The sequence below is a fragment of the Peromyscus eremicus genome, chromosome 4 (genome assembly GCF_949786415.1).
Source record: "Peromyscus eremicus chromosome 4, PerEre_H2_v1, whole genome shotgun sequence".
NCBI lineage: Eukaryota > Metazoa > Chordata > Mammalia > Rodentia > Cricetidae > Peromyscus > Peromyscus eremicus.
Genome location: NC_081419.1, coordinates 118,024,186 through 118,088,848, shown reverse-complemented (window position 1 = coordinate 118,088,848; position 64,663 = coordinate 118,024,186). Strand labels below are relative to the sequence as shown.

General features: G+C 44.7%; 2 protein-coding genes and 2 non-coding genes across 7 annotated transcripts; 2 read left to right on the top strand and 2 right to left on the bottom strand.

Annotated features, from left to right (window-relative positions):
- Positions 1–22,867: 22,867 nt before the first annotated feature.
- Mgme1 (mitochondrial genome maintenance exonuclease 1) lies at positions 22,868–32,471 on the bottom strand. Of its 3 annotated transcripts, none has more exons than XM_059261549.1 (5): positions 32,359–32,471; positions 30,940–31,512; positions 25,707–25,923; positions 24,531–24,663; positions 22,868–24,239 (listed from the first exon to the last, which is right to left on the bottom strand). In XM_059261549.1, the coding sequence occupies exons 2-5, from the start codon at positions 31,445–31,447 to the stop codon at positions 24,078–24,080; spliced, it is 1,020 nt and encodes a 339-aa protein (XP_059117532.1). In that variant the 5' UTR covers positions 31,448–31,512; positions 32,359–32,471; the 3' UTR covers positions 22,868–24,077. The 3 variants fall into 3 exon arrangements, with proteins under 3 accessions (XP_059117532.1, XP_059117531.1, XP_059117533.1); XM_059261548.1 differs by having other exon boundaries at positions 32,318–32,442; XM_059261550.1 differs by lacking the exon at positions 32,359–32,471 and adding an exon at positions 32,017–32,243.
- An 87-nt stretch (positions 32,472–32,558) lies between these two features.
- On the top strand, positions 32,559–53,282 carry Snx5 (sorting nexin 5). 2 transcript variants are annotated; one of them, XM_059261547.1, is made up of 14 exons: positions 32,559–32,685; positions 32,920–33,002; positions 41,361–41,465; positions 41,987–42,097; positions 43,420–43,541; positions 44,341–44,464; positions 45,483–45,578; positions 47,172–47,277; positions 47,371–47,446; positions 48,572–48,611; positions 48,704–48,790; positions 49,869–50,028; positions 51,721–51,806; positions 52,601–53,282. In XM_059261547.1, the coding sequence occupies exons 2-14, from the start codon at positions 32,952–32,954 to the stop codon at positions 52,649–52,651; spliced, it is 1,215 nt and encodes a 404-aa protein (XP_059117530.1). In that variant the 5' UTR covers positions 32,559–32,685; positions 32,920–32,951; the 3' UTR covers positions 52,652–53,282. The 2 variants fall into 2 exon arrangements, with proteins under 2 accessions (XP_059117530.1, XP_059117529.1); XM_059261546.1 differs by lacking the exon at positions 32,559–32,685 and having other exon boundaries at positions 32,837–33,002.
- Positions 36,786–37,024, top strand: LOC131910167 (small nucleolar RNA SNORD17). Its single transcript, XR_009379026.1, has one exon. It is a non-coding gene; the product is annotated as a small nucleolar RNA SNORD17 (small nucleolar RNA).
- A 10,276-nt stretch (positions 53,283–63,558) lies between the features above and the next one.
- Positions 63,559–63,677, bottom strand: LOC131910191 (5S ribosomal RNA). Its single transcript, XR_009379047.1, has one exon. It is a non-coding gene; the product is annotated as a 5S ribosomal RNA (ribosomal RNA).
- Between the last annotated feature and the right edge of the window lie 986 nt (positions 63,678–64,663).

The following is a 64,663-nucleotide window of genomic DNA, read 5'->3' as shown; positions in this document are numbered from 1 at the left end:
GACACACTGTTTACCCTCTACTATCCACATAGTAGAGAATTGACTCCAACAAATTGTCCTCGAACCTCCATATGTACACCATGGCACCTACACACCCTGCCCCTCTACAAGCAACATTTTTAAAGAGCTCAAGTTTCAGGCAGATATAATGCTCAAGTAACAGCACTGTCATCTTTCCATCTTTTCTGTGTTCTTAGAAATATGGCCTGTGCTGGTCTTGAATTTGTAATCCTGCCTAAATCTCCCAAGCAGCTAGGTAGTAATGTACCACCACTGCCCTCTGTCTTTGAGCTTCTTTGCTTCCTTTTGTGGCTCTGTAGGAGGTCAGGTGGAGCTCTGATAGCCATCCACAGCTCCAGACTTCGGTCCTACCGGTACAGTAGCGTAGTGGACACTGTCCCTTTCTACCTGAGATCGTGGTAAATTTGGTTCTGGGACCCATTTTGGACCATCACTGTGCCCTAGGACATGTTGCTCTCTTGGCCTAGACCTGAGGCACGTGCTCCCACTGCCCCTAAATCAGGTGTAGTGAGCGGATTAGCTACAGTCCTAAGGAAGTGGCTCCCCAGCAGAAAACCAGAGTGATGGGACCCAAAGGGAAAACGGATGTTGGGCAGGTGTAATGGCTAAGATCAGACAGCTCGGGCTGGAGAGATGGCTCAGCAGTTAACACACTAGCTGCTCTTGCAGAGGACCAGAGTTTGGTCCCTGGCACTCACAAAGCTAGCCTCCACCAGTACCTACTTACACACACACACACACACACACACACACACACACACACACACACACACAATTTAAAAATAATCAAATTCTTTCTAAAAATCAGACAACTCTGTTACAAAGATGCCCAGTTAATTGTGTGGCATACCAAGGACCCCGATTTCTCTCCTTGCTTCACTCTGTCATGTCCTAGGGTGTTGCTAATACATGGTAGATGACGTCAATATAACCGTGGGTGGCCATCTTGGACTTGGTTTTGCAGGAAACTGATGCAGAGGCCAGTGTTCAGGTTACAGGGATTGGGAGGTAATTCCAGGAAGCACCTGGAGTGTGTGTGCACTGGGCAAGGGTGCTAGGAAGGGAAGACAGTGTTGGTAAAGGACACAGAAGCTGGAAAGTTACTGCTGGGGGCAACTGGAGACCTAGGAGGCAGAAAGCACGCCTGGCTGCCCTCTCATGGGGTAGGTAGAAGAAACCCCATGAACTCCCCATCCATCATTGGTTGAGGTCTTCTGCCATTGAAGGTGTTTGTTTCTGGGCCCTTCCAACTTGTCCATGCTTGCACTGGCCAAGTATACTTGCTGTACCAGGAACCCCTCTCTCCCCCAACAGGACAGCTGCAGTGGTCAGTCAGAAACAGCTTTCAGGCCATAGACCAGAAGCTGATGAACCACAGGAGAGAGATATCTGTGTCTGTACGCGTCTGGAGAAGGTCTTTCATTGTGTGAGGATACTTGCTGTACAAAGCATGTGACTTTTATACTCCTTTGTGGGGGATCCTTGGGAAGGATGCAGCTACATCAACCGAGGGTGGGATGTATAGCTTTCTCAACAAAGCTTCTATGTGACAAAGTGAGAGAATGGATTATGATGGGCGTCTTGTGGTCTTTATATGACAGGCAAAATCATCTCTCGGCTTTTTCTTTTTTGAGCCTGACATGGTAGAACATATTTCTAGTTCCAGCACTTGGAAAGCAGAGACAGGCAGATCTCTGTGAGTTCTAGGCCAGCCTGGTCTATATAATGAGTTCTAGGACAGTCAAGATTACATAGAGAGATCCCATCTCAGAGAGGGGTGGCCACTGGAGAGACGGCTCAGTGGTTACAATCTCTAGCTGCTCTGCCAGAGGACCTGGGTTCAGCACCTACATGGCAGCTCACAACTGTCTGTAACTCCAGTTCCAGGGAATCCAATACCCTCACACAGACACACATGCAGGCAAAACACTGATGTATATGAAATGAAAATAAATCATTAAAAAATTGTTTTTTAAATCATAGTTGAGTTTTTTTTGGAAGTGTGTATGTCTAGGCCAGAGGTGAACCAGAGGCATTGTTCTTCAAGTGTCTTGTTTTTAAAGATACGGTCTTTCATTGGGACTTGGAGCTTTCTAATTATGCTAGGCTGGCCCTTAAGCTCTAGTGATCATCCACCTGTCTCTATTTCCCCAGTGACAGGATTTCAAGTAAATTCCAGCATGCCACATGGGAGCTGGGGATTGAACTCAGGTCCTCAGGCTTGTTCAACAGACAGGTAACTGAGTTATCTCCCTAACTCCGTGTCTTCATTACTTTTCTATTGCCCTGATAAGACACCATGAACAAGGCAACTTACAGAATACAGAGTTTATTGGGCCTTACAGTTTCAGAGAGTGAGTCCATAACAATCATGGTCTGGAGCTTGGCGGCAGGCAGACAGGCAAGTATGAAGCTGGTTCAGTAGCTGTGAACTTACATCCTTATACACAAGTAAGAGGCAGGGGGGGGGGGGAATGACAAAGTATCATGGGTTTTTGAACCCTCAAAACCCATATCCAATGACCCATTTCTGCCAACAAGGCCAGGACCACTAATCCTTGTCAAACTGTTCCATCAACTGGGGACCAAGCATTTCAATATTTGAGCCTGTATAGCCATTCTCATTCAAACCACCCACCCCCTTTCTTTTTTTATTTTTAAATATAAAATCTCGTGTATACGGTGTTTTGTCTGAATGTATGTCTGTGCACTGCTTGCATGCCTGGTACCAGCAGAGACCAGAAGAGGGCATTGAATCCCCTGGAACTGGAGTTGCAGTTATGAGCCGCCATGTGGGTGTTGAGAATGGAATCCAGGTCCTCTGCAAGAGGAACAAGTGCTCTTAATCACCGAGCCATCTCTCCAGCCCCTCAACTTTATTTTCAGTAATTTATTTTGATTTGATGTGTGTGAACGCTATTCCAGGCCTCTGCAAGAGGAACAAGTTCTTTTAACCACTGAGTGCTTTGGAGGCAGGGTCTCATGTAGCCCAGGGTGGCCTTTAATTCCTATTCCTCCAGCCTCGGGCTCCCAATCACTGGGGTTACAAGCATGCATCCACCATGTTCAACTTGGATGTCCACTCTCAACTTTCTGACCCCAACCTCATCCCAACCCTGCTAGCCAGGCCTGGCCTGCTCAGCCAGTTGTCAGGCAATTCAGCCAGTGTGTCCAGGCTTGATTTGGGGACTAGTCCAAGTGGTGACGGCTCTGAAGCCTTGGGTCTGTTGGTGGCGGGGACTGGACTCGTGAGCGTCTGACATGCTTTGAGTCTATTGAGCAGTGCTGGCTTTGGGTTAGTGTGCGGTCAACACAGGGAAGAAATGCTGGCTCATGTTGATTTTAGGCAGCTGTCCTCCTGGGTGTTCATTTTGGAGAAAGGAATCTAACTCCTGGGTCCAGCAGTGTGACTCATTTTATGAATGTCATAGGCTGGCTCCTAGAAGCACAGGATGAAACAGGGCTTCTGGGACAGGTGACTTACTGAAGGATGCTATGGGAGGAACCAATAAGGAAGTGAGGGTAACAAGGCCTGAAGAGGCAGAAACAAAAGATGAAGATCTGGGTTCCTCAGAAATCCAGCTACAGTCCCGTAGAAGGGGTCCTGGAGTGTGAACGGCACCTAGAAGTGCCACCTGGAGCAAGGGGCCAGTTATCCATGTGACCGACACAGAGGGCATGACCTCTGGGCCTTTTCAGTAACAGCAGCTGTGAGCTCTTGTAACCAATGTGGTTCACACAGAGGTGTCCAGGGTGGGACAATGGGACCAGACTGATGGATTCTCAGAGCTTTAAAAAAAAAACATGGCTGAAGTCCACAGGTTCTGACCCTACTCAGAATGCACACATTCTGATAAAGGACCTACTTTTAGAATTAAAGGATATCAGTTATTACAAATTATGTGGCATTCAAAGAAGTTGTTTTTAAAATATTTATAATAATATATGTGGAGAAATGTGGTGCCTCCAAATTGGTCCCTCATCTACCCAGGCTCTCTTCCATAGTTAGCCAATGTTTTCTCCCCTACAAGACAGAGAATTTTATTTTACAAGATAAACGGAACTCTAATAGGATGTAAATACTATTGGCTTTTTGTATAACTTTTCTGTGTTTTTGGGCAAACATTAATGTGTATATTTTTTAAAAAAAAATTTTTATTCGTGTGTGTGTGTGTGTGTGTGTATCACATGTGTGCAGGTGCCTGAAGAGGCCAGAGGAGGGTGTTGGATCCCCTGGAGCTGGAGTGAGCCAGCTGACATGTGTGTTGGGAATCAAACTTGGGTCCTGTGCAAAAGCAGTACACATTCTTAACGGCTGTGCCACCTCTCCAACCGCAGAATTCTTCTTCCAACAGTGCATACCTGGGCCAGCAAGATGGCTCAGCATGAGAAGGCTCTCGCACCAAATCTGGTTAACTGAGCTCAGTCCCTGGTACCCACGTGGTAAGAGAAGAGAACTGACTCCCTCAAGTTGTTCTCTGACGTCCGCAGGCATGGTGTGGCATGTGAACACACACACACACACACACACACACACACACACACACACACACTCCAATGAATGAATGACTATAATAAAATTTAAACCCTGTCTTTGTTGTGTGGATGTACCATACTTTAGGTTATCAGTTTTCCAGTGATAGACACTTATGAGGCTTCCAATGTTTTGCTACTATGTAGAGAATACGACAGTGAGTAACTTTATATATGTGTCATTTCACATAAATGCAATCCTGTCTTCGGGATAAATTCCAGAAATGCAATTGTCAGTGTTCACAGTTTCATACATTAAGGGCAATTTGTAGTTCCCTTTTCTGTGAACTGCTTGAATGTCCGTTTTCCACAGGTTATTAGTCTGTTTTTCTGCCTTCTCCACTTCCATTTCCTGTGCTGTGTGGATGGAACCCAGGACCTTGCCTACAATAGACAAACACTATCACGATGCTACACCCTTAGCCTCTCCACTGAACTTCTAGGAATTGTACAGATCTTGTTTAAAAAAATGTGTATGTGTGTGTGTGTGTGTGTGTGTGTGTGTGTGTGTGTGTGTGTCTGTGTGTATGTGTATGTGTGTGTATGTTTATATAAAGAAGGCTGGCCCTTGGTGGGGTAAGTTGCTGGGTGTTCTAACATTGGTGGATAGGGCTCAATTACCCTACAAGGTGATGGTGCTAGTCTGCAGTTGGTGAGTGTACCCATGTCCTTGCCGCTGTGCCAACATTGTATTGCTGTGGTTTTGGCTCTCTGCCCATCTGATAGGAGAGAAATAGTTTTTCAGTGTCGTTTTATTTGACATTTGTCTCACTGTGTGAGAGAGGAAGGCTGTCTGTCTTGTCTTATCAAGAGTCATTTGTAGCTGTTTCAGGGAGCAGTCTAACGTCCAGTTCCTGCCTAATTTCTTGGTCCTTCTTCTGTTTGATTTCTTACAGTGTTTTGTTTACTCACATGCTTGATTGTACCAGGAAGTTCAGTCCTTCGTGGTTTAAGTTGATTCTTTTCCTCCTAGATTGTCATTTAGCTTTTGACTTTCACTCATGAATTTTCCCCCTTTGCAGGAGTTTTATTTAGTGTGAGTTGAGCCATGTTTTTCTTCTGTGGCTGCTGCTGGGGGTCAAGTCATAGGGAGGAAGGCCTTTCAACTCCAAGGTTACATCGGAATTCTGCCATGCATTTTTCTGGGACTGTAACGGCTTCATTTTATCGCATATAAATCTTTGATCTGTTTGGACTATTTCCTGGGGTATAGTGGGAGGTATGGATCCAACTTTATCATTTTCCAGATGGCTGACAAGAGATATTTTTTAACAGGGAGCTAGTCCAAAACACACCAGAGAACACTTTCTTCGGGAAAAGGTCACATGCCTCAGCAGAAGGTGTGCGAATTATAGTAAGGAGCAGTTTTCTTTAATTAGCATGGATTCATTTGTTCAACAAATATTTCTCAAGTCCCCATGGCATGCTCGGGACTTTTCTAGATGCTAAGGCTAGACAAAACAGACCAGTGTCCTTTCATTTATTGTGCTTTGTTTGCTTGTGTGGAGATACAGTCTTAATTTTTTTTCCTCCTGCTGGTCTGGAAGTCACTATGTAGCTGAGGCTAGCCTTGAACTTGTGCCAATCCTCCTGTCTTAGCCTCCCAATGGCTGGAACTGTAGACATGAACTACCATGCCAGGATAGTCCCTGATTCTCTAAGGTGGAGATAGACAACGGACGAACAAGTAGGTCAGTACATCTCACACTGGATGCTGTAGAGAAACTAATTGAGGTGGTCAGTTCCTATGACCGTGCAATGAGCCAATCCAAAATTTATGGATTCTGTGGGTCTGGGTGTGGACAAGGCACAGCTTTTCTCTGTCCTTCAGATGTCTGGGGCCTCAGCTGGGAGACTCCAAGGCTGGACCCTGGAGTTGTCTGAAGGCTCTCGTCACCCACCTGGTGGGCCATGCTGGTTGCTGGATGGCATCTCCCATTCCTTTCCTTATGCACCACCCCTTGTGGTCCCTGTGATCTGTATCGCATCGGTGACATGGTAAACTTGAGACAGGAAGGTCTTACTCTCAACCCAGGCTGGCCTCGAGTTTATACTCCAGCCTTAGCCTAGTGCTGGGATGACAAGTGTGTGCCACCACACCCAGCTTGATAGGGTAAGTGTTGAAGGAGAAGCTGCTGGAGGCAGAGGCTGGATTACAGGTTACTATAGTTTGCCAGTCCTGTGGCACTGCCATCTCCACTGCCATTTTTTTTTCTTTCTTTCTCTCTCTGTTTTTTTTTTTGTTTGTTTGTTTTGTTTTTGTTTTTTGTTTTTTGTTTTTCTAGACAGGATCTTACTCTGTAGCCCAGGCTGGCCTGGAACTCACAGAGAGCTGCCTGCCTCTGCCTTTGAGTGCTGAGAGTGAAGGCATGTGCCACCAAGCCTGATAAGGCTGCCATGTCACCGTGCAGTCCATGTTCTAGGGGAGGAAGCTTACATCCCTTTTCGAATCGGGGAATGGTTCTTGAAGAGCTTATGGCCATTTTTGTAAAATATGGTTTGTCACCTTAAGGCAAAGAGGGCCTGGCATAAACTGGAGGTTTGGGGGACAGGGACATCTGACCTGAGAGAAAGGAGGGAAGAAGCCTTGTGGCTACCTGGGGAAGAGCTCCGGTCAGAGGGAACAAAGAAGACACAGGCCGGGAAGACAGACAGACAGACAGACAGACACAGAGGGGATGTGCTTGACACATCCATCGAGGATGAGTGAAGCGTGTGTGGAGTGAGAAGAAATGGGGAGCATGCGGACAGATGGGAACGGGAGATGGGGGTGGGGTGGGGAGCAGACTTCAGCTTCCCTTCTGAATGAATCAGGAAACTATTAATCATCTTCACATTACCATAAGGAAATTCCCGAGATACTTAACCTACAAAGGAGAAAAGCTTTGCCGGGCATGGTAGGTCGGTCTTGCAGTCTTAGCACTTGGGAGGCCAAGGGAGTCGAGGCTTGCCTGGGCTACGTAATAGGTTTCAGGGTCGGGAGCAGGTGATGGTGGGGATAGGCAGTGCATAGTCCAAGATCAGGTGGACCCATTTAGCTGGGCCTTGGATGGGGTGCTGGGTGGCAAGTATGAAAACACATGACCGGGCAAATAGCTCACCTCACAGCCAGAAGCTGAAAGAAGACCAGCTGGGTCCTACAAGTCCTCTCCAGGGCACAGCTCCAAGGACCTAAGGACTTTCCCCAGTGCTCCACCTCATAAAGGCCCACAGTACCACCTTGGGGACCAAGTCTTTTTTTTTTTTTTTTTTTCTTCTTCTTCTATGTGAGACTTCAGGGAACACTAATTCAAACTAGAGCCAAAACCATGGAGAGCTCTGAGCAGAGGGCCAACGTGTTCTTGTTTGTGTTTTAGGGGACTTGCTCTGGATGCTGAGAGAACAGATTTGGGGGTGGGAGGCAAGGGTGGAAGTGGAGAGACCAATTAAAGAGCCTTTGCAAAAATAAAGCAGGACACAATGAATGCTTGGACTAGGAGGATGGTGGAGGAGGTGGTGAGAGATGGCCGGATGCTGGCTATGTTTTTAAAAACAGAACTGGCTGCGTTTGCTGATGGGTTGAATATGGGTTAATGGATAGACCATACATCTTTATTTGTCTGGGGGCAGTTCTGGTTTATGTAATTGTGTGGCTACCCTGGTTATGAGAAGAAGGGAGAACTCCAAAAGGACTCCAAAGCTTTGGCCTTCCACTGGAAGCTACCCGAGGACTCGAGGCAGCACAAACGGAGATGGGATGACCCTGAGGGAGGCTGGGTTAACCGAGGTCGTGAATCAGCTCGGGCTCTGATCTTTTCAAGTCGCTAATGTGCCTCATAAGCACAAAGGCACATTGAGCAGGTGGTGGAGTCCAGGGCAGGAGTCTAAGGGGAGAGAGGACTCTGGGTGCTGCATAAACAGCATGATGCCATGAAGCCGGGTGCTCTCACACCAGGGTGAGAAGAGCACACAGCACACTATGCAGAAGCTGAAGGTTAATGTGGACTCAGTTAAGGGCAATGTCTGCTTTTTGTTGCTATAGTAAAATATCTGTCATAGATCATGTATTAGATAGGGTTCTTTTTTGGTTTTTCGAGACAGGGTTTCTCTGTGTAGTTTTGCGCCTTTCCTGAAACTCACTCTGTAGACCAGGCTGGCCTCGAACTCACAGAGATCCACCTGCCTCTGCCTCCCGAGAGCTGGGATTAAAGGTGTGCGCCACCACCGCCGGGCTAGATAGAGTTCTTGATGGGAGCAGAGCCATTGAGTACATATGTACTATAAAGAGGGATCATTCAGGTGACTTCCATGAGAGGGGCTGGGTAGTCCAACAATGGCTGCACACTATAGAACACAGTAGCTGCTCTGTCTGTGAAGCCAGATGCCTTAGTAGTCCCAGTTTGGCACTGAAGGCCTGGAAGATACCTAGGAAGACTCTGGTTTTCAGTTCACACTGGAAGCCAAAGCTGGATTCTGCTGAAGGCAGTAGCAACAAACAGGGATGGATTCACTCATTCAAGGAAAAGCAATCGCTGCTGATACTCAGATCTCTGTGTCTGGGGTGGTCATGGGAAGGTGCCTCCCCCACTGAGGGAGGGTCTTCTTTCAGTTAACCTTTCTGGAAATGTCCTCACAGACCTACCCAGATGCCTGACTCTGTTGATTTCAGACAATCAAGACTAATGATCACAGGCTACTTATGCTAAAGAGGGTTATTTAGCTAGAAGTCTGACTTATTTATTTATGGTTTTTCAAGACAGGGTTTCTCTGTATAACAGCCCTGGCTGTCCTGGAACTCACTCTGTAGACCAGGCTGGCCTTGAACTCACAGAGATCTGCCTGCCTCTGCCTCCAGAGCACTGGGGTTAAAGGAATGTGCCACCATGCCCCGTTAGCTCAAAGTTTGAGAGGCTCAAGATCATGATGTCGGCGTCTACTTTCACCCGGAGGGAGCCCTCTCTCAACTCGGCCACATCAGCAGGAGGAAGTGTGTATATGGGTCATGTCACCAAATAGGAAGTCAGAGGTAGAATCTGGGGCTCCACATCCCCTTCCAAGGGCATGTCTCCATGACCTAAAGACCTCTACTAAGGCCCATGTCTTAGAGGTTCCACTTCCCAAAGCAACAGCCTTGGAGACCATTCTCCAATTGTAATGGACATTTTTTGGACTCGCAGTGACAGTAAGATGGAGCCTCTGCAGGAGAGGAGGGGGAGTGGTAGGATTTGGGAGGGGACTGTCCTAGCCTGCTGCCTATTTTGGTAATAAAGGCCATGACTAAAAGCAGCTTGGGGGCGAAAGGTTTTTTTTTTTTTTTTTGGTTTACGGGTTAGAGTTCATCATCAGTGGAAATCGAGGCAGGCTCTTGAGGCAGGAATCTGTAAGCAGGAACTGAAGCAGGGACCATGAAGGAACATAATTACTGGCTTGTTCAGCCAGCTTTCTTATACAGCTCAAGAGCATCTTCCCAAGGGTGGTACCACCCACAATGGGCCGTGCCCTCCCATACCAATCTTTAGTTAAGAAAAAGTCAATCTGGGCATGGTGGTGCACACCTTTAATCCTGGCACTGGGGAGGAAGAGGCAAGTGGATCTCTGAGTTCGAGGCCAGCCTGGTTTACAGAGTAAGTTCCAGGACAGTCAGGACTACACAGAGAAACCCTGTCTCAAAAAAAGAAAAGAAAAGAAAAAAGAAAAAGAAAGAAAAGAAAAGAAAAAAGAAAAAAAGAAAGGAAAAGAAAAACCCTACAATTAACCTAAAGGCAATCAGATGGAGGCATTTTCTCATTAGAGGTTTTCTTCCCAGATAACTCTAGTTTGTGTCAAGTTCACAAAAAAACCAACCAGGACAGGGATGTCAGATGTTCAACGATGTTGTCTACAACAGAGTAAGTGCCTATTCACAGAGCTACTATCTCTTTGTTTCAAATACTTCTTTCCCCTTAAATATGTGCCTGTCCTCGTCTTAAATGGAGAACCCTGAACACAGTTTGCTCTTTTATATGTGGTGTAATGGAGGCTAGGGAGATGGCTCAGCTGTTAAGAGCACTTGCTGCTCTCAAAGAAGACTAGGGTTCAGTTCCCGCTTCTGGGCATCAGATACACAGATGGTGTACCTACATACATGCAGGCACTCATACACATAAAATGCAAAATTTAAAAATGTATTATTTTATGTGTGATTGCACTTCATGTAATGAATCCAGGTGGTGGTACATACCTCTAGCACGCTAGGGGCTGAGGCAGGAGGATTCTGAGTTTGAGGTTAGCCTGGAATACATAGTGAGTTTAAGGCCAGCCTGGGCTACATATTGAATCCAGTCTAAAAACCAAACAAACAACAAGCAAACGAACAAATGGATGTAATGGTTGTCACAGATATTAACTGTTGTTCGTTTGCAGACGCAGCCTCGGGAGCTGCTGAGGTTCCCAGGCCTGCCGCTTGCCCCACCGTGCAGCTCGGTACTGGTCTGCTTGGAAACAGCGCCTCCTGTTCCCATTTTGGTTCTCTGCTCTCCATTGGCTGGCAGCTGGTGTTTTCCTTCTTGTCCTGGCCCCTCCTCCCTCAACGAGGGCTTTCCAGGCTACGTTGTTAGGTAGCCAGCTTATCAAGTGTGCCTGAATCAGGTGAATGAGGGTTTGTCCTGTGACCTTTAGTCACTGTGTGGACTGCTTCCAAGGCCTTCCTTTTCTTTCTCTTTCTTTCGCCCTGCATAATTGCTTACTGGAAGGTGACTTCTGCACAAGCTGAGCAGAACTCTAAAAGCCACTGTGCTGCTGAGCAAAATGAGACATTCATGATTCGCTGAGGCCCTGGCATGCACCAGACACTGTGATGGACTCAGCTAGGCCTGCAGAGGTGGACTGACCAGTTCAGCAGTCCATCATTCGTTGTGGGCCCACAGCTGAAGCAAAGCCCCTTGACGACTTGGAGTTTACATTTTAGAGGGGAAGGACAGTCATTAAGACAAATCCTTACCATATGAAGTCCATACCACATGCCAGGGTGAACGCTTCAAGCAGAGGAGTGCGGAAAATTCCAAGAGTAGGCTGTGGGTGGCCTCGGGAGGTCTTTATGATGAGAGGTCCATGCGCGGCTCTAACCCAAACTCAACCCAGCAGTGAGGGTGATGATAATGGATTAAGCTCCCTACTCGCTTCCTGCCACACTAAGAGTAGTGTGTAAACCGTCCATGGTTTGTAGGGTGACAACCGCAGATTAAGTCCCACCCCTCACTGCCACACTAACAGTAACTCCGGTATCCCTTTCCATGGCTTGTGGGGCCAAGGTGATCCAGCTCCTGGCTGCCTGCTGACCTCATCTCCAGCTTCTCTAGCCTTTGCTCACTCAGCTCCTACTCCACTCTTTCCTCACACACCCTCGTCTCAGGCCCTCTTCACAGCCTCCTAATGGCTTTCCTCCTCATTCTGACCTCTGTACACACAGTGTGGCTTTCTGGATGGCTGGTACAGTGTGAGCCATGCCTGCCAGCATTCCCTGCCTTGTGTGGTTGTTTCTCCATACAAACTCTAATGTAGCCCTGGAACTCAGTTTAACCCACAGAATACTGAAAAGGCCATGCCAAGCTAAGTCTCCAGATGTCTTGGGAGCTTTGACTTTCGGGAACTCTGAGCTACTAGATAAGAAGTCTAGCCAGATGCGGCTATCCATGCCTACAATCCCGGCACCTGGAAGGCTGACGCAAGAAGATTGTGAGTGTGAAGCCAGCTTGGTCTATGTAGTGAGATCCTGCCTACACACACACACACACACATACTCACTCACATGGAAGTCTGCCTACCCTGCTAGAAAGCCACACGGACTGGCTCCGAAGGAAGGGGAACACCCTGAGACTACAGGGAAGGAGGCCCAGTGACTACAGGGAAGGCAGCGCAGTGGTCTGCAACCCCAGCCGAGCTACTTTCCAGCCATCTCTGCCAAGACCTCAGAGGTGAGTGGATTGCCAGTTAAGACCCAGGTGACGGGAGCCCTCAAGGAACCAAAGAGCCACCTGAGCCCAGTTACTGTGGAAGCCTGAGATGTAACACAGCTGTTAAACTCAGATGGCTTGTCATGCAGCACAACAGGAAGTCAGGTCTTTGACCACCCCAGATCAAAACAGCAGGCTCATCTCCCTATTCTCTTCCTTCCTCCTTTCCTCTAACTGCTTTCCTTTTCTTCCCTTCTTTCTAAAGCAAGGCGTGGTCTCATGTAGCCCAGGCTGCTATGGAGCTGAAGATATCTGATTTTGTCCTGCTGGGCATTGAACCCAGGGCCTTGTGCATGCAAGTCAAGCGCTCTACCGACTGAGCCATACCCCGGCCCTTTGCCTTTCTTCACAGCATTTTCAATGGCCTTACATCTGTAGCTGTACCTGGCAACTGCCGTCTCCCTGCTGGACTGGGAGCTCCCAGATGGTAGGAAGTTTAGTGTGTTTTACTCACTGCCTTATTGCTGGGGCCCTGAATAATATCTAGCTCAAAATGAACTCAGTAAATATTTGTTGAATGAAATGAATGCATAATTATCTAGCCTAAGATCCAAACAGCTGTGTGTTTAGAATGACTCTTTCCCTTGGAGAGATAAACACCAGATTTCCAGCCCTCGGAGTGGGCGCACACTGACCTGGGGACACACCTCCTACAACTCACTTCAAGTTGAGAATTCACAAATTTTTGTTAAAAAATTTGTTAAAAAGTAACAACTTCCTTTGTTCCTCAAGGAAGGCTGACCAGAAAACCAACAGGTAAACAGACAGCAGCTAGTTATTTAGTTTTGGAGAGATAAGGTCGTGCTATATAACCCAGTCTAGTTTTGAACCCACAATCCTCCTGCCTCTGCCTCCTGGGTGCTGGGATTACAAACAAGTCAAAACATCAACCTTAAAGAAACCTAGTTCAGCCAGACGGTAGTGGCACATGCCTTTAATCCCAGCACTCGGGAGGCAGAGGCAGGCCGATCTCTGAATTTGAGGCCGGCCTGGTCTACCAAGTGAGTTCCAGGACAGCCAGGGCTACACAGAGAAACCCTGTCTTGAAAAAGCTTAAAAAAACAAAAATAGAAACCTACTTCTTTCTCTCTGTCAAACAAAGCCCCTGCTCTTGCGGAGGGACAAGAAGCAGTAATTGATGTAAAGGGCTGGTTCCAGGAAAGAGTGCCCAGGTGCCCGGGAGGAGATGGTGGGAAGGCCCTGAGCTAGCAGCTAGGTTCCCAAAGCTCACTCCAAGGCCTCCACACAGCCCCATGAGAGGCCTCCTGTGCTCCCTCTGCCCTATCCAGAAGGGCAGATCTGTGTTGCCCCCACTGTCCACACAATTGCTATTTTGGTTTTCTTCTCTCTTCTGCCAGCCTGACATTTCCTTAGCCAGTTCCAAGCCCAGTGTACCATTTTAGCTGACGTGGGTGAGTGTTTCTCGGGGACAGCAGATGGATGGAATGACAAATAGCAGGATGGCGGGGCCAGCTGAGAAGTGCTTTTTCCTGTGCTAGAACTGTTGGCTGTGCACGTGCTCCTACGGAGTCTAGACACGCTGTGGGAGCATCCGTGTGTGGTAGGGGACAGCCGGGGGGTTGGCTTAGTTCTTTACTGTGAGGCATACTCATCCACACATCAATGCTCTCACCAACCCATTGTATTAATTTGAGGTTCCCCAAAGCTGACCTGATATAGTCATTTGTCTGGTCCCAGGCATTGTCACAAGAGAAGACAAGGCCACAGCAGATGGTTAATGAGCAGATCATTGCTGTGGGCACCTCTGGGTGACTATAGAAAGAACATGGCCCAAAGTTGGTTTGGTCTAGCCTGAGTTACTGGTTCCCAATTTTCATCGGTTAAAAATTTGCCGAGGTGGCTCAGCAATTAAGAGCATTGATTGCTCCTCCAAAGGACCTGGGTTTGACTCCCAGTAACCACATGGTGGCTCATACCTGTCTGTAACTTCAGTTCCAGAGGTTCCAATTCCTCCTAGTTTCCTTGGACACTGCATGAATATGGTACACAGACATAAATACAGGCAAAACACTCATACTTGTAAAACAATAAAATAAAAATTAAAGAGACAAGGGGGGAAATGGGGCTTGAAAGATGGCTCTGTAGTTAAGAGAACTTACTGCTCTTCCAGAGGACCCAGGTTTGATTCCCAGCACCCACAGGAGAGCTCACAGCTGTAACTCCAGTGCCAGAGAATCCAACACCCTCTTCTGGCCCCTTGAAGGCACTAGACACACATGTGGCATGCACACAGGCAGGCAAAACTCCCACACAAGTAAAACACAAAAAATTGGGAAAAAAAAAAAAGCCACTTCAAAGGCTGAGGCAGACAGATCTCTATGAATTTAGGGCCAGCTGTGTCAACCTAGCAAGCTCTAGGCCGGCCAGGGCTGTGTCAAAATAAGTAAACAACAACGTGAAGATCTGGCCAGGTGTGCTAACTCCATGGCACCTTGGCCTTACCTGAACCCAGAAAAAGGCCTAGAGGTGGAAATTCTTGGGTTTGTGGTAAGAGGCTGATATTTGGATTGGTGATTGCTAGTAAAGCATTGCTTTGTGTAGGGGTGTTGTGGGGTATGGCATCTGAATCAGTGAACGAAGGATGTTCCGCCTTTACCCATTGTGTGTCCGCATGTGAGTGGTGAATAGATGTGGGGTGTATGTGTATATAAGGGCATAGACTGTGTGTGTGTTTCGGGGTGGGGGTGGGGTGGGACTGCTGGATGTAGGAAGCACTGTCTAGATGTCTGGATGGTCAGCACAGAACAAAAGGCAGAGGACAGGTAAATTCACTGTCTATCCCGGAGTTGGAAGACCAGTTTCTGTCCTACATCAGCACTCTAGGCTCTCTGGCCTTGGGACTGTAGGACTAATACCTGTGCCCCTGGGTTTCAGACCCTCAGCCTCAGGCCGAGCTTCCCTGGCTCTCAGGACTCTGAACTTGGGCTAAGCCACAGTTCTGCTTCTCTGGTTCTCTAGCTCAAGTTGGCATACTATGAGATTTCTTAACCTCCAAAGTCATGTGAGCAATTTCCCCTACTAAATCCTTTCATATCTGTCTACATGTCCTATTGATTCTGTCACTCTGACAAATCATGACTAATTCCCCATGTAACTCACAGTACTACGACTTCCCGCACCATGTCCTTACTCACTGTCTGATGTCTCTAGTGCTGCACATAACGTATAAATCTTCGTGTTGGCAATGAATTCATTCACAGCCTTTCCCAAGTACTAACCAGCATCAAATACATTATCTCTGGTGACATTCTGGCCTACAGACCTTTCCCTGATGTCTGGGGGCAGGGCTGTTTCCTGTGCTCTTTGTCCCCTTTCTTATCTCTTACGTTTTATCTGCATGTATGTCTGCGCACTATGTGCATGCCTGGTGCCCTCGGAGGCCAGCCAAGGGTATCTGATCCCCAGGCACTGGAGTCATAGATGGTTGTGAGCTCCAAATGGGTGATGGGAATCAAAGCTAGGTCCTCTGGAAGAGAAGCCAGTGCTCTCAAGTGCTGAGCCTCCGCTCCAGCCCTTTTTATCATTCTCTTAAGACACTGTTCTATGTGGCTTTGACTATGTCTATTGTTTACTTGACTTTGAACTCAAAATATACCCAAGTCTTTCAACTTATGACTACCTGTCTCCTGCAACACATTCTGTAGTTAGTCACGGTTCATTTTATGTTTTACATTTATTTACTTACTTATTTAGTACAGGGCGTGCGCGTGTGTCACAGTTCACGTGTGGAGGTCAGAGGACAATTTTGTGGTGTCAGCTCTCTCCTTCTCCTTGTGAATGGTTCTGGAGGTTGAAGTCCAGAAACAAGTCATCTCACTTGTTCATTTTTCAAGTTTTAGATCATACACACACACACACACACACACACACACACACACACACACACACACAGATTGTATAATGTGTGGTTCATATTGCAAACAGTATGTATGTACTAAAGCTATACATTTATCCAGCCCTGTAGGCATTTCCCATGCTCTGGGAGGCCAGACACCTGCGACGGTACAGGGACAGGGGGCAGGGCACAAAAACAGTGTGAAAACACAGACACCTGCGACGGTACAGGGACAGGGGGCAGGGCACAAAAACAGTGTGAAAACAGCAGCGCCACTGGAGTTCAGTGAGGGCTTGAGCCAGTTCCAAGAAGAAAGGGACAAATATTCTCCCCAGTGTTCATCTTCCCATGTTAAACTTCCAGCAATGCTGAGGTCAGAATCTACCTAACCCACCAATGAGAAGGCAGCCACTGAGAGAAGCAAACCGCCATTACAGGGCTGGGATTTGAGCCTTTGTCTCTGCCCTTCCTGTTCTCCACCATCATGTCTCCAGCGGAGCAGGGAAGAAAGACTGGGGTTTGGACCCACTTACACCATACTTACACAGTCCAGATGTGGCTGGAGAAAGGTAAGAAGGGAAGTTATTCTGGGTTAAGGCACCAGTCCAGGGGCTGGAGAGGTGGCTCAGTGGTTAAGAGCCCTGGCTGCTCTCGCAGAGGACCTGGGTTTGATTCCCAGAACCCACATGGCAACTCACAACCACCTCTATGACTCCAGCGTGGGAATCTGATGTCTTCTGGCCTCCAATGATACCAGACATGCACGTAAATACATACAAACACTCATACACAGAAAAAAAAAAAGGCTTTGGTACAAACAAAAGCTTCAAAATGTGCATAAGCCTAGCAGTGAGATGTTCAGACTGGCGGGATTGGATGTTTCTAATTACAAATGGCTCTAAATTGCTGTGGATCCTCTTTCTCTTTTCAATCTTCATTAACATCCCATTAATTTAGTCACAGAATTTAAAGCTATGTTATATGAATTTTGGCAATATCACTTTTGACACCTTACTTTCCATGAACATTTTTGTACAGATCTTTAAAATAATGTATCTATGGGCTAACAAGATGGCTCAGTGGGAAAAGGTGCCTGTAGGAAAAGCTGAAAAAATGAGTTGGATCTCCAGGACCCACATAGTGGAAGGAGAGAGAACTGACTCCTGAAAGTTGTTCTCTGACCTCACCTGTGCCATGGCATGCAGGTGCATGCATACACAGAATACATGAATAACGTAAACCGTACTGTGCCTCTGATCGTTGCCTAGCATTTTAAGCACTCCCAGACCCTTTCAGACTATGACATGAAGTGTTCACAGCAGATAGGCTAGGGCTGACTTGGAAGGATGTGACCCAGGATTCTCTTGGAACACAGCTCAGGCCTCTGTGAGGCTCTCTGGGCCAGCACTGAGTTGTACCCTACTGGCAACCCCCCATTTGCAGGTTAGTGGTGCTCAGTGACAGCCCACCCTGGTGGGAGCTGCAGTCTCCTGCTGGCTTGGTAAATAGCCTCATTCCTAATTTATCCTTGGTCTGAGCTGTGACCCAGATGCATTCATTTGAAAGAGGCCTGACTGGGTTTGCAGACAGGACTTCTCTCGTCTGGGACTTAGAGGAAAGGCTTCCTGCCACCATGGTAGAAAAATGAGAAGTACAGCTGCTTAAAAATATAGAGACTAGATGATGGAAAATTCATTTAGTCCATCTACTCCAATCAGAGAACTGGTCCTTGTGGTAGACACAGAAGTTTGAGGCGGGAAGATCAGTAGTATGAGGCTAGCTTGAAAAACTCTGAGACCAAAACAAAACCGTAAATAAAATCAAACCAGATCTATATTGTCCACCCAATTACCCAGAGATAATGGAAGGTCTACACATTTCTGGCTCCTGCATCATAATTGCAGTGCAACTTGGTACCACTAGATGGCAATCCCGTTCTAAAGTGGGTTTCATGCAAGCAATTAGGACTAGCTAGTACTTTAAATGGATTATTTTCAACCTATCAGGCTGGGGGAAAGTCTTGCAACTTTTCTGTTGATGAGGATATGGGAAAATCAGAAAACTAGACCGTGTTTGTAGGTGTTTAAGTTGATAATGTCATTTTGAAGAGAAATATTTTAATTATTTCTTTTATTTTTTAGAATATATTTACATCATTTCCCCCTTCCCTTTCCCCCCTCCAAACCCTTCCGTATACCCGTCCTTGCTCTCTTTCAAATTCATGAACTTTTTTCATTAATTTTTGTTAATGTACATATAAATATGTTACATATAACATGTCATATTTACATTTTATTTATTTATTTATTTATTTATTTATTTATTTATTTATTTATTTATATATGTTCCTAAATGAGTTCCTGGGTAACTTATCCAAGGTCACAGCCCTAGTAAATGAGAGTCACAACTATGTTCTACTTTGCACTGTATTGCATGTGCTTTGCACATACTGGAAAGTATGTAGAGAAGTGTTCACTGAGGGGCTGTCGGCTCTCAAAAGTTAACTTTATAACTCATTAGCGTGGCAGTAAATCGTGAGGGAATGCCACAGAGTAGTTAAAACTAATGCCAATGCTGGCTGTGGCATGCATCTTTAACCCCAGCCCTTGACAGGCAGAGGCAGGAAAATCTCTGTGAGTTTAAGGCCGGCCTGGTCTATGTAGTGAGTTCCAAAACAGGCAGGGATATGTAGAGACACTTTCTCAAAATAATAATAATAATAATAATAATAATAATAATAATAATAATAATAATAATAAATGCACCATATCCACATGTGGCCAACCTGGATAGGTCTCGAAAACAAATTGCTGAGGGGCAGGGCACAGCACTTGTACAGAACATGAAAGGCCCTAGTTTAATTCCCAGTACTGAGAAAAGATTAAAAAAAAAAAATCTAAGTACTAAAAACATAAAGTAAAACTTCCTTATGGAGACCAGTCCATGTCCTCAGTCTACAAAAGTATACGTTAGAAAGATCCAAGCATACTGATGTTTGTCTCACTGAGGAGGGGAGTGGGGTCAGGGAAACAAACAGAGTGGACTCAAATGTTAGTGTTCTTACTTCATATTTCCCATCTGTCTATAGCTCTTAAGCAAAATGGGAGGACCTCAAAGCCCAACCCAGAACGTCCTTTTATATTTATCGGGCTTGTAGGGGGGGAAGAGGAGGCAGAAGGAGATCAGTTCTGCCCTATACTCAGGGCTGATTGCTTTGGAAAGGTTTCCTTTAGGTACCAGCGCAAAACACATTAAGCGTTTCTTTAAAAATAGATGTTTGGCTATTCCCCTGCTTCACTTTTCTGCATCTGGGGGAGGGCAGGGTAAGTTGTAATCAAATGTTAATTGCTCAGGTGGAAAGCTGCAGTGATTAGAACAAATTACCCCCTTCTAGCGCCTCTTAAAGCTGGTAGGCAAATTGGTTACCTAGAAACACAGTCTCACTAACCAACCTTCTTCCTGTATTTGCCAAGGTCAACACATAAAACCACAGGGTCACATGCTGACAAATTTCCCTATAACTTAAAAATAGGTTCTTAGAGGTTAATGTTCTCAGACCGTCACAGGCTAATGGCTGCAATGAAGGGGTCAGGTCTGAAGGGAGGGTAATTTTGCATTAAATTGAAATTGTTCTTTATTGTCAGTGCCTCCCCCATTCTAAAGCAGCAAATGAGTAGAGTTACATCAGGTTGTTGCTGTAGTACTGGGGCTAACCCTATGCCCTTGTACATGCTCCACTATGGAACTATATCACCAGCCCTGAATTATATTGGAAAAGAGAATATAGTGAGCTATGTCTCAAAAACTAAGAACTACCAAATCATATCTCATATTCCTGTAAGGAAGCAGGGATGGCTCAGTGAGCAAAGACACTTGCTATCAAGCCAGACAACCTAAGATTCCCGGAACTGGGGCTGGAGAGGTTGATGGCTCAGCAGTTAAGAGTACTTACTGTTCCTGTGAAGGACCCAGGTTCAGTTTCTAGAACCCACATGGGTTTACAACCACCTGTAACTTCAGATCCAGGCTTCTGATGTCCTCTTCTAGACTTAGTGCGCGCGCGCACACACACACACACACACACACACACATTTACAAATATTCTTATTAGATTCTTTTCTATGTGTTTGGCCTGCATGTATGCATGTGTACCACATGCGTGTCTGGTGCCTGTGGAGGTCAGAAGAGGGCATTAGATCCCCTGGAACTGGAGTTACAGATGGTTGTGAACCATCATGTGGGTTCCAGGAAACAAAACCTGCATCTCTGGAAGAGTAGCAAGTGCCCTTAACCACTGTGCCATCTCTTCAGCTCTGTGAAATCAACTTTTCAGAAAGAACAAACTTCCCAGGCCCCACGTGGTGGCAAGAGAACCAACGCCAGGAAGCTGTCCTTTACTTGTAAGTGTGCACCACACATACACACGTCCTTTACTTGAAAGTGTGCACCCGCACATACACACGTCCTTTACTTGTAAGTGTGAGCCCGCACATACACGTCCTTTACTTCTAAGTGTGCACCTGCACATACACATCCTTTACTTGTAAGTGTACACCTGCACATACACGTCCTTTACTTCTAAGTGTGCACCTGCACATACACGTCCTTTACTTCTAAGTGTGCACCTGCACATACACGTCCTTTACTTCTAAGTGTGCACCTGCACATACACGTCCTTTACTTCTAAGTGTGCACCTTCACATACACGTCCTTTACTTCTAAGTGTGCACCTGCACATACACGTCCTTTACTTCTAAGTGTGCACCTGCACATACACATGTCCTTTACTAAGTGTGCACCTGCACATACACATGTGCTTTACTTCTAAGTGTGCATCGCACATACACAGCATGACAAATGTTTTCAAAGGGTAAACTGTTTTAAAACCTTCAATAAGTGTGCTATGGTAGTGCACACCTGTACTCCCAGCCCCCAGGAAGCTGAAACAGGGGGATTGCCATGGCTCAACTAGGTACAGCTGTATAGAATATCCAAGGCAAGACTGGGCTGGCTACGCAGTGAGACCAGACCCTGTTTCAAAATAAGAACTTTAATATATAAAACATTTTATACTCAGAAAACTCACTCCACTGGATTTTAATATATATCATTTAGAGGGAAAGGAGGCATCCCAAAATAAGTAATATTGTCTCTGAAGTTTGGCTTTATTGCTCTATGCCTTTAACAGTGATCATTTATTTCTTCTTGAGTCTCACTATTTTCCCATGCTGGCCCTCACCTTTTGGGTTCAAGACGTCTTCCTGTCTCAGCCTTCAAAGCAGCAGGACTTTTATATGTGATACCATGTCCAATTAAGTTTTTTAAAAAATGCCCATGTGTGTGAGTATGTAGATGTGAGCACAGGTGCCCTCAGAGGCCAGAAGAGTGCTTCAGACTCCCTGACTCTGCAGTTAGACTATTGTGAGCGCCGTGCGGACAATGGGAACCAAGCCTGGGTCCTCTGGACGAGCAGCCAGGCACTGCTCTCAGCCTTCGAGCACTTCTCCAACACCTCTCCTCATCTTTTAAAAATGTGCATTTGGGGCTGGAGAGATGAGGGAAGTTAAAGGGCCCCAGTGCCCATGTCTGCCAGGTCACAGCTGCCTGTCACTCCAGGTCCATCCAGAGTATCTGATGTCCCCTTCTGGCCTCTGTAGACCGGGCACACACAGAGACATATACTCATACAGATAAATAATAATTGTAAAAAATCTTTAAAATGTCCTTATCTCTTTCATCAGATTGAGACTTCAACCGATGTTGTATGAGTATCAATACTGTGGACAAGCTGTGAGCCCTTAAGGAAGGAATTCTGCCTTGGAGCTGTGCTTTCACAGTACTTATACCGACATTTTTCAAGTCAGCCTTCAAATAGAACTCAACACCAGTAACTCTCCAGGGAGCAGCTACTGTGCTCTCTGGCCCTCTGGCATGGACCACTGTTGGAATACAGAGCCCTATAGTTTGTCAAGCCAATAAATCTTTTTTTTTTTTTTAAGATTTATTTATGTAAAATGTTCTATCTGCATGCATGCCTGCAAACCAGAAGAGGGCACCAGATCTCATTATAGATGGTTGTGAGCCACCATGTGGTTGCTGGGAATTGAACTCAGACCTCTGGAAGAACAGGCAGTGCTCTTAACCTCTGAGCCATCTCTCCAGCCCCAATAAATCTTATCTTTTCTTGGTTCACTTCCTCTAGTAAACCTAACACATTTTTCTATCTACATCTTACTGACTTTGTCAGGTAACTATGGTTGAGAGCTCACTTAGAATACCTTCTTTTATGTATTTATATAGAACTCAGTAGGCTACTGGGCTGGTGGCAAAGTTGTGGACTTAAAAACAAAGTGCAGGGATTAGACACAATAGTGGGGCACATGCCAAGAGTTTGCTCCTCAGCACCACAAAAAATAGATAAACAAATGAAAGTAAAGTTCAAACAATTTTCAGGCCCATGAAATTACCCCATAAAGACACCTTTAAATAAAAACAAACAAAACTTTTTATTACTCTATTATTTTTTTCTTTAAAAAAAGCTTATTACTCAAGACTAGCCTGGTCTACAGAGTGAATTCCAGGACAGCCAGAGGTACACATAGAAACCCCGTCTCAGAAAACAAAACAAAAAGTTCATTTTGTGTGTGTGTGTGTGTCTATGCATATGAGTACGGGTGCCCTCAGAGTCCAGGAGAGGGTGTTAGATTCCCTGGAACTGGAGTTACAGGCAGTTGTGAGCTGCCAGACATGGGCACTGGGAACCAAACTCTGGTCCTCTGAGAGACTAGGAAGCATTTAACTGCTGAGTCAGCTAAATACCTTTTAATTTTTTTTTAATGACTAATGAAAAGTAAATGTGATTACAGAACCTATAATTTTAAATTAGTAGTGTAACTTAAACTCTACGAGGTTTACTTTATAAAATAGAAAACCCTCTCCCAGGGAAATAATGGCATTTATTTAACTTTCCCAAATTCAAAGACAACCAATGATTACCTACAAACACAGGGGGAAAAAAGTGGATTATCAGTGTTGCTCTTAGTTGAAAACCCCCACAATAGTATTTTTTTTTTTTTTCTTTCTAGTACATGGCCTGCTGACTGACATTAGAAACAGGGTACTAAAACCCTAACAATGGTGACCACTGCTGGGGCTTATCTGTATGGAAAAGGATCTGGCCAATGATGTGCTGAGTGTTCTAGCTTTCTAGTCAGCCAGGTTTACTCTGGGCCAAATAATCACATGTGAATGAATTCAATGTTAAGAAGAAGCTTTCCCCTAATGATATAGGAGTCCTACTGCATAAAGCACCTTGCAGGAACCTGTTACAGTGGTGGTGGCTGATGTGCTCTCCCTCTACACACCCTGGCAGTGTGTGACCCCTCCCCTCCCTGAGAACCCTAGGGACATGCTTGGCACATGAAGCTTCACTGCCTTCTGATCTCAATTCAAAGACTAGACATTCTGCCAGGGACACAAAAAGATTTGCAAGAGAGTCCGGAAGTCACCAAGGTGACTGCCAATCCTGTGTGCCCTCTTCTCAGGTAGGTAGCAGTCAGAGGTATGATAGCTGGTCCAGTGCTGACTTCTGGACTTTCTAGCTTCTCAGCAGCAATACATCCCAACAAATTACATCTTCAGTTTATGTTAACGTAACTCTCAGATTCACTGAATGTTCCCAAGTAATATCCTGGCCTCTAGTCTGGCTTTGGAATACTTTGATTCTTTTGTTTTTCTGCATATTCTTCTAGTCGAAGAAGCCACTTGGCCCAATACTTGGAACAGAGTTCTTCATCCATGAAGTGAGGGTGGGCAGGGGACCCGTCTTTATAGGCCACCACAATTAAGCCACACTGAACCTAGAAACAAACACAGCACAGCTTCAGTATTTCCTCTTGTTCCAGGGCAAACTATCCAGTGCTAAGTAGTATCTCCACATCAGTTTCTAATATGGGCTAGTTAAAGATTTCACCAGGACACAGAGAACACAAAGATGGTAGATAAGACACTGAAGAATGGACTGTGCTCATTAAGCAAGAATGGGGATGGTGAACAGTCCAGGAAGGGAAGAAGTGCTCTACAGGTGAGTAGAGTAAAACCCCAAAAAACACACACAAAAAGCTTATCAAGCAGGAGCTCAAGGTTCTGACCTGAAAACTGTAGTGGGCATCATGGTTTACAGCACCCATATACGCCACAACTTGTAGTGGGTTGTCATATGTATTTCGAATAAAAGGTTTTGGTTTTTCTGATGTCTTCCAATCGATCACACACAGCTTGCCTCTAAGGAGAATCCAGAGGAAGTCTTTGTAAGTAACAATTCAAATTGAAAACCGCGCCTTGCTGCCAAGTCTGACAACCCAAGTTCAATGCCTGGGAGAGCATGGTAGGAGAGCAAATTCCCAAGGTTGTTCTCAGATCTCCACATGCACACCATGGTGTGGGAGTGCACACGCGTGCGTACACACACACACACACACACACACACACACACACACACACACACGATAAATAAATAAATAAATAAATAAATAAAAATGTAATTTAAAAATCCCCTGAAGCCAGGGGGTAATGGTGCACACCTTTAATCCCAGCACTCAGGAGGCAGAACCAGGTGGATCTCTGTGAGTTTGAGGCCATCCTGGTCTAAATAGTGAGTTCCAGGACAGGCAGAGTTACATAATGAGAACCTTGCCTCAAGAAACTATGTAATCAGAGGTTCAAATGCCACACACACAGATTCTACACTCTTTCCCCCACATCCTGTTATTGCTCACATGCTTTATTTGGAATGGGGTATCTGTAGAAGATAGCCACCCTTGGAATCTGGAATGACTGGGGGAAAACATTAACAGCAGCAACTTAGAAACTGTAGCTGGTTCAGAATCCTTATCATATCAGCCACTGCCTGGAAGCCAGGAAGAGAGTACATGTTCAGGGCCAACAGATCACTGTCTAATCTTTGGGAAAACAGGAAAAAAAGGTGGGGAGGGGTAGGAAACCAAAAGAAAACAACACTGATTAAAAGGGAAACCAGAAAAGAGCGTGCAAGAACCAATTGGGCCTTTCAGCTGGCATCTTTCTTGGAGAGAGGGGAGAAGGGACAGGCTGGAAGATAAGCCATGCTGGGGCTATTGAAAATGCACCTTTCCCTCACCACTTTGATTTTCATATGGCACAGAGTATGCAGCTTCCCTGCTGTATCCTCCCACCTCCTGCCCTATTCTCACTTCTTTACTTTAAAAAGGTGGAGGCCACAATTCCTCCACACATCTTCCAGTGGACGTCACTATACTGCCCACTGATGGAGACACTCTTGTACTTACTGGTACTCAGCCACACAGTCCAGCAGCCCTACATACTTCAAGGCCTCGTGCTTGACAGCACTCTCCAGAGCTTGCACACCACTGATTTCTTTCAAAATATGCTGGACACTTTTGATATAGCCACACTGGAGGTGCTCTTCTCTCCCTTTTAAGTTCTCCTGGGGTGAAAGTATGCTTTCCAAAGCTTCATGGAACTGTTTGCCTTGTAAAAAGATGTCTAAAAAGAAAGTCAAGGAAAAATAAAAACTGAACCAACCAAAACCAAACCAAAGCAAGATTAAAATATATACATATAATAAATATATTATACACAGGTTATCTTTAAATGGCAACCCCTTAGACACAAAATTTCAACCTCTTTGGATTTTGTAGGCAGGGTCTTGTTTGTACTATAGGCTAGCCTTCAACGTGCGATCTTTACTTAAGCATCATGCGCTGGTATATGTAACTATACCCTGCAAAATTCAGTTTCCTGTGAAACCCAAGAATGCACTCTCCCTCCTTCCCCGCCTCCCCCCACCCCCCAAGACAGCGTCTCACTATACAGCTCTGGTGTCCTGGAACTCACTCTGTAGCCCAGGCTAGCCTTGAACTCACAGAGAAAGTGCTGGGATTAAAGGCATGTACCACTATGTCTGGCTTATCTTTATCTTTAAAAAAATTTTTTTGAAAGAGTTTAAAAGAAAAACCACAGGGCAGGCAAGCTGTAAATTTCTTTCTTCCCCTTTTTAATGTGTAAGAATGTTTTGAGAAAAAAAAGACAAAAATATACAGAAAAAAAAAAAAGACAAAAATATACAAAAAAAAAAAAAAAAAAAAAAAAACCCAAACAAACAAACAAAAAAAAGGCCGGGTGGATAAGCCTTTAATCCCAGCACTTGGGAGGCAGAGGCAGGCAAATCTCTATGAGTTCAAGGCCAGCCTGGGCTACCAAGTGAGTTCCAGGAAAGGCTCAAAGCTACACAGGGAAACCCTGTCTCGAAAAACCAAAAAAAAAAAAAAAAAAAAGAATGTTTTGCCTTAATATCTGTTTACCACATATGTGTGCCTGTTGCCCATGGAGGCCAGAAAAGGGCATTGGAACTCCTGGGACTGGAGTTACAGGTGGCTGTGAGCCATCACATGGGTGTTGAGAATCCAACCTGGGTCCCCTGGAAGAGCAACAAGTCCTCTAAAACACTAAGCATCTCTCCAGTACCCAAGTTGTAAATCTTGGCAGCTGCCCAGAGGAGGGAGGGAGAGGAAGAGGAAGAGGGACAGCCATTCCTTTCTGAGATAGCCAGGGAGGTTTGGCAAGCAGCCATGAAAGAGTGAAAAAGCCAAAAGTACCAGAAAAAAGCATACAGTCTCTGGTCAGTGTCCAACACACACACACACACACACACACACACACACACACACACACACACGGGGAAAATTTAAAATTTTGAGTCAGAATTCATGAAGGTGGCAGATCTCACAGAGCCTCATAGTAGCTCAGTGGAGACTGCATGGAGACCATGGGCTTCTGGGAAGGAAAAATACATTATTTCATTAAAGGGATAATTATTCCTTCCATTTCTTAGCATAGTATTAGGTGACTATACCTTCCCGAGGAGTGGTCCCTTAGTCAAGCTGACTGACCAGTCCAGCTGAATAAATTCTTCTGTTTTGTGTAGGTTGTAATACTAGGTTTCCACCCAGGTCGGAAGGAGATTTCATACTCTTGAGCAGAAGGAAATAGCTTTCACTTAGTAGACCTTAATGGAGCCCTGACTAAGGCTACAGTTACAATGTTTGCCTAGCAGGCACAGCTAAGCCATCTCCCTAGCCTTCTTTACATTCTTTTAAATTAAAAAAAAAAAAAAAGGAAACATTAACATATTTAATAAACACAAGAAATGCTATGTTGTCACTTGATCGTTGGTAAAGGAGAAGGAAAAAGAGGGTGCACTGTTAGGCTAGGTAGTGGCTTGGTGCTTTCAGGCATTACTTAATTCGCATACAACTAAGCAAGATAATGAAATGTGCTCCTCCACTAGCCTAGGCTGTCCTGTTTACCCAAAGCAAGAGGACCCTGGCATAAGACTCTTCCTAGCAGAGCAAGGAGCTAAGTAAGTTCAGGGAGTATTATTTAGATATGCACAGAGGCACAAGCTTGCAGACAGACCCACAGAAAGAGGAAACAATCTCATTCAAACGAGGTCATAGTAAACCATACTGTGTTTGTCAAGTTTACAGACTTTGAAAGGCTAGTTCTACAAAAGCAAAAATTAAAATTGCTCCTGGGAAATTACCAGAGAGGTAAATGGAATTCAGTTTAGGAGGTAAACTATTCTAACTCCACATATCCTTGGCCCTGTTGAAATTATCTGCATGTGAAAGGCCTACAAGAAATCTAACCCTGATGGAATTAAAATTTAAAAAGATGCAGTGTTAGCCTGCATACTACTTAATGAATCAGAAGACAACCTTGTTAAAACAGGAGCGGGTAGTTAAGTAGCAGAGCACAAGGCCATGAGTTTAACTATCAGCACTATCAAATAATACAAAATTACTTCATCCATTGCCATGCAAATAGGTCATTCCCAGCTACAGACCTATCCTGGCTAGATTCTTCACATATATGTAACCATGAACATCTAGATCTGAGGATCCCATGAATTTTAGGCTCAGAAAACATTAACAAGACTCAACTTATAAAATTTAAAAACATTTAAAAATAGGTTAGCTGGGCATGGTGTGTGCCTGTGATCTCCGCAGTTGGGAGGAGGATCCTAAAATTAAGGTCAACTTCCTTTCTCCTACCATTGCATGAACCCATATGACTACCCCCTTACTTGAAAGTGAATTTGCTCATTGCTTAAAGCCCGTATTAAGTTAACAGAGAAACACAGTAGAGCCTTAGTCTACCGCTGACTAGGAAATTGTCTGACTGGACAGTGAGTTCAGTCAGTTCCAAATAGAAGCAAGCAGGTCACCAGTGTGTTTCTTTACTCTGTCAAGGCCTATCTATACAACCCAGCAGCTTTGTCTTTCATTTTTTAAAAACATTAACTAATTAATTTAGTGGGTGTATGTGTATGCACTCCTGTGTGGAGCTCAGAGGATAACCTGCTGGAAATGGTTCTCTCCACAGTGATAATTCTGGGGATCCAGTTCAAGTCCTCAGGCTTGGCAGCAAGTGCCTTCTCACATATGGAGCCATCTTGCTAATGCTGCCTTTACATTTCTTACTAATAATTTTAGGATTCCTGACAACTAAGCCATTCTTAGTTTAAGGAAAACCAAAACAATTTATCATGAGGAAATTATCAACTCTAAATTCTAGTGGCACAAATAAAAAACTTAGAATGTCGTTACAAGGTTTCCATTTTGCTTGTTTAGAAAGCAGAGAAGAGTTTAGTGGTTATCATTAATCATTAAGAAGGTACTCCTGGCATATAATCCTTGCCCCTCACAGCTGAAGAATGTTATAAAGGAAAGCCTTAGTCACTTTAAAAAATATTTATTTCATGTGCATTGTGCTTTTGCCTGCATGTATGTCCGTATGAGGGTGTTGGATACTCTGGAACTGGAGTTACAGACAGTTGTTAGCTGCCATGTGGGTGCTGGGAATTGAACCTGGGTCCTCTGGAAGAGCAGCCAGTGCCCTTAACCACTGAGCCATCTCCCCAGCCCCACCTTAGTCACTTTTGCCATCTCCAGGTACCACCTCTATAATTATATGCTTAACATTGTTTTGGTATTTTTTCACTAAAGACCTAAAAATAAAGACAATAATCTTAAAAGTGCTCATGTTACTAGGGTACATATAATATTCTTGGGGAGACAAAGGCTAAGGAATGTTTATGTAAGCCCCAGTTTTAACCAAAGACATCTATATAATCCTTATGAGACCAGCTCATCCTCCCATGCCAATGGTTTGCTCCCAACTCCCAGCTCCACCACCAGCAGGGTCTCCTTATATAGTCCAGCCTGGCCTGAACATGTGATTTTACTTCAGTCTCCTGAGGACTACAGGTGTGCACCACCATGTCTGACTCAAAATTCTATTTTTAAATAGAATCTGCTTCCTTTGTTTCCAGACAGGGTCTCACTACTCTGCTTTGGAACTCACTCAGTAGACCAGGCTGATTCACAGAGGTCTATCTGCCTGCCTCTACCACCCTAGTGCTGGGATTAAAGGTATGTGCCACTATGTCTGGCTTAAAAGGACCTGCTTTAAGGAAGCTACCCTCACTTGTCTAATAAGTTAAGAGTCGAAGGCTGCTGAATATGACCAAAACACATTGCACAAACGTCTCTAAGAACTAGTAAAAAATTTAAAAATAAGAAAGCTGAAGGTTAAAGTTTATTTAACTAGTTTCAAGTCAAGAACATTTGATCAGTCCAATTAGTCAAAATATAAGTGGGGATCATGTGTTCTGGATTGTAGCCAGTCTTTAAACTTAACTGGTCAATTGACACTGATAAGTAGAACAATGGGCAATAATTAGATTCTGAGAAAAAAAATTATTAAAAAAGTAGACTTTTGTCAAGAGATGGAAAAAATGATAGTTTGTTTACAAATCAAATGCATTTTTATGCAAGTTTGTCAGGTAACTTGACCTCTATACTTACATTTTTTTTTCTTTTCTGTAAATACAGTTAATAGCAGCTAACAGAGGGATTAAGTGATTTAGAAGATATGGTGGGCATGGTTCTGGCAGGCCTTGCTCTTCTCTCCCATTAGATTACATCCCTAAAGCTAGCCACCAAGGTCTAGTCCCTTATTTGGCCACTTCCTTTTTCCTGAGGCTGACCACCAAGGTCCAGCTATCAAAGTATGGGAAGTCTAGCAATCAAAAGCCCCCTTTAGCTTGCCTAACTAACATGCCCAATTAAAATTAAACACAGGGTTTCCCCTTGTACCTTTATAAACTGCCATTTTCCTATGGGCCACATCTGTCTCCTCTCTATCCAGAGGCAGTCCTTTGTCCTTCCTGGACAAATATTCCTGCCCCCTCTCCCTCCTCCTGTGTTTGTCTCTCATTCTCTGTCCTTTATCCCTCTGGGGCAAATAAATCTCCTCTGTGCTGAGAACTTGGCCTTAGGAGTCCTGAGCCGATACTTTTCCTTTCAGACATGAAATGCTATTTATACTATTTGAAAATAGGTCTTCAGTTGTTTTTTAAGCCTCATATTTTTTGGACAGGAATGCTCTATATCCTAGAAACCAGTGACCACACATAACCAGAAATAAAAGAATTACTTGAAGTATATTCTGCAAATCCATCTTCTCCCAGCTCCAGAACCATCCGTTGTTTCCACCTCTCCAAAAAGAAACTCTGCTCTGGTGTCATGGTCTGCTGAAGGATGCGTGTCACACTGGGGATCACATTTCTTTGCAAAGGGATCTTCAAAGGACCTGAAGAAACACTTGTGTGTGGTTTCACATTTCTCTCTTCATTGAAGATAGGAAACCAGTTCTGTGGAACTGCTCTTGCCTGCTGCTCTTGCCCTGGAGCCTTACGCTTACTCACAGGACCATAGAGTACATCGTCTTCCTCCAACAATGACTCCGGGGTCTGGACCGGGGCTCTGGACAAGACGGACCGTACTAAACGAGAATACTTGGCCTGGTCTACTGCTTCGTAAGAGTTCTTTTTCTTCTGGCCACACAAATAAGAGGAAGTGGAGAGACTCACAAGAGGGCTTGGTTTTACGGAAACTGCGTTTAAACTTCTAAGTAACCTGCACGTGGTCAGAAATGGCTTCATGTTTAGACTTTTCCCCTCTCACTTTCCTCTAGTCTGTAATGTTTAAAAGCATGCTGTATTCTTATCTAAAAAAGAAAAAGACAGTGGTGTTAGGTTTGAGATGTTTTATATATTCAAACCATCAAAGTGAAGAATCACACAAGAACAAACATCAAAAGAGCATACACTAAACTGACATTTGGAGAAAAATCGTTTCCAAGAAAGATTCACTACAATTACAAGAACGAGCATTCGTTAAATGTCACTGTGTTGGCCGTTGGGGACAAGACACCCTAAACCATTAGTCTGAAGTAATGTGACAGGGCCTGGTGGCACTGGCCAGGAAACTTAGTACCTGTGAGATCGAGAAAGGATGATGGTGAGTTTGAGGTCAGCTTAGCTTTGTCTCAAAAAACAAAAACAAAACACCCCCGCCCACCACACACCCACCCCCAAACCAAACTCACAAATCCTACTCAACAGTTAAACACCGGCACCTATATACAAAACTTTGTTTTTGTTTTTCGAGACAGGGTGTCTCTGCGTAGTCCTGGAACTCATTCTCTAGACCAGGCTGGCCTCGAACTCACAGACTGCCTCTGCCTCCCGAGAGCTGGGACTAAAGGCGTGCGCCACCACCGCCCGGCCCAAACTCTTTATTAAACACTCTGTACGGGCATTTCTCGTTAATTCCTCACACCCTTTAAAGTGGGTGCTATTATGACCCCGTGGTACAAGACTTGGGACAGGAACCCCTGCAGGTCACGTGTCGCAGGTAAGGCTGCAGGGCCCAACAACGTAATGGCGGGGACAGGGCAACTGTGGCCCCTCGTGCTCAGGGAAGGGACTACTTAAATAGACGCTCGGCCTACTGCAGGGTTCCGTCTGTACCTGAGACACCACCACGTTTTGGAGCCCAGGGCGCCACCAACCTCTCGGGACCCGTACTTTCATGCGTCCCGCGCTTTTCCCCGAAAGAGAGGCGTCCCCAGCATGCACCGCGCCGTTCACGCCTCACCCGAGGGGCGTTCCTCCTCCCCTGAAGCCGAAGCACGGGCGCCTCCGAGCCTCGCGTCTCCGCTCTCGCGAGGTCTTGCGTACGTCACCGTCTGTCGCCATCTTGGACTCTGGCTGAGCCATAAATTCCCCCTGCGGTTGTAGGCGCTCTTTCTCGAGGCGCGCCTCGCTGGGAGAGGGCTCGGATCTCGCGTCCCCGTCCCGGCCTTGCGGTGCTGGTGTCCGCGTGGCGCGGAGCGAGGGTAGGCCCCGCGTTGCTTCTTTGCCCGGCTCCAAGATGGACGGCAGCGGGGACGGGGGAGGCCTCTCTGGGGGAGCACGTGGCGTGCCGCTGGCCTGCGCCCGGGGCTGCTGGGATGGTGGCGGAGTCCAGCGGCCTCCAGCCGCCGTCCGGCAGGGAGGCCGGCGGAGGCGGGGCCGCGGCCGCCCCTGAAAGGCGCCCCGGCGGCGGCCCAGCCTCTTCTTTCCTCGCACAGCCAGACAGCCCTCGCTCGAGGCCCGCGTCGCCATGGCCGCGGTTCCCGAGTTGCTGGAGCAGCAGGATGAGGACCGCAGCAAGGTGAGACCCTCCCTGGTTCGCTACCTGAAGTCGGAGGTCCCTCCGGCCTCCCGGGTTCGCACTTGCAAGACCCGGAGCTCCCCTCCACCCCGTTCCCAACGGCCCCTTTATAAATGCTTTCCGGTGGGGTCTCAGTGCGCCCTCATTCTCTGGCCAAGGAGAAGCAGACAGACAGGACCCTGATTCTTGAGCTCATGGTGTTGAGCCGACAGACGCTCTGCCAGTCATTCGAGTGCGGCTGTTGCCCGAAGACCTTAGGAGCGTGTTTAAAGGCTCCTAAAACTTAACTCCTTGGAAAGTGAATCGGAGGTTCGCTGGCGATTCCTACCCCCTTTTAAGAAAACGGGGCCTTTTCCTTTAAGCAAGTGGGAAAATTCCATCAAGAATCTGTGGCATCTTTCTTGCAAGTTAAAAAAGCTATTTGTGTCCTTGTGGGAGTTGTAATTTTTAGTAAATCCTGTGTGTTGATATAAGCCCCGGGCTGCAAATATCCTGAGGTCTGATGCCATAAACGGAGATTACTATATAGACAATTAACGATCCCACTTTTATTGGTTCTTTAAATTTGAATTTTTCATTGCACAAATAGGTTATGGGTCAAGATTTTGTGTGCAGAATCGTCAGTATAGTTTTCCCAACAAATGAGCTTAAAAGAAATCCTAGAAAAATATTAGGAGCTCTTACGTTTAAAGAAGAGTTGTATTAGATTTTTAAAAAGTGTCTTTGAATGGACAAACTTTCATCTAGTAAGTACCAGTCTGAAGCACCAGTTGGATTGTTCCAACAACGGTATTGTTGGAACAAGGGTACTGTATTGAGATAGAGCTTTTATTTCTTTTACATTAGAAGAATTAGCAACTTTTCTTTCTCCTAGCATTTATAATAGGTGCTGGGTGGGATTTTGATGGCTGTTTTTTCTCGTTTTCTGATACCTGTTTCCTTGTAGCTTGGAGCAGAATCAGCTACGTAAAATGACCTATATTAATTGCTAATAGATTTTAAAAGTGAGTTCACCATCACCCTGATCCAGCAAAACTGGAGATTAAGGGTTTAGTGAGTGCAAACACATACCTACAGTGGAGGAAATTACACAGATTTTGCTTCCTTCTCGTTTGAGTTAGAGAAATACTGAGATAAATTACTGCTTTTAGCACGTGGTTTCATTTTTGTCGCCTGATCTGTACTAGGCAGTAGCAGATCTGGTCTAGATGGCAGGAGTTATCTGAAGGAAATTTGGCAAGTGTCAAAATGGAACTGGAGTCCAAGTTGGGCAAATTTTGTCAACTAATATATTTTACAATTTTATTTAAGTACTCTAATTACTTAGCTTTTTTGTTTTTCGAGACAGGGTTTCTCTGTGTAGCTTTGGAGCCTGTCCTGGAACTCACTCTGTGGACCAGGGTGGCCTCGAACTCAGGTCCACCTGCCTCTGCCACCTGAGTGCTGGGATTAAAGATGTTCACCACCACCACCACCTGGCACACCTTTCTTGTCAGGCTTCCAGTTACAGAAAGTCATTAAGTATTTGACATCAGAGTAGATTCATTGTGTGTCTTGGTGGGGTCCGTCTAAATTAAGGTAAATCAAGTGCAACAGCATTGTTTGTGTTGGGGTGTTGTGATTGTCCCTGGGTATTCAATTTTGACTAGATGCCTGTAGTTCCATCTTGCTAACGCAGAAGACTCTCTTAAGGCCAGCCTGGACTAGATAGTGACTTATTGTCTCCGAAGAAAAAAACTCTGAAAGGGTGTGGGATCCCATGCCTTTAATTCCAGCATTTGGGAGACAGAGGCAGGAGGATCTCTGGGGACCATCCAGGTAGATAGTGGGGCTGTATGGAGACCCTGCTCAAAAAAAGAAAATTCTGAAATGAGAGTGAAAGTTGCGCTTATTTTAGCACTTTCTATTCTACTGCCATTTTTAACTAGGGATTCTCCTTGTTAGAGGGCTGGGAATGTAGCAGTGGTAGCTTGTTTGTCTAACATGAGCAATGCCCTGAAGCCAGTCCTTAGTGCCTATAACAACTTTGACTGGAACTTTCACTAATGTACTTAATGAATTGCTCAGATGTACGTAGTGACAAATTTATAAGTTTAACTGCTGCTGCTGTTTCTCTATAGATACTTCAGTTAACTGTGATTGTTAGTTATAGACAGTCTTGAACTTTGATCAGTACCGTAGCAAGTCTAAATTTATCAGTTTTGTGCAGTGAAGTTTCGCACTGTAGTCATATGACTCAGGAAGTGTGGCTTCTCAAAGCTGCCCACGCCTTAGTTCTGGATCAGCAACTTGCACATGGTGTCTTAGTGTCCCATTTGTGTATACTTCAGCCGGTTATGGTATTCAGGTTTTGGCTGCAGAAAGAAGCCTGCCAGCTTTTAGAGGATTTTTCTGGGTTTGACTTACTGTGATCTAGTGCTTATAAGTCAGGCTTTCTATCAAACCTAAGCACTAGTGAAATTGTGTTTTGTCTTTTCCATAGTAGATGGCTAGAGATGACAGTAGCCACCTGTATCTGTCAGCATTGTCAGATGTCCTTTGGCACTGAGCAAGCAAATTTACCCTTAGTTGAGAATCACTCATGAGGTTAAACTAGCTTTCTAAAATGATGTGATGAGAGGGGTGAAGTTTGCCCGTTTATTGCAAGGGCTTAAATGTATGGTTGATGGGTTGTGAAAGTTTAATGCTACATTAAACTTGGATTGTTGAGCATTTGAGACCTTTTCCAGATATTATGAGGAACTTTAACAAGTTCTTCAAGTTCTTTGCATTTAATTTAGCATGTCAACAGTACAACTGTGTTTACTGTGTTTGTGAGTGATGTATATGCTGGGTTTGTATTTGGGGAACCTGAGGTTCTTTTGCTACGGCTCTCACAAAACATTGTGGGCCAGAATTTCACTTCACCTAGAAATGGATTGCTGGATTGGTCTTGCTGTTGCTGAATGTGGCTGACCATACCTGCAACCCTAGCATACTACTCAGGAAGCTTAAGCTAGAGGATCCAGGATATTGGTCAGCATAGACTGCCTAGTAGAATAGTAGCAAGCACACACTTTAAAATCATGCTGTTTGGACCTTATGTTGAGTAGTTAAGTGAGAACAGTTTTGTAGGTAGAAACCTGAATGTCTTCAATTATCAAGAGTTCAAAAATGTAGTGTGGTTACAATCTTGTGATATCTCAATTTTGTTATTTTTTGAGAGAGGGTTTCTCTGCCCTGGCTGTCCTGGAACTTTGTAGACCAAGCTGGCCTCAAACTCAGTTTGTTTCTGTTTCCTGCCTCTTTCTGGAGTGCTGGGATAGCTTTTTTTTTTTGAGGAAACAGTTTCATTCTTTGTAATCAGAAGGGAACTACAGGGCAGACATCTTGTGGTAAGTTTACTTAAGTAATACCTAAATTGGGAAATTTTTCTGTATGATCTAGCTTTCCAAAAGTGACTTCATTGCCAACATGTACCCTCCCCCTTTTTATTTTTTACGTTTGTGGACACAAGTCAGAGGACACTTGTGGGAGTTAGTTCTCCCCCTGTGTGGGTCCTGGGCATCTAGCTTGGATAATCAGGCTTGGCCACAAGTGCCTTCTTGCTGGCCTTGGCACCTATTTTCCAGTAAGCCATTGAAGATTCTTCTAAAAGAGGAAAATGGAATCTTTTGTGATTTTTTTTTTTTTTTTTTTTTTTTTTTTTTTTTTGAAAATAGTCCAGATAGCTAAGATCTCTTGACAGGAATTATCTAAGGCAGCAATTTGGCATATTCTGACTAGTACTGGGCTTGCAGCCTTGTGAAATGATGATTCTGTTTATCCATTCGCTGAGTACGCTGCACTAACCTTCTTCCCAGCCTTAGTTCCTGTTCTGGGAACTTAGGGCTGAGTAGCCTCCAAATGCCCTGCTGTCTGCAGTGTTCTACTGTGGATTGCTTGTGTGTTGGTAGACTACACTGGTAAGAATGGCTAGTGTCAGCAGGGATGGGTCTCTCTGGGTTCCATCTCACTAAGATGAGTGGTGCAAATCTGATCACTTCCTGCAGCCCTTCTAGTCCATGTTTCTAAGTTATTACATTGATTGTGTGAGTACGCATCTCCACTTGTGGAGGTGAGAGGATAGTGGCCTGACTGGCTGAGACATTTAAAGAGAGAGTTGGTATAGTGCTTGTGGATACCTCAGTTGCTTTTTGTGCTCTAGTACCACAGTATTGATAGAATACATACAGATGAATTACATAAAGTTAGTTAGCTTCAGGGTAGGAGTAAACAGTAGGACTGATAATTTGATTCACTTAATATCAACATTGGAATTTAGGACTGTTCTTCCTACAGTATGTATATTTTTCTGCATTAGAAATGGGAAATAGAAAAATAATTTAAATATAAACAAGTAGTTTTTTGTAGTAAATTTCTTCATAATGATCAAATAAAAATGGAAATAATAGGGAATGACACTATATGGCTCCCCCACCCTCACCCCAGGATTACTTTGTGTAGCCCCAGATGTCCTGGAACTTGCTCAGACCAGGCTGGCCTCTAACACGTCCACATGCACTGCTTGGCTCTGTATGACTTAACACTATACAAAAACGGGGCTAGATTAACAAAGCATTTTGAGTGTGTGACACTGGTCTAAAGGAGAACTTGAAAGGGCTGTGACAACCTAAGCAGTTACTGTATGTGACTTTTACTTGAAACACTTTTAAAGCTGCTTTACCAATAAGCATTATTTAGCGGTGCTTTAATCTTTAATCCCAGCCGTGGCAGGCAGATCTTGAGTTCAAGGCCAGCCTGGTCTACATAGTGAGTACCAGGCCTTCAGCAATAATTAACAGTGCTTCTTTACCTCTGTGGAGAGGGTAAATATAGGGAAGTACAAAGTTTATGTGAGGGTGGATATTGTTTTAGATTTGATTTACAATTAGTTTAAGGGGTCTCAGCAAGAGGTAACTAACTATGATTTAAAAATCTGGATTGCCCAAGGTTGAATTTGGTTCTGAAGCATGCTTACCACATGGTTACCTTCTCTCTTCTGATGTAAATGAATTTTCCCCTCTATCCCCAAAGCATTTGGCCTAAATTAGACAATTGGCCAATACTGTGAATAACCAGTACCTTCATACTTCAAGATTCAGGGAAAGGGACTATCTCAGCCTTGAGTGGGGCTTGCTTTCAGAGTCTAGCAGTTAAGCTCCCAGTACACATGCCTGTGACACTAGCTCCAGGGGATCTGATACGGCCTCAGCAACAAGGGGACAGACACACACACTAAAATTAATTTTTCTTCAGAAGATTTATGGGGTCTGGGCTGACAGTACCCCCAAGAGTCAGTGGCAGTCTAAGAGACTCCCCGAAATATAGGCTATTGGTATTGCCCTTGGTTCTTCCAGGGGTGGAAAGTCCATACTATTGCTGAAGACTCCATACACTTCAGACAGAGGCCCTGTGAGCTGGAAAATTGACCTGATAGGAAAGACTTCTTTGAGGACTAGCTTTCCTGGGACCAGGAGGTGCTCTGCAAGCTTCAAGGAGGGAAGCAGTCAACATTCCTACCTAACTGGTGTCTGTGAACTACAAACAACTATGCCCAGCATGGCACTATAACCCTAAGAGTGCAGTGTATTGGTATGCGTTTCTGACCAACAGCTCTGTAGTTAAACTTAGGATCCCCTCCTCTAGGGATCCTAATACCTGATATTGGAGACCAAGCCAGCTACCCAAGGCTAATGAAGTCATGAATTTGGAGGAGAACCTACAGCTGACAGTTAACTAAACCAGCGTAATTCCTAACTACATTCTAAGTATTTCTCTTTGTAACTACAGGGATGTGTAGCTCTCCTCCCTCATTAAGGAACTGATCTTTGCAATAGACAGACCATTATAGAACAATCACAACCAATCAAAATGTAGTTATGGAGGCCAGTCCCAACTGCTGTATCTGTAAGGCTCAGGGATCATTGCAGAAGAGGAGGGGACAGGAAGATTCTAAGAGCCTAAGCAACAGGAAGTTTACTGTGGGATTGTGTCTCCTAGGAAAACACATATGTAACATAGATAGTGTGTATGTATTTGTAAGTAACTATTGAAAGAGGAGGCCATGGATTTGAATAAGGAGGAGTATATGGGAGTGTTTGAAGGAAGGAAGTGGAGGGGTGTGGTATAATTAACTGCATATAGTTTTAAAAGATTGGGATGAAGTAGGTGACAAGAAGGTTACCACTCTTCTACCCTTGGGCCTGGTTTATTTAGCAAATGCTGTCTGGTTTTGGACTACTGGGTGTTGGTTTTGCTAGCTAAGCATAAACAGGAATGCTAATTTTTTAATCTGTTTGGTGGTTCTGGAATGAGGATACAAGTGCTGACTTAGTTCTGAGCATTGCACAACTTTTTACTGCTGCATGTGGATGTAAGTGGTAGGAGCTAATATACCCCTTTGTGATGTCAGTGTAAGAAGATAAAACCAGTTACTCTGTGGTGGACTCCATTGTCACTTTGCCTATAGTACTTAAGAGAAACCCTATTTACTTGATCACCCCCCACACACACACACCGTAATGCCAAAGGTAGTCCAGTGAGTTTTTTTATAGGCTTCTGAGTTTGCTAGGCTCATGAGCAAAGGTTAAGGAATCGTCAACATTTACAGTGGTTCTCAGCCTTTGGGGGTTGCATATCAGATTTTTACATTATAATTCATAACAGAAGCAAAATTACAGTTATGAAGTAGCAACAATAATTTTATGTTTTGGGTCACGCAGCATGAGAAACTGAGTTGACAACCACTGAAAAGCATGTTAACTCTAGTAACCGGAGTTTCTGACTTTTTTTAAGAATAAGGAAATGAGCCTGGTGTGGTAGCTCATGCCTTTAATCCCAGCATTTGGGAAGCAGAGGCAAGCAGATCTCTGAGTTCAAGGCCAGGCCAACCAGGGCCCCACATGAAACCATGTCTCAAAAAAAAAGGGGGAGAGAGAATAAGGAAATTATTCACAAGTATGGACATTGTTGCTGAGTTCCAGAAAATGCACTCTATAGAGAAGTGTCCCAGAGATTGGCTGCCCTTGTGTACCTACTAGTCCTGCCATTCCTAAGGCCTGGCTTTTGGTTTTATTCCTATCCTAAGATCCCACCTGACCATGTTTATATGTTGATAATTTTTGGAGGCTGTGTCTACTTAATAGTAACTTACAGAAGGAAGGTTGCTTGTTTAGAAATGTCAGAACTAAGCAAAATTGGGGTTAAAAAGTCCCTTGGCCTTCAGGCTTTCAAATGTGTCTAACCTCTTGACATACTCTGGTTTTAGAATAAAACTCGTATTCTGTAAGTACGCTTATTCTATATTATGTCATATGTATGCATGTTGCTTAGCTACAGACTGTCTACAGGGATCTCAAATGGGCATGTAAGAAACTGAGCAGAGTATTTGAGAAAACAAAAGTCCTTATGCTAAGATGTCAGGACTGTTTGGGTATGATGGTATGGTAGCATTTGTATAAAGTTTTTTGTTGTTGTTGTTGTTGTTGTTGTTGTTGTTGTTTTTTCCAAGACAAGGTTTCTCTGTGTAGCCCTGGCTGTCCTGGAACTCACTCTGTAGAGCAGACTGGCCTTGAACTCAACAGAGATGTACCTGCCTCTGCCTCCTTAGTGCTGGGATTAAAGGCATGGACCACCACCGCTGGGTAGTTAAATGCATTTGTAAACACCTGGTTTTTGAAAATGCTTTCTAAAACTATATTTCATACAGTATATTTTGAACATATTCATACATACCAGATCCTTCTATAACCACCCTCCCATCTCTTCCCATACCCAACTTTTGAGATTTTTTTTCTCTTCCTGCATCAAGTCCAGTTTGTGTTGCCCAGCTGATCTTGGGAGTGGGGCCTGCCAGACTCGCTTCTGCTATGCAAAGAAGAAAAACAGCTGGATCTAGTGAATGTATTTCTTGAAAGAGTTTGCTTTGTTTTATTAGGTTTTGTGTTATGTTTATTATTTTGTGTTATGGTGGTACTGGAGGGAGGTTCAGTTCCCAGATTTAAGTAGAGGTCCAGTTACCTTTCTACTACTCAGGATCCTCACACCTGAGAGTGCCATCTCCGACTATGCCAGTCTGAGCTAGTGTGGACCATTTTACTGGGTAATGGAGGGTGGGGACAGAGTCTCACCATGTAGACCAGGCTGGCTTTGGACTCACAGAGATCTGTGAGTGCTGGGATTAAAGGCATGCACCACTATGTCCTACTAGTGTAGACCTTTTAGATCTTTGGATGGTCTGGCCTGTGGGCAGCCTACCATAGGTCACATCATTAAAAAGAATGCTTGCTGGCTCCCTCTACCGGTAGGAAATAGTCTAATAATTAAAATGTATTTCAGCTGAGATCTGTGTCTGTGGACCTGAATGTTGACCCTTCGCTTCAAATCGACATACCTGATGCACTCAGTGAGAGAGATAAGGTCAAATTTACAGTGCACACCAAGGTAAGTGACAGAATAACCTTAGCGGTAACTACTAGTACTGGGTTGCATTTTCAGAAGAGTGGAAAGAGATTTCTTGAGTTGAAATGATTGTTTTTAGGGGCAGTGTGGCAAACTGCTGAGAACCTGAGCTTCTGTCTTGCCTGTTGAGGGCTCCTGTGTTGTGCTGTTAGTTCCTTTCTGCTGGGGTGGAGCCCTTAACAAGCAAATGTGTAGCCACAGCCGCTTCCACAGCTTTGACTCTCCCTTTTGGTTTTCATTTGCATATGAGGTAAATCACTGGAAAAGGAAGCCAAGGACAATTTCCAGAGCCATAGTAAACTGTGGTGAAGACATTTAGCATTAATTAATATGCTTACTGTTTTGTTTTTATGGCTGGGGGAAGGTTCATTGTGGAAATTGTTAACTTCCTCGAACTTTTACTAATCTTGATTGTGATACTCCCATAGTGCAGCCTAGGAAATCTAAAGCCATTTTCTTTTTTAATCAGATGGTGGATTACCACTTACTCCCTCTCTTTACAGACCACACTGCCCACGTTTCAGAGCCCAGAGTTTTCTGTTACAAGGCAACATGAAGACTTCGTGTGGCTGCATGACACTCTTACTGAAACCACAGATTATGCCGGACTTATTGTGAGTTCTGTGTTTTGCAGTGGTTTGTAAAAAGTCTCGTTTCTTCTGCCTATTTTTAATTTTTTTTTTTTTTTTTTTTTTTGTCTATTAACTGTTGTTGGCGGCATTTAAAATATGACTAGTACAGGAGTGGTGAGGTAAGAGCACAGATAGGTCTGTGCTTATATATTGGAAAGCAAAGTCTTACCTAACTTTATTTTTGGTTTTTCTCTTTCTTAACGATTTATTTTTTAATTATGTGTAAATGTGTCTGTGTGAGTATGAGTGTGGATGCCCATGGGTCAGAAAGTGTCTTTTCCCCTAGAGCTGGGAGTTCACAGTGGTTGTAAGTACATGAGTGCTGTGAATTGAACATAACCACTGAGCCTTCTCTCCAGCCCTCTGTCTACTCTTCACAGCCACACCAAGTACCAGTAGAAATTATTTCCAAGAAACCTGAGTATTAGCATACAGTAAAATTCCTTAGTGGTACTTACAGTGATGGAGACAGTTGGCAGAGCTTATGGGTAGTTTTTAAATGAATTGAAATAGGCGTCCTGTCCAACTGAGCAGAATGAAGAATCTGCCCAGTAGTGATTTCTCTCTAATTCTTTGACACTGGATCTCATAGCCTAAGAGGACCTGGAACTCTTGAGTCCTGTCTCTGCTCTGAGGTGCTTTATACCATAGCTGGCTGAAACTTTTTACATTGAATTAGGTTGATATTTGATATTTGCTCAGAATGTTCTGTTAATTAAAACATAATAAACTTGGTTTTATGATATGGAGTATTAAATACACTAGGTAGGAACTCTACCCTTGAGTTAGCTCTCCAGCACCAAAATGAGAATCTTTGGGAATAGAGGGAATTCCTTTTGGTGTGTGGAAGCCTCATTCTGAATGATTAGTCATCGTTAGCATTAATTGTGCCTGTTGTAAGCTGACAGTGGAGCAGTGTATGTGTGCTGTGGTGTTTTGCCAGCTGTCTAAAACTGAAAAGATAGTAATCAATGCTCTACTGTAAGGAGGAGTTTTGTTTCTGTTTTTTTAGACAGTTTTTCTATATATCCTGGCTATCCTAGAACTATCTCTGTTGACCAGGTTGGTCTCGAACTCACAAAGATCCACCTGCCTCTGTCCTGTGAATGCTGGGATTAAAGGTCTGCCATCATGCCCAGCTAGGATAATTCTTTTTTAAAGGATTAGAAAGAATAAAGTTTGCATGAAATGGGAGCTGATTTTTAGCCAGCTTGATTGGGGTGGCCATCTGTATTGGCAGAGCTGATGAGATGACAGTACCCCATGTATGACCACTGGGGTAAGATTACCTGCCTCTGCTACAGATCCCTCCTGCTCCTACAAAGCCAGATTTTGATGGCCCTCGAGAGAAGATGCAGAAACTGGGAGAAGGGGAAGGATCTATGACAAAAGAAGAATTTGCCAAGATGAAGCAAGAACTGGAAGCGTAAGTGAATTTTCTTGCTCTCTCTTGTAAGAAGTGCAAGTGCACGGGAACCGAATGGGAAGGACTGATGTTAAAAATAGATCTATGTGTTGCCTAGTGCCATTTTTCTAAACTACATTTTGTAGATTTTGACAGGTTATATGATGTACTTCTGGAACTTTGCTAAATTGTAGCAAATGCTGCTGCAGAATCTTCTGAATGACCACATAGATGCCTTGAAAGAGGAGGCCAGGTTCACAGATTATAACACCTTAAAGTTTGCACACAAACCAGCTAGTTATGAGCCAGCAAATGTGCCTGAAACATTAGAAGTATTGTGTGCTTTTTTTCCTTAAATCTCTGCGTGCGTGCCTTGGATTTCTTTATCTTGACTCAGAAGCACTCATTCCCTTCCACCATCATCCTATTTCAACAACTCTTTATTATCAGGCCTGTACCAACAGTGGTACTCATGTCCCTGCAGAATGAAATGAAAGAGGTTTCAATCTTTTAAAGACAGGAATATCTTGTTCTTACTGATTACAGCAGTAATTGCATGTAAGCTTGGAGTCTCAGACTGGATGTAACAAATTCAGCTACCACTGTAGAACTTTTTACCTTCTTTAGTTCAGTCTACGAATTCCAAAATGGCAGCTGCCTTATTTAATTAGCTACTGCATTGAATCATAGTGTTTAGGTCAAGTCTAGTTGCATTACTTTCCTTAGTGATCATGAGCAAAAGAGTGGAGGTAAGGAATGAGCTGTATTGGGCAGGAATTGAGCAATGCCAACTGAATTCTTTGTGCACATGTTTTTTCAGTGAGTATCTCGCTGTCTTTAAGAAGACTGTGTCTTCCCATGAAGTCTTTCTTCAGCGGCTTTCTTCTCACCCTGTTCTCAGTAAAGACCGAAACTTTCATGTTTTCCTGGAATATGATCAGGATGTAAGGCAATTTTTCCATTTCCATAGTTGAAATACTTCTAAAATAGGAGCTTCTTGAGTTTCAATTTATCAATACAGAAAAAGGGTGGAGAAACAATGTTTTCTCTTCCTGCTTATCCATTATAGAGGTCACTTTTAAAAAACCACTGATGGGGGTTGGAGATTTAGCTCAGTGGTAAAGCGCTTGCTAGCAAGCGCAAGGCCCTGGGTTTGGTCCTCAGCTCTGGGGGGTGGGGGTGGGGAGGTAAAAAAACACTGAAAGAGAATGACTTCTCCCTTAGACTAATTTTCCTCTTTTTAATATTGAAAGAATTGAAATTGATTATACCTTTATTATTTTTTATTTATTTTTTTAAAGATTTATTTATTTATTATGTATACAGAAGAGGGTGCCAGATCTCATTACAGATGGTTGTGAGCCACCATGTGGGTGCTGGGAATTGAACTCAGGACCTCTGGAAGAGCAGTCAGTGCTCTTAACCTCTGAGCCATCTCTCCAGCCCCTATTTTGTTATTTTTTAAAGTGTGTTTCTTTACTTATATTAAGCAAGCCTAGGTTATACAGCCTTTAATCCCAGCAGATTTCTGTGAGTTGGAGACCAGTGAGTGTGTGTGTATATATATATATATATATATATATATATATATATATATATATATATATATATATATATATAGTGAGTTCTAGGAGAGCTGGGACTGCATAGTGAGACACTATCTCAAAGGGAAAAAAATAATCTTTAAAATCTTGAAGCCTGATATCAATAGTATCAAATAGTAGTTCTACCAAGAATTGAAAAGCCTCTAGGACTCGGTGCCTCCATGGTTCAGAAATGTTAGATTAGACTTTTAGAATATGATAATCTGAATTTATGTTTTAGATTTTGTTGTTTGAGAAAGGATTAAAGTACCTTGGGTGTGCCTGTGCTAGTAAAACGTGTTACTTGTGTGATTACTAAGATACTAACAGAAACAGATGCCATATCCTAAACTGTCCTTTTGGAATTTCCTTCCTTTAGCTAAGTGTTAGACGGAAAAATACCAAAGAGATGTTTGGTGGCTTTTTTAAAAGTGTGGTGAAGAGTGCTGATGAAGTCCTTTTTTCTGGAGTGAAGGTAAGAAGCTTAGGCTGTTTCAGAAAATTCTTGGTTTCATGGGAGTAGATGAATTTTCTTTGGAGAAGGGCAGTGTTTATAAATCAGATGTTAATCTTTTCTTAGGAAATGGTTTCTTTACTTTTTCAGATTTTTCAAGATGGGTTTCTCAGTGTTGCCCTGGCTGTCCTGGACCAGCCTGGCCTCCTGGGTGCTGGGTTAAAGATGGGCCACCATGTCTGGCAACTTAACTTTCATTTATTTCCTCAGAATACACTTTCTCCAACATTAACTTTTCCATCCTTGAGTCTTCTGGGGAAGGATGTCAGTTTCTCAGTTGTAAAAAGAAAGTAAGCTGTGAACATGGTATGACAGGGTTATGAACCTAGTATAGAGGTAGACCAGCAGCCTATGTAACATGGCATGACCCTGTCTGAAAACAAGGATGGTTGCTCTGTGGTGCTGCAGCACTTCCTAGTGTGCGTGGAAGCCAGTATTCAAGCACTGCAGAGTGCGTTGGTGCCAGCCATGGGTGATAGTGAAAACATGTAGCTTAGCTGGACACAAGGAACTAGTGTTTTCTCTCTCTCTCTCCCTTGAGACAGGGACTCAACTTTGCAGCCTTGAATGGCCTGGCTCCACCTGCCCTTTCCTCACAGCTGCTGAGAGAAAAGGTGTTTGCCACCAGACCTTGTGGAGACTAGATTTTAAATCTTACAGATACTAGATTTTATGTACTTAATACAAGAGGAAGATGTGTTTACTAACATTACTATATGTTGAAGTGACTGTTTTTAGATTGTGTCAAGATTACAGTTAACATTGTCTGCTTGGCTTTTTGTTTGTGGAACCAGCAGGGCTGCTTTAGAAGATAATGACAAATTCCCATTCTTGTTCATGGGTGCCTTATTTCTTCACACTTAGTGCCTTCCTGTTCTTTGTAAATAATGATTTTGACAGTTACTATCTGGTATCTGGCTTTGCTTCTCCAGGGCTTGAGAAGGGAGCATAGGACACAGGTACTAAGAGAAGGGGAAGATTGGAAATGGAGTTTCTTAGACAGCATGGTGTGGGTTTTATGCATATACATTGCGGGTCAGTTGCTATTCCTGGCAAGGGCTGTCAGGCACCCCCAAATTGTTAGTCTGAAATCAGCCAAATCAAAAACAAAAACATGGATACAAACCTACACAAATACAAATGATATTCAAGGCTAGGTGGCAGTGTCCCACCCAAGAGCTGCAGCACAGGAATTGGGTTGTGGAGGATATCTGTATTTATTGGCCATTCACAAAGTTGCTCTTCAAAATGATTCTCTGCTAATGCAACCTGTTAGTACTTGATTATTTTTGCCAGTCTTGGGAATTGTAAATATATAAGTCTCATGATAATCTATGATTGTTAATAACCACTTTGTTTGGTTTGGAGGCAGGTTTTCACTACAGTCCAAGCTAGACTCATTTCAGCGGTGGTTGTACCTCAGCCACCAATGTGCTGGATTGCCCATATTTTCTCTAATACAAAACCTATTCCTCTTCTTTTTTTTTATGATGTGTTTTATCCAACATATTCCTCTTAACAGTTTTGCTTAAGTTCCTTTTTCCTCCTCTTTAGGAGGTGGATGACTTCTTTGAACAAGAGAAGAACTTCCTTATTAACTATTACAACAGGATCAAGGATTCCTGTGCCAAAGCGGACAAGATGACCAGATGTCACAAAAGTAAATACCTTTCCTTTACCTCTCTGCTTGGCCACTTACAGCTCTGCTGTCTATGGTCTTCTCAGATAACAAGGTCTGTGCTTCTTTTCCCAGATGTTGCTGATGACTACATCCACACTGCAGCCTGCTTGCATAGCCTCGCCTTAGAAGAACCCACAGTCATCAAAAAGTAAGCAAAGTGATTCCCTAGCTTATGCAAGGGCCTTACTTAGTTCAATCCATAGACCTCATTAAATGTTACAGTGAGGTACAATGGAAAGGAGACCAGGGCAGGTCTAGCATTCACAAAGCCCTGGTTGGTGCCACATACCTGTACTTCCACTACTCAGGAGTCAGGAGGATCAGTGACCCTCAGTTATAGTGATCTTGAGGCAAGTCTGAGCTATGTGAGACCCTGTCTTTGACAAAACAAAACAGAACTACAACAACAACAAAAAAACCCTCAGGTATTAATGCTGGCTTCAGTCTGCCCTGAAACACAGTCTAATCAAATGTTGTTTCCAGCATCAGATTTTTTTTTTTTATGCCAAATGCTGTTTATTGAAGGAGGGAGGAGGTCTTGAATACAGGCTTACAGCACAATGGGAGAACCCCGGAGGGCAGAAGTTCCCTTTTACTAAAAAATGAGCTTCTGACTTAGGTTGCGTGGGACGTCAGCAGGTCACCTTACCCGTCATGGAGACGCCTGCCCAGGCCACACAGGCGCTCTGTCTTAGGTTGGTGAGCGCCCCCCAGGCATTACCCGTTTCTGAATACTTACTATCATACAGGCTCAATCATGTGTGAGCTGCAGAGTTAACTGCTGCCAAAGATCTCAAAGTGGCACTGGGCTTGCAATCTGTTCGATACAGAAAAGACCAACAGAAGTCCTAACCCACCCATAGCCAGTAGGCTAAAGGCTACTGAGCCATTCCCTTTCTTAATGAGCCTTACTGCAAATTGGAGTCCTTGTAAGATGTTATAATTTTCAAAGCCAATCAAAATGTATATAACTGTTGAATTAAATTTATCATGCCCAATAGAATTAAAGAATAACTAACTGTGGTAGCTACTTTTGCTGCCAGGGTCTCCACTGCCAGCATCCAATTCTTAAATGCCTTTCCCTTGTTCATTGGAACTCACATTGTAGACCAGGCTGGCCCTCAAACTCCCAAGTTCTGCCTGCGTCTCTCCCAAATGCCCATACTAAGAATGTGCACCACCACCATTCTGCTAACCTTGTGTATGATTCTTGACTGGTAGTTTTAAGTATTGATAACTTTCTGTATGTCTGTGACCTTCTATATACTTTCAGGTACCTATTGAAGGTTGCAGAGCTATTTGAAAAACTGAGGGTAAGAAGTTTTGTGTTGGCCTTGGTAATATTTAGTTAAGGTCCCTAGATTTTATTTCTGCCTGACTGGTGACCTTTACTTGTTTAAATCAGAAAGTGGAAGGTCGAGTCTCATCAGATGAAGATTTAAAACTGACAGAGCTCCTCCGATACTACATGCTCAACATAGAGGCTGCAAAGGTAAGGTGGCCCATTAACAGCCCTTCATTTATCTTGCCCAACCAGAAATTTATTGCTTAAGATGTCTATTTTGTGTTTGTGCATGCATGTATGTGAAGTCCTGAGAATTTTTCCTGTGGTGTGATACATTTTACCCTCTTTTAAACAGGGCCTCTTACTGGCCTAGAACTCAAACAATAGGTTTCATGGTATTAGACCCATGCTTTTATTTCAAGTTAAGTGGGTTCCTGGTGCTGATTTTCAGTAATGGGATTTGAGGGGCAAGGATGGTCATGGCTCAGTGGCATTCTCTTTGACTCACTCAGCAGTAAATAGATGTTTTTGATATGCTGTGCTCCATTTTCTGATATAACCTCAGTTATTGATTTAACAAGAAGGAAGTTGTCATCAAAGATTTTCAAAAAGTGTTGGGAATTGGGCACCCTCATTTTAGAGGTGGAGTTTGTTTGTCTCCACTCCCCCTTCCCTTCTGGTGCTGCTAAGGATCAAACTTAGAATATGCTAGATAAGCACTATACCAATAAGCTACATCCTCAATCCCTTGTGAAGGTTTAAGATTATGCTGGGTTGCCGGGCGGTGGTGGCGCACGCCTTTAATCTCAGCACTCGGAAGGCAGAGACAGGCGGATTTCTGTGAGTTCGAGGCCAGCCTGGGCTACCAAGTGAGTCCCAGGAAAGGCGCAAAGCTACACAGAGAAACCCTGTCTCGAAAACCCCCCCAAAAAAAAAAAAAAAAAAAAAAAAGATTATGCTGGGTAAAGAGCTAGAGTGATAGTCTAGCAGTTTGATATCCTGCACTCATGTCAGGGGATTTAGAACCAACTCCCTGTACCTCTAACTCTAGGGATCTGGTGCCTTCAGACTCATGTGTGCAGACACTTACACGTAGCTACAAAAATAAAGCCTTAGTGTTGGATATAGAAATGGGCTACAGCCTTACCTTTTGCCATTTTAAAGTGTTGGTGCTTTTAGTCTAATTTTTAGACTTTGTGTGCATGTCTAGACACTCATTTTCAACACATGATGTTTTTCTTTTGTTCTCTGGAAATTACATCATGGCTATTAATTTGCTTCCCAGGATCTCCTATACAGACGCACAAAAGCCCTAATTGACTATGAGAATTCAAACAAAGCTTTGGACAAGGCCCGGTTAAAAAGCAAAGATGTCAAGTTGGCTGAGACTCACCAGCAGGAATGCTGCCAGAAGTTTGAACAGCTTTCTGAATCTGCAAAAGAAGGTTGAGCATTTTTTCTGTACTTAATTTTTATTTGGAAACAGATATTACAAATTATGCAGAAGTAACCCCCCATCCCCACAGGGCTGGTGTACAGTTCTGGTAGACAGCCTCCCTTGCATTTTTGAGGCTGTGGGCTTGTCCCCAGTAACACAAGAAAGATGAGTTTTAATACTAAAGAAAACTCAGCTGTTCCTGTTAGGTTGTGGAGGTGCAAGAGAGTTGGCTCAGTAGCTAAGAGCACTTGCTGCTCTTGTAGAGTATCAGGGTTCAATTCTCAGCACCCACATGGTGGCTGACAGCCATCTGCAACTCCACCGGGAACTGATTACCCGCTTCAGATCTCAATGCACACCAGGCATGAATGTGATGGACACACCTACATGCAGACAAAACTCAGAAAATAATTAAGTAAATAATTATAAAAGGACATTGTAGATGGAGTAGTTTTTCTATCCTGCTGGCCAGCTCCCCAAATAATCACACAGAGACTTAATATTAACTATAAATGTTCGGCTGATAGCTTAGACTTGTTACTAACTAGCTTTTAACATCTAATTAAGCCATATTTCTTATCTACGATCTGCCATGTTGCAGTACCGATTTTAGCACAGCATGTTCATCTTGCTTCCTGGTGACTCTTCGTGACTGTACCCTTCTTCCCTGCACTCTTTGTCCACAAGTCTCACCTAACCTTTTGCTGCCTAGCTATAGGCCAATCAGTTTTTTTTTTTTTTTTTTTGGTTTTTTCGGGACAGGGTTTCTCTGTGTAGCTTTGCGCCTTTCCTGGAACTCACTTGGTAGCCCAGGCTGGCCTCGAACTCACAGAGATCCACCTGGCTCTGCCTCCTGAGTGCTGGGATTAAAGGCGTGCGCCACCACCGCCCGGCTAGTTTTTTTTTTTTTTTTTTTTATTAACCAGTGATAGTAATACATATTTACAGTGTACAAAAGATTGTTCCACAGCAGGACATTGAGATTATTGGGGAATGGGGAGTGTATTAGTTATTCTAGGGATGTGTTAGAATTACCACCATGGAATAAGAAGGAACAACATGGTAGGGGTTGAGGAGAGTTCATACCTCAACACTAGAGACAATAATAGTGGGTTATATGATAGGAGAAATCGGTCAGTGAGGCAGAGGGTGGGGTCTATCCCCTTTGTTAGCACACTCCCAGATGAAATTGGTCTGAAGATGTGTGTTAGCCTGGAGCTCACCAGCAGTGTCTGAGAAAGGGGCTTGAATACAAGGTATGGTCTTTTTCTGGGAGGCTCTCATGTATGTATCTTACCTTGATGGGCATGAAACAAAGCCAGTGTTAAGTACTAGAATATTATCTACCTCCTCACATGCATACTTGTAGCTATGATAGGACAGTGATTTGATTCATCCTTATCCCTCAAGTTTTCATAAGGTAGGTAAGCATGGTGATCCATATCTAGAATCCTACCATGGATGTACAGGAGGTGGAGAAAAGGATTATCCCAAATTTGGGCAATCCTGGGCTACCAGTTCTTTAACCAAGGCATGCTTAGTGATCACGTGCTGACCCACATGCAGGCAATGTGCTATGTGAATGGCTGTGTAAGGAAGTGCTGGAGGTCATTTGTGAAAGGGGCTATTTGGGAGCTATAATTAATGAGTGGGGAAATTGAACTTACAGTTTGGTAATTTTAACTCTTTATTCCCACAGAACTAATAAACTTCAAACGGAAGAGAGTGGCAGCATTTAGAAAGAACCTAATTGAAATGTCTGAACTGGAAATAAAGCATGCCAGAGTGAGTTCCTTTGTTAACCCAACATTTTAGGGACTTGCTCATTTGCCAGCTGATGGTCCCACTGCTGTGGAGATGGGTTGAATTGAGGTTTAGAGTATTCTTTCTTGCCTCCCTCTCACAGTCCTGACAGGCCACTTTGTCAGTTCTCGCCATGATTTTTATTAGTAAGCTCTTTCTGAACCATGTGTGGTAGCACAGATCTTAAAGTCTATTGAGTAGTTAAGAGGCTGATAACAGCAAGAGAATTTCAAGTTTGAGGACAACTTGGACTATGTAGTGAAATACTGCCATGCAATCACATACCAAATGGAGGCATTTTGGTATCTTGAGTTTCTTTTTCTGTTTGAGACTTGTGAACTATAGCTATGGTTTGGAACTTGCTTTGTTTGTAGCCTTGGCAGCTGGTGTGGAGCTCACAGAGATTCACCTACTAAAAAGTCATTGGCCTGTTGTGTACTTGGTAGCTAGCAGAGAAACAAAGAATGGCATGTTTTTAATCCTGGGGTCTTACTTGAATTATGGGGTTAAAGAATTTTAACACCTGTATTTAAATTACAATCGGGTTTGGGTTGGGCTCAGTGGCAGATCAGTGCCCTAGCAATAATGAAGGGCATAGATTTGGTCTCCACTAACAACAGCAATCCTTACTGGACTTTTCAGGGTACTGTGGTTAGTCTGGGGCAACCTGTCCTGGAGGAAAGGGTCGCCTGGTTTGGCTACTTCAGATTCAGAATTCAGGAGGAAAACCGTCTGGGCTTATTTCATTCACTTACACACACTTTTTTTCCCCCTAGAACAATGTCTCCCTCTTGCAGAGCTGCATTGACTTATTCAAGAACAACTGACGTGTCTCTACTCTGAAGAACGCCAATGTGAAAGCCAGCATCACTTGCACTTAAACCATTACTGCAGAAGAATAGCTTTGACTAGTCTAAAAATCATGTGAATAAATATTTTGATTTCTAAAAATCTTAACATTTAACCATGTTGGTTTAAAAATTTCATTGCATGTTACTTGGACATAACTAATCCTTTTCTTATGCATTTAATACCTCAAAGTAGGTAGAATCTCACAGATTCTCCTATAGATTGTCAGGAATTACTAATAAATGGTATGGAGATGTGTGCCTTCTGAGAAGCAATAGCCTGGCTCATGTCTGTCTCAACATTTCCTGTGCCCTACAGACATGTCAGGTGCCAATTACAAGAAATGGTAACTGCTTGTGGGCAGGTTGCAGGCACTGTTTGTTCTTTAACTAAGGTAGATTTTGCTTCTCTTGTCAAGGTCACTTCAGATGCTTGTACAGTAACAAGCAAGATCTCATTTGTCTTTATACACCCTTTACAGCTCCATTTTTGTGACTGGGATATAAATGCTTGAGGGAAAAGGAGAATCTAGGGTTCTGACACTCCCTGATGGTGGGGCATGTGTGTTTGGACTTTGGATGTTTTTATATAAAGTATATAATAAAATAATCATGTTGCCATATGGAGTGTTTTTGCAAAACACAAGACTAGAGTGCGTCTCGAGCATGCTGTTGGCATTTCCACAGGTGGAAAGGCTTTATTGTCTGCTCAATCCTGTAATCTTTACCTGTCTTCTCTGTGGACTGAGCCCAGGGCTTCAAGCAAGCTGTGTGCTGCCTTACCATGAGCAATGTTTCAGCCTCCAGGTTTTTGTTTTTTAGTTTTGAATGCAGGATTCTACTGCCTCAGCTTCAGTTTCCAGAGTTCTGCCATTATGGTGTACCAGCAAGCCTGGCCTAGTCTCAGTTTTGAGTACTGTGCAGCTTGGCTGTTTGTTGTAACTGATAACTTCAGAGCCTTACTAAGCAATTCTCTATTGTGGGTGGTAGTGGGTACTAGACCACAGCTACATGAGTAGTAGCTATGTGATCACATATTTTCCTCAGACATGATGACTAAGATGCATGTATGATAGTCCAAGTTCTGCTTCCTGCCTGGTATGCAGCCACTGCCAAGCTACCTGGATGTTAGATAAACTAGAGTTGCTATAAGTCAGTTGAAGCCTTGTGTACTTATTCAGTGCCCTTTTGGTTGATCCTGGCAGGAATAGATTGAATGGAAACCTTAAGTAGACCTGAGACATGTATACCACTAAGGCTGCCATTGGTTGGGTTCTCAAGGTGCTTGGGAACTAAGTGAAGTAGCAGAAAAGACTTAGCAGCATCCTGAAGCAAGCCAAGAGTACAGGTGGGCTTTGGGCATACCTTGAGAACTGTTCCCTAATGGACATAGATGTGAGGGGTCTTTTTTTTTTTTTTTTTTTTTTTTTTAATTAGAGTAAGGTGGTAGTCTTAATCCTTTCCACCCCCCGAGTGCTGGAATTATAGACTAACTAAAACTCCTCCCAAAGTGGTGACGGGAAGTGATTTTGGAGGTTGGCCACTTGGGAGTCCAATCTAGAATGTTGTGGAAATTCCCAGAATGCTCAAGTTGTACAAACTGCAAACGAGAAGATTGTCTAATTACAGGGCTCAAATGCCATGATCAAGAAGTTGAGGGAGTGAAGCAGGGCAGTGGTGGCGCACACCTTTGATCTCAGCACTGGGGAGGCAGAGACAAGCAGATCTCTGAGTTCAAGGCCAGCCTGGTCTAGAGTGAGTTCCAGGAAAAGTACCAAAGCTACACAGAGAAACCCTGTCTCAAAAAACCAAAGGGAAAAAAAGGTGCAGTGCATCAGGCAGCTTGCACACTGCCTGTATCCCACTTCTGGATTAGACTGGCAACTGCATGCTTGTGATACACGAAGCTTTTATACACACATTTAAAAGGGTGAGTTTTGCCTTGCTGCACTCAATTGAGCTTGAGTTCTATATTAGTCTTTCCTATCTTGCTGTGCATTGGAGATTCATTTGAGTTACCTGTCCCACTCTTCTGTAAAGGGTGATATTCATTGGAGTACTTCCAGCAGAGGAAGACTTAAGCAAGCCTTCCATGTCCAATTTTCTGCCTATAGGCGGCCCGCAAAGCCTAGTTCAGCCACCAGTTTAGGGCTGGGTGGTCTTGGTCTCCAAAGCTTTTCAGCTCATGTAACTAAAATGTCAATCATAACAGGAAAGGAAATGCCTAATCACCTGACACCTCCACTAGTACAGGGTATATTGTCTAACCAGGCTAGTGAGCCTGGGGTTCCTAGTCAAGAGCCTTCCTGGCTAAGGCTCTTATGTTCTGGAACTCATCAAGCAGCTATGAGGTAATAGGGATTCAAAGCCAGGCCATGTGACCTGGAGAAGCACAGCTGAAAATGATAGGTCCAGGGACATTCTCACCTCTACCCAGTATACCTCGATGCACATGTATTGAGTTGTGGTTGGGTTGTGTCTGGGTGGGTTGTCCAGTGTTTACTGCAGATTTGGTTAACCTTTGGTCAACTGCGAAAGTACATATTTGATTGGGACAGTACAAAACAATGAAAAAGACCTGTTGGACTGCAGTCAAATATTTCCAGATTTCTTTTCTATCCATATACACACCACGGGCAGAAATGGTCCATGATACCAGCATAGTTTCTGGATGTTTCCAACTATTCTCTCAGTATGGAATAGAGGGCATTTTGGGGAGAAGGGTGGGCATCAAACCCAGGGTGTTGTATAAACTAGGTCTACCACTGAGCTCTGTCCCAGCCCCAGAATGTCTCCAAAGGCCTAGGAAACTTTGAATGTCATTGTGTGGACCTGGGCACGTGTCAAAAGACAACTCTTAGGATGTCAGATGTCCTTCCTTTCTGGGAAACTGAAGGGAAGTTGCCAGGCTTGTCCCAAAAGCACTCTTAGCAGCTCCTCTACTCCTCTTACTCAACCCTCCTTTAAAGTTTGTTAGTTTCCTGGGCAGCGGTAGCACACACCTTTAAGAAGCAGGTAGATCTCTAAGTTTGAGACCAGCCTGATCTACAAAGGAAAAGTTTGTTAGTTTATCGGATAATTTTAGTTTTTGCGAAAAGGTCCCTATGTAGTCCTGATGTTGGATTTCCAGTTCCTGCCCACGTGCAGTAATTCATCTGGTGAATAGAACAAAGCACCTTTTTGAGGGGTTTATAGTAGGGAGCGGCGGGCGGGTTAGAGAGTTCGGGCTTCCACCTAACATGCTGTGAAGGTAATGTGAGTGCATGGCTGCTTGTTGGGACTGTTGACCTCAACTTGTCTCAGATCTTTCCTATAATTTAGGTGGGATTAGAAATGGCCTAGGGCTGTGTGTTTTCTGGTTGGCCTGGGTCCTTCGTGTTGGCAAAACCATAAGGGGAAACAATTTGTCCTCTTGATGGATAACCTCATAACAGAGTCCAAAGCAGCAAATGTGAACTGCTTCCTGGTCAGGTTGCGTGTCAGTGACCCAGGCCCAAAGCTCATAGTAATTCTCGGCATCGTTCTTATAAGTCCTACTTCATATCTGCCTTGCCCTGCTTATTAGCTCAGGGAGGTCATGCAAAGTGGTTTAGTGCTTTACTGGAGAGTGGGGACACCAAGCTAGAGCCAGCTTTTACAAGTCCAGCTGGATCCAGCTACAGCCACCACAGGTCTCTAGGCTTCTTGGATTTGATGATATCAGGATCCTGGCTGGGAAGTGGGAGACTGGCAGAAAATCCGGCGAGAATGGAAAGGGTGTCTGAAAAGTATCCCATAGAGATGGGGAGGGGGTCAATGAGAGTGTGCACAGGCTGTGTGAAAAGACCGCATGGTCAGGTGAAGCAGAGTTTGGCCTGTTCCTTGAATGCTGGAGAAGAATGCAAGTTTGCAGTGAATTCCAGAAGGCCTCTATCTGTCCAAAGTGCGTGGTGTCTTTGGCTCCTTGCACATAGTCTGAAAAATGTCAGAGGCAGCAGGAGGATTGAAACTGCCAGCCACTTGTCTCAGAGTTAGGGGTGAGGGCTGAGGACACTTTGCTACTTGGAAGGGTCGTTGTTAGGGTGAGCTCAAGGGGAAGTGGGATCATACCAACTTCTCCATCACCAACAACTTGGCTGGAGTCTTATTTCAGCCTAGCCTAGGGCTGGGTTCAGTCTAAGTAACCTTCCAGACCCCACTGTTGCCTACTCTAGAATCTGAGTCTGCTCTGGGGACATGAATGCAAGCCATGAAGGGATGCTGGGGGGCAACTCCCAAGTCCAGAGCAAAGAAAATCGTTTGGGGTTATTTCCTCTTAGAACCCAGCGAGGAGCCAACCACATGTGGGTAAGGCCTGTCTCCTGCTGAGTCCTGGCTTTCAGGTCATCCTGAGTGAGTGATGAGGTCTCCATAGCAGAGTCTCTTGCTGTGAGAGGGAATGCTGGGCTTTAGGTAAAATACAGAACACCCTGTCAGATTTGAATTTCAGGTAATACACAAAGTATTTAGTGTAATATCGCATGTAGTATTTGACATTTTTTGTTCTGAGATGTAAATTTTTACTGGGAAATATGTATTTTTTTATTTGATGAGTGGCAGTTCTATACTAAGGAATTGTAGCTAGTGCAAATGAGCAAAAGTTTAAATTTCATTTTAAATTTACTTGCATTTTAATTTAGGGGCACGTACATTGCTCGAGCATGTGTGTGCACATGCACATTGATGAGCATGCATACGTATATTCACATGTGTGTATCAGGGATTAGAAACCCAGGACCTCATGCTTGTGGAGCATATGCCCCACCACTGAGATAGATTGCCAGCCCCAGATCCAGGCACACTTAAATCCTGTGATGTTCATATTTTCCTAACTGAAGCCCCCAACATTGAGTAACATGGACAAACCATTCTGCTCAGCCCTGTCTGGCCTCCATCCAGAAGGTCTTGTCATAATGAAACGGTGCCGGTTTCATGCACCTGGTGCTCAGGGCTTCTTAGCAAGTATAATTGGAAGTGCTCGACACTGTTTGCTCCACCCACACTCCATTTAGCCACAGTCTCAGGTTCCTAAGACCCCCTCATGCATCAGAGCCCCCACTCCAATCCTTCCCACCCTTAAAGATCTAGATTTCGGTGGTAGAGGAGACCGCCTCTACCACTGTAGTTTGTTGTTTTTAATTTGGTGTTTTTGAGACAGAGTTTCACTTTGCAGCCCACGCAGGCTTTCACCTCCTCGTCTGAGTGCTGGGATTACAGATGGGCACCAGTATGGCTAGTGGGTTGGTATGCATGCTCTTGTGAGCCAAGGCCAGGGCTGGGACCACTTGGCACGTTCAATGTCATCATCTGCTGTGTGTTGGGATTTGTCAGCTCCATTTTACAGCTGAAGAAGATGAGGTGTGGGGACTAGGCCAGGTGCCCAAGACCCCAGATGTATCTAGGACTCCAGTTCCAACAGTGAAGGGACAAACCCCTAGGCTTTGGAGGGACTCCCAGTAACCTCCGCTCTATCCCATGTGTATAACAACCTTTTCCTTGGCTTTCTTCCCCAGCCAGGCCTCTTTCCAGCACGTTGAGTTAATGACAGGCTCCCTGGCCTGCAGCTTCATTTCTGTAATCTTCTCAGTGCTAGTCTCTAATTTCATTGCCTCCTCGGCTGTCTCTTATCCCTGGGAAGCTGCTCTCTGGCTCGAGGAAGGGCCAGCTTTCCTGCTGCTGGCTGCCCAATGGAGAGGCTCATTTGTAAAGCCCAAAAAAGTAAGTAAGATTGCTAAGAGCAGGAGACAACTGTCTGTTCCCACGAAATGCTGTTTTAAGTACCTCCACCCCATGTTGGACATGAAACCCAAGCCCTCACACAACGCTTGGCAAGCACTCTGCCACCAAGCCATATCCCCAGCCCCTTTAAGTACATTTTTTAGTTACTCCTTGAACTACAGAGACATAAAAGGAATGGGCAGCAGGGTCTTTCTAGAAGGGAGCAGAAGGAAGTGGCCTCCCCGGCTGTGTGTGGAACTGCTGGCCCTAGGTTTTGTCCTTTCTTGTCTTGCTGCCTTCACATTGGGGTTTAACATTTACTTCTTTTCCTCAGGGTGTTGCCTGTGCCTGTGTGGTGGCTCCTGCAGCATAGGGTTCCAGGAAGTACTCAGTGTTCATACCATCCAGACTTCCTATGGTCCTGTCACTTACTGCCTCTCTCTCTGACACCAGTGAGCCATGTGGAATTTGTCCCTTTCCATGTTCTAAGTATAAAGAGTGTCAGGATGTGAAGGGTCTGGTCTCTACTTGCTGAGAGGCACTTGGGCCGTTGGTCCTGTCTCAGGTGAGAGGATAGGTATCTCTGTCTCACTGAAGGAGCTGTGAACTTCAAAGGAGAGTAATCCATAAGAAGCCCCGGCAGGGGCTGGAGAGATGGCTCAGTCATTAAGAGCACTGTCTGGGCCGGGCGGTGGTGGCGCACGCCTTTAATCCCAGCACTCGGGAGGCAGAGGCAGGTGGATCTCTATGAGTTCGAGGCCAGCCTGGACTACCAAGTGAGTTCCAGGAAAAATGCGCAAAGCTATACAGAGAAACCCTGTCTCGAAAAACCCAAAAAAAAAACAAAAACAAAAACACTGTCTGTTCTTCCAGAGGACTTGGGTTTGGAGTCCCAGCACCTACAGATCCAGGGGACCCAACACCCTTTTCTGGCCCCTGTGGACACCAGGCACCAAGCACACGTGGACCACAGAGACACAGGCAAAACACTAGTACACAAGAAGCAGCTGTGGCTGCCACCCCAGCAATGCTTAATGATGGAGATATTAGTATTAGATGATTATTGAATGCGCTGGTGAGTACAAAGCCAGAACATGTACAGCCAAGATGTGAAAGTGGACAAGTTAGTTCAATGTAGTGCCCTCCAATAGAGGAAGTGGAGGTTTTCTTCAGGGAGCCTCTATATAGTCATGTGACGTTGGGCCCATTTATGAACATGCTCCATTTAAGGACATAATTTCAGAAGGATGGATAATAAAACATTTTTAGACAAGCTGACCATCTTAACCTTTGTGTGTATGTGTGAGAGAGAGAAAATGTGTGTGACTCAGGGTTATGGAGCATAATTTTAAAAGGTTAAGATAGGGGACTAGGAAGATACTTTAGTTTGTAAAGTGCCTTGTAACAAGAGGACCTGAGTTCGGTCCCCAGAACCCAAATAAATAAGCTAAGAACTGGAGATCATTGCATTAAGCAAAATAAACCAGACTCAGAAAGACAAATACTACATGTTTTCTCTCAGGAAACGGTAATGGAGGGAGAGTATGGTCAAAGTATGTTTTTTTGTTTTTTAAATGTATGTGTGAAAACCCCATAATGCATTAAAATGCAGTATCTTGTATAATTAATATCTGATGATGCGGATCTGAGGGTGGAGGATGAAGTGGTGGTAGAGCGCTTGCTTAGCTTGCAGAGGCCTAGGCTCAGCCTCTGGTGACACACACACACACACAAAGTAGGGTGGTCTGAGGCCGGCGAAAGTGCCTGAAGGCAACGGAGGCGGAAGCAAAGTGGCTGCACTTGTGCGTGTGTGTGTGTGTGTGTGTGTGTGTGTGTGTGTAAAGGCGAGTGTGTTCAGAAAATAAGGGGCTGGAGAAGTCTTTTGGGGTGGAGTTTGGGGCCTCTGAGGTCAAAATCTCACTTGCTAGACTTCTGCACACCCCTAAAGGTAGGTGGTTTCAACTGCGTTGGCTATTGAAGGCTACCTCCCAATTCTAGATGACAGTGTAAGTTTCCAGGGCGGCCATACATCCGAGGTGTCATCAGAGTGATAGCTGACAGCGTATACTGCAAACCAGGCAACCACTGACGCTGTGATGAGAGGGTCACTGAAGGGAGTGAGATTAGCTTAACTCCGGTCCTCCTCACATCCAGATCCTCTTTTTTTGGGGTGGGGGGGGTGGGGTTGAGACAGGGTTTCTCTGTATAGCTTTGCGCCTTTCCTGGAACTCACTTGGTAGCCCAGGCTGGCCTCGAACTCACAGAGATCTGCCTGGCTCTGCCTCCCAAGGGCTGGGATTAAAGGCGTGTGCCACCACCACCTGGCCAGATCCTCTTCCTTGTGCCTCATCCTTGGTCTCACATGTCTGAGTGGAGGCAGCCTGAGGCTAAGGCCCAAGGCCTCGTCCTTTCTTTTCTTTCCTTATGGCTGCTCTACATAAAACAACATAAAAGTCAGTGTGCTCAGGAGCTAGGGTCATCAGAGGCTTCTGATTCTGGGGAGGGCTTTGTGTCTCCTCACCTTAGGGACATGTCAGGCCTCAGTGCAAAGTTTGAGAAGAAAACTCTCAGAGTGGACCCTCCTGGGCAGTTGGAAAGGTACTGTAAGATACACTGTAAAATCCCTGTCTGTAGATGCGGAAGGGGAGGGACTAGGAGGTGGGGCTGAGCCCTCTAAAAGCCGGAGCCAAAATAAACCTCTCCTCCCTTGAAGGTCACGGAGGAAGACAGAGACCTGACCCGCAGCTTGCCTTCTGTGATGCCGTGCTTGGGGAGGTGTATTACAGTTTCTTTCATTTGCTGTCTTGTTCTCTGTGTAGCCTTGGGTATCCTGGATCTTGCGATATAGACCAGGCTGGCTTCAAACTCACAAAGATCCACTTGCCTGTACCTCCTGAGTGCTGGGATTAAAGGCGGGCACCACCAAGCCCAGCCTATTGTTTTGAATGATAGGTAATGGTGATGTGTTGGGGAATCAAGTAGAGAATGTTCCATATGTGGGGAAGGCCAGGTGCCTGCAGCTGGGTCGGCAGCTGGCGTGGGGTATGAGATTCTGTGGAACCTATGGTGTAAATACGTTATATATGAAGAAAGAGTGCAGGACCAGTTACGCACCAACAGGAGGTAGGTGGGGTTTGATTTAGCTGATGGGGGTCGCCAGAGCAGCCAGCAAACCTTAAGTGTTATCTGGTGAGCAATGAGGCAGAGTTACAACAACCCAGCAGATGGGGCAGAGGGCGAGTTTTGACTGGGTTCCGGAGAGCTTTCTGGTTATGAGAGTGGCCGGCTTCTGAGGTGGGCAGAGGTGTGAGGCCTGAAGGCTGGGTTAGCTGAATCAGGCATTGTCCTGTTTGAGGGGCATAACGCCCCCCCTCCCCCGCCTGATTCTCCTACAGGATATCTCTCCTCTATTCCCCCCCCCCTCCCCCCCCCGCCTGATTCTCCTACAGGATATCTCTCCTCTATTCCCAGTCCCTGTCTTTCTGGTTCTGATTTCATCCTCCGCACACAGCTGTGGTCAGAGCACTTGGCCTGACCCAAAGCATTTCTCCTTGGAAAGGTATGTCACCCGTCAGGCGGTGAAGAGGCAGCCTGTGCTGGGACTGTGGGCATGTGCTCCTGCTGTCAGGGCTGCAGAGCGGGGTGGGCCAGAGTGGGGAAGGCAGGCCTGACACCCCAGAGAGAACCTGTAGGCCTGCCTCAATCTTCTGTGTCGTGTGGTGGCCACTGTGTGCTGGCCACTGTGCTGGGGTGGGACTGACTTGGTGGATAGTCACACTTAGGTGAGCAGGAAGCTGGGGCTTCAGACCCTATGGATGGATAAGACACATTCCCTGCTCTGGAAGGAGACTTCTCCCACGTGATTGGGGTACCCATGCTTGCTCCCCAGCCCTGCCTGCTTCCCGTTGTCCTGGTTGTGTGAGGCCACATGGAAGTTGGGACATTAGTCCTGAGCCTCCCAGAGCTTGGGGAACTATAGAAAGTTCTGTCCTCTCTCTGTACCCTGGCTTCCTCTTCTAGGCCTCGAAGCTTCCAATTCAAGAAGGTGTTTGAGAAACTGCTTCTGGAGTGCATCCCAAGGTTGAGCATAGGGATTGGGTGGGGACCTTCTAACCCAGCAACCCAGAGCCTCTGATGAGAGCACTGAGCCCAGGCATCCCCGAGAGCCAGGGTCTGTGGATAGAGGGGCACACTCGCTGCTGTAGCAGGACACGTTTAGTCCAGGGCCTTCTCACCACGGCACTCCCAGAGATTCTGGAGCCCACAGCCTTGCCCAGCAGTAGCAGCCAAGCACCTGGAGGCCTGACTCAAAATCCTCAGGGACTATAGACTCATCCAAAGGCACTGAAGGCCTCAGTTAAGAGAGAGGTCCCTGGGAAGACAGCTCAGGCCTTCAGTTTCTCCTGGGTGCTCCTGGGATGTCCTTTACAGGATCCAGTCCCTTCCGGCAGGCTATTTCTCCTTTTGTCAATATTTATTTCTCTTCTGGCCTCAAACAGCATGATATTTGTGTAAAGGGCAGGGGCAGACATGGCTGCCCTTCCTTCTTGTCTTGCAACTCCTTTCTGCTGGGCATTTTAGGGTGGGGCAGGAGCTGTCTACTCTCTGCAGGGAGGCTTCAAACAAGCCTGTCTTTCTGCTAGGACTGGATGCCTTGGGAGAGCTTATTTTTTTTTTTTTTTTTTGGTTTTTCGAGACAGGGTTTCTCTGTGTAGCTTTGCGCCTTTCCTGGAACTCGCTTTGGAGACCAGGCTGGCCTTGAACTCACAGAGATCCGCCTGCCTCTGCCTCCCGAGTGCTGGGATTAAAGGCGTGCGCCACCACCGCCCGGCGAGAGCTTATTTTATTTTATTTTTTTGTGCAGGGTCTCACCATGTAGTCTTGGCTGGCACCAGGTTAGCCTCAAACTCATAGAGCCTACTTACTACTGAATTAAAAAATAAATAAATAAAGTTCTTAAAATTGTTCTTAAAATATTTATTAATTTTATTTTATGTGTGTGCCCAAGTGTGTGTGTGTGTCTGTGTACCATAGGCATGCGAGAATTCTGGAGGTCACAGAAAGCATCTTAACTGCTGAGCCAGCTTTCCAGCCCCACCCCAACCCCTGCCTTTTTATTTATTTATTTATTTTTTTAATTTCTTTTATTAAGCCTACAGCACCCGGTATTCCCAGGCAGTCTCCCATCCAAGTACTAACCAGGCCCGACCCTGCTTAGCTTCCGAGATCAGACGAGATCGGGCGCGTTCAGGGTGGTATGGCCGTAGACCCCCTGCCTTTTTATTTTGAGACAGGGTCTTATTATATAAGCCATGCTGGCCTCAAACTCCCAGATCCACTTGCGTGTGTCTCCTCAGAGCCAAGATTAAAGGTGTACACCACCATGCCTGGCCTAAAGTAAATTTGTTTATGATTTATTATCGGCAAATGTTTGATTTGCAAACCTATTTTAAAGATTTTATTTTTTTTTTTAATTTTATATGTATGTGTGTGTCGGTACATGATTTGTGTACATGAGTGCAGTGTCCGTGGAGGCCAAAAGAGGGCGTCAGATCCTCTGGAGCTGGAGTTACAGGTGGTTGTGAGCTACCTGATGTGGGAGCTGCGAACTAAACTTGAGTCCTCTAAAAAAGCAGTACTCCCTCTTAACCTCTCTCTACCCACACTTATACCTATTTTATAAACACATATAAAATATATGTACTTATATACCCAGGGTCATATAAAAATTTATCAGGCCAAAAAAAAAATTTTTTTTTTTTTCCCAAGCCAAAGGGGTTGTGAGTGGAAAAAGCTTGAGAAGCTCAGCTCTAGTCATACGGCCTAGAATAGAGGTTCTCAGAATATGCCTCACAGCCCCAGGGACGCCGCTGGCTTCCGCACAAGCTCCGGATCCAAATTTGAACAAGCTGCAAAGAGGCTGCGGCCAGGGAGGGACCTGCACTTTCCAGCAGATGTGCACATCACCTTCCGGGGAGTCACAGCCTGGCAGCGGCTGTCGCCTGGATGTGGGCCTGATCCGGGAGTGTGGCCTCTCTGGATGCTGTTGAGGAGTGAGGGACAGGTCCCAGACCAAGCCCCAGTGTCTTTCCTGCCCCAGCTAGTCAGTGGGGATTTTGTGAGTTTGCCTCTTCCAAAGCTCAGGGAGCGAGCGAGTTTAAAGAGAAAAGGCTTGAGCCCGACCTCGTCTCTCCCACATTCAAAATATTTTGAGCTCCGTTGCCCTGGTGTCAAGCACCGTTCAACACAAACAGT

Coding starts and splice junctions, on each gene's coding strand:
- Mgme1 (XM_059261549.1), bottom strand. CDS start 31,447: ATGAAGCCATTTCTGACCACGTGCAGGTTACTTAGAAGTTTAAACGCA. Junction 25,924..30,939: donor ATTTGCAGAATATACTTCAA/GTAATTCTTTTA, acceptor CTTTCTTTTTAG/ACATCTTTTTACAAGGCAAA. Junction 24,664..25,706: donor GACTGTGTGGCTGAGTACCA/GTAAGTACAAGA, acceptor GATTCTCCTTAG/AGGCAAGCTGTGTGTGATCG.
- Snx5 (XM_059261547.1), top strand. CDS start 32,952: ATGGCCGCGGTTCCCGAGTTGCTGGAGCAGCAGGATGAGGACCGCAGC. Junction 48,612..48,703: donor AGCTATTTGAAAAACTGAGG/GTAAGAAGTTTT, acceptor TGTTTAAATCAG/AAAGTGGAAGGTCGAGTCTC. Junction 51,807..52,600: donor TGGAAATAAAGCATGCCAGA/GTGAGTTCCTTT, acceptor TTTTCCCCCTAG/AACAATGTCTCCCTCTTGCA.